At 41.5% G+C, this 71,593-nt stretch overlaps 3 protein-coding genes and 1 long non-coding RNA gene across 11 annotated transcripts in view; 2 read left to right on the forward strand and 2 right to left on the reverse strand.

Annotated features, from left to right (window-relative positions):
• The window catches only part of BAG3 (BAG cochaperone 3), a 21,727-nt gene extending 6,634 nt beyond the window's left edge, over positions 1-15,093 (reverse strand). The window contains exon 1 of one of the 3 annotated variants that reach the window (XM_083741411.1): positions 14,100-15,093. In XM_083741411.1, coding sequence (XP_083597537.1) covers positions 14,100-14,285 — 186 coding nt within the window. In that variant the 5' untranslated portion in view covers positions 14,286-15,093. The remainder of the gene's footprint in view (positions 1-14,099) is intronic. The other 2 variants (XM_083741412.1, XM_083741410.1) reach the window with 2 other exon arrangements.
• A 9,186-nt stretch (positions 15,094-24,279) lies between these two features.
• On the forward strand, positions 24,280-43,941 carry TIAL1 (TIA1 cytotoxic granule associated RNA binding protein like 1). 4 transcript variants are annotated; one of them, XM_083741472.1, is made up of 14 exons: positions 24,328-24,631; positions 30,468-30,535; positions 33,799-33,895; positions 36,461-36,610; positions 36,828-36,882; positions 37,361-37,448; positions 39,310-39,385; positions 40,058-40,166; positions 40,282-40,377; positions 40,462-40,546; positions 41,202-41,325; positions 41,635-41,774; positions 42,375-42,466; positions 42,846-43,941. In XM_083741472.1, exons 3-14 carry the CDS (start codon positions 33,884-33,886, stop codon positions 42,896-42,898), a joined length of 1,080 nt encoding a protein of 359 aa, XP_083597598.1. In that variant the 5' UTR covers positions 24,328-24,631; positions 30,468-30,535; positions 33,799-33,883; the 3' UTR covers positions 42,899-43,941. The 4 variants fall into 4 exon arrangements, with proteins under 4 accessions (XP_083597596.1, XP_083597598.1, XP_083597597.1 ...); XM_083741473.1 differs by having other exon boundaries at positions 24,336-24,631; positions 36,512-36,610; XM_083741470.1 differs by lacking the exon at positions 30,468-30,535 and having other exon boundaries at positions 24,280-24,631.
• Positions 43,942-53,987: 10,046 nt separating this feature from the next.
• Positions 53,988-60,953, reverse strand: LOC310844550. Its single transcript, XR_014564181.1, has 3 exons — positions 57,053-60,953; positions 54,871-56,288; positions 53,988-54,108 (listed from the first exon to the last, which is right to left on the reverse strand). It is a non-coding gene; the product is annotated as an uncharacterized lncRNA (long non-coding RNA).
• Positions 57,863-71,593, forward strand: part of RGS10 (regulator of G protein signaling 10) — a 22,917-nt gene continuing 9,186 nt past the window's right edge. The window contains exons 1-4 of one of the 3 annotated variants that reach the window (XM_083738640.1): positions 57,863-61,139; positions 69,391-69,509; positions 70,565-70,651; positions 71,103-71,246. In XM_083738640.1, the coding sequence (XP_083594766.1) occupies positions 61,091-61,139; positions 69,391-69,509; positions 70,565-70,651; positions 71,103-71,246 (399 nt within the window). In that variant the 5' untranslated portion in view covers positions 57,863-61,090. Of the gene's footprint in view, positions 61,140-63,393; positions 63,510-69,390; positions 69,510-70,564; positions 70,652-71,102; positions 71,247-71,593 lie in introns of those variants that run through there. The other 2 variants (XM_083738641.1, XM_083738642.1) reach the window with 2 other exon arrangements.

The raw sequence follows: 71,593 nt of genomic DNA on the forward strand, positions 1-71,593 counted from the left end.
CTGGAGTCTCTAAGTCCAATCCCATGATCCGCACAGCACGTGTAGCAGCATGTAGAATGGATTGTACAGAGCAGAAGAGGTAGGGTTACCATTTATTAGGCCAACTTCTATAGTCATTTTCATGAATGCAAGATTCAGTTGCATAAACACTCTTCAGGCATTTCACAAAGGGTTTTGTAGAAGGGAACATAAACTTTGGTTTCAAAGAAATTGGCCCTAGACAAGAAGGCAATTGTCCACATTGGCTGATGTGCTGTGATTTCATGGACTGTTCACAAATGTTCTGTTGGCAAAAACCCAGCCAGCGGAGCACAGCAGGGCAGCATACCTCATAGTGGCTTCCTAATGCACATGTCACTGAGGGGCAGAGGGAGGTGTCAGGGGCTTCAGCGCAGTGTGGGCACAGCAGCAATTCTGATGCTACTGCAACTGTGCCCACACCATGCTAACCTGCCCACCACCCCTCTGTTATTGGCAGCGACCTCCACACTGGGAAGCCAGGTAAGCAATTCCACCCCTCTAGCCACTACTGCTTAGGAGTGAATCAGACCACACCTGTGGTCCTGTTCTGGGCACCCCAATTTAAGGAGGATATTGGCAAGCTGTGCAAGATGATAAAAGGGTCTGGAAACCAAACCTTGTGAGGATACTTTAGTTGAGATTCTTGCATTGCAGGGGGTTGGACTAGAGAACCCTCTACTGTTCTAGGATTCCCAGAAACTGTGCGCTGAGACAGAAGCCAGAAACAAGGGTTTTAGAAATGCTAAATGCTGTGAAGCTAAGTCAGAAGGAAGCTGGAAAGCAGGCCCTGATCATATGACCCCTGTGGATGCTATTACAGCTGCTTTCCAGGTTTCCTTAAAGTGAAAATGCTTAGGATTTGCAAATGCTTGGAGTGTGTGCACACACATGTATGTGTATGTATTAATTTGCAAATATTCGTTTCAATAAATTGAAGCCAGAGTTGTAACAATCATTTGTACTTAAGGGTCAGCTTTTAATTCTTGTAAACTGAGGGGCAAGTTTGCCTCAAATGCTTAATCTTCTGGACATCTGAAAAACGCAATTTCATTTAAACCCTGTAAAGGTTTCTGTGTCATCCCTGGTAAGTGTCCTCGTTGTGTATTTACAAATAATGGCTGACAACACCATTCCTTCTCCACAACAAAATTGGTAGCAGCACAGAAATATTCAAAACGCGTAAGTTAACAGGGAACAATGCAGAGACGTTGCCGGTATTGTTCTTTTCATTGCTATTTAAAGAATGTTATTGATGGTGGATACAGATGGATATACTGAATATCAAGCAAGGGTTTATCAGCCGCAATAATGTGAGAGTGAAAGTGTGGGGGAAAGGCGAAAGGAAGTACAAGTAGGAAGATCAAACGAAAAACCATTCAGAGAGAATGGAAGATGAAAGCTTGGAGTATGCTTGTAATGCGATACTAAGACACTACACAGGATGGAAATGGAACTTTGTACAAGAAATCCCCCCGGACCTCTAATGAAGCTCTTCCTGCAGTGGTCTTTCTATTTTGGGCTCGCATTCTAGATGAATCTCCAAGTGTGAGATCAGATAACAAGTACTGCTGTTGCTCACAGGGTAGATATCATTAAATAAGGGACAAACTACACGTGTCTCGCAGGGTCTCCCCACCACCCACCCCACCTGGGTCAGGCTCTTATACCAGAAATATACTGGAAGGAAAGCAACCAGATGGCAAGTAGCTGTCAAGATAACGTGGAGGAAGGTTCACGGCCCTTCAGCTATATATTTGTGCTTTAAAATGCATTTTTACTTCATTTTATGCATAACTGGAGCAGGCCTGAATGTATAGAGTGTTAAGTTGTGGGTGAACATATCAGACGACACAGCGATTCTTCAAACAGCTCTTGTTTATTCACAGGCCAGAACAGAACTGAACTAAAGGGTTCAGCCAGCCTGCTTATATAGAGCTCCACTAGAACGCAACAGTAACCATTTTCTGTAACTATCCAATCACTGATCGTCACTTTCGATCCCTTATTTGCATATGTGGACCTGAGTGAAAACTATCTACAGTATCCCCCTGCTGGCCCAGGGTGAGAACTTCAGTACATAACATAGAGAGAAGTCTACCACAAGCACACAGAGTCTGAGTCTATCTGAAGGCTTTTAGAAAACGAGATTGATAAACTTCAATATTAATTCCAGAAAATGAGAATAAATTAGGAAAAGAGACATATGAGCGGATAGTTACTACCCACAAAAGTTATCCCTCTTGCTGCTCACACAGACCTATATTCATCAGTGCACTGAAAGCTTAACAAGTGGAAGCGTCAGCTCTCTTTCAGCCAATAAGACTTTCTGTGTTTACCATATCTGGAAGCAATTCTTATTTGCCATCAGTTATCACGCAAGAGCTATTCACCTATTTGACCTTCAAGGGCTAATTGTTTTGCAATAAAAAATATTCCAATATTCTTTAGAACCAGTCATTTCATTTTCTTTGCTGTTTTAACTCTTACTACATAATTTAATTATAACTATATTTTTGTGGTTTGCATTTACTATACCGCATTTACTATACTTAGGTTTTCTTAAGATCTCAGAGAGGTGTGCAAACTAGGAAAATTAGAATGTTCTATATTCTTACTTGCTTATTGGTCTTGTATTTTATTATTATTGTTTCTGCATTGCATTGAGTTTTGTTTTTGTTTCTTACCCATGCTGCTAGTCTAAGTGAGCAAAAGAGCAGAAAACTAATGTTTATTTCATAAAATCTATACACTGCTTGATTGTAGAAAACCCTCAAAGCAGTTTAATATTAACAACAAAGTTGACATGAACGTGAAATATGCCTAGTTCCAGAGAAGCACAGTTAGTAAAGGGGAGGGAATACAACCTGTTCTGCAAAGGAGAGACCCTCGTTCCTTGCAAGTGGAAGGGGTAGGAGTCACACTCTGCAATTCAGAGAGAAGATTTCTTTCACGTGGAGAGAAGCTTCCTAATTCTGAGCTGCCTGTAGCAGCCTTTACGGCCAAATCTGGCCTTAGAAATCTGGCCTGTGGCGGGGTGCGCTCCCGCTGCTCGGTCCCAGCGCCTGCCAACCTAGCAGTTCGAAAGCACCTCCGGGTGCAAGTAGATAAATAGGGACCGCTTACCAGCGGGAAGGTAAACGGCGTTTCCGTGTGCGGCTCTGGCTCGCCAAATGCAGCTTTGTCACGCTGGCCACGTGACCCGGAAGTGTCTCCAGACAGCGCTGGCCCCTGGCCTCTTTAGTGAGATGGGCGCACAACCCCAGAGTCTGTCAAGACTGGCCCATACGGGCAGGGGTACCTTTACCTTTACCTGGCCTTAGAAATCAATTAGAATAAAGAAAGACAAGTGATTGAGTGTTAAAAAGTTTTAAAATTGTGCTAGCCAGAAAGGGTTTGTTTGAAATCTTTAATCATTTCTAAAAATGCACCTTCATTCTGCTGTCCATGTTGTGGAAGGAGCAATTAAAATATATTTTGGGATTTCTGGTGCAAGTCTCAGTCTACTGAAATGTTATTGTGGGGAAGAGAAGGAAGAAGGGACATTTTAAGTTATCATACCTTGGGCTTATCACAAAAACTGGATTTTTGTGTTCTTTCAGTGCCAGTCAAAGATCTTTTTATTTTCCCTGGACTTTCAGGCACAACTGTAGCCTCCAGTGATTGTATTCATCTGGGTTTTCAGTTCTTGACACCATTTCTGTACTGTATATTTATAATTACTGCATCTGCTTTACTTGTATTCTAATTATTATGCAAATCCCCCTGGGACTTTTTACCTAAGATAAAACTATCTTAAATAAATCAAATGCAAAAATATCAAAAGGGTCTAAACTAGATCTGCTAAATCCAAGTGATCTAGAATGAATACGAATGGCCCAAGCATCTTATCTCTGCTTTGCTTCACCAGTGCAGTGAAGGGAGAGAGATTCTTAAATTACAAGGCACATGAGTGAGGAATGCAGACACACCTTAAGTACCACGTTAAGTACCAGCTACACTTACAATACATTAAGAAGCATTATATGATATCCAATCAACGGCTTTACACAAATCACTCTGTAGGGCATTACATGACCAGGCATGTTTTGACCAGAAAGACAACTGCTGCAGCAACATAAAAGAAGATATAAAGCCGGTTCAAGGCTTTGCCTCCAACCCATGGAGGAATGGGGCTGTGCATGCTTGCCCTGCCTCCACTACACCTGCCAGCTTCATCCCCAACCTTCACATTTTTGAACAGAATTAAGTTTCATTCACTTTGAATACTTAATGAGAATGGAAGCCTTGGCCACATAAGGTTTCCATTCCCATGCATAATTCTAAGCATGTTTGGCTGAACCAGTGAAGGCTTCCCCTTCCAACCTTCCTGCTTGAAGAATCAAGAAGAAGAATGAAGGCCAGGGATGGAGCCAACAGGTCAGGGACACTGAAGGTGGGGTCAATGCGTTCATAAGTGTTCTGAAAGTGTGCATAGGCTACACAGTAAGGTTTGGGAAATGGTAGGCCTGCAGGCTCAAGCCAGCCCCTCCTCCTTGTTCGGAGGTGCAGGACAGAGGCGAAGGGGTGTGCGAAGATAATTCTGTTCCTTGTATACTTTTCTTCCTCTCTTGACTTTCAAAACCACCGTAGGCTTTATTAGCCTTGCACTCTTCTGTCTGTCTCCCATTTGCTCTTCCTGAACTGAAAAAAATGGTAGAAAAACAGAACAGAGCACATGAAAGATATATAGCTCTCTCGTGCCCTTTTGATAGCTACACACATACCGTTTTTGCTTTTCCAAGCTGGCAGGAAGATTGGCCATATACAAAGGCAAGAAGGAGACAGAAGAGTGCATTTCAAGGAGGTCTCTACACCACCTTCTCTTGTGTGTGTGACTCTTACCCACTGCCCTTCCTCGCTATTACACATAGGGAGAAGGAGGGGTCAGAGGTCATTGTTACCAGCAGGCCACTTGTGGAAGGAGCTTGCTCCCACTCAGCAGAGAGGCCTGCTGGAAATATTAATTATAAACCAGGGAAGAGACAGCCAAATCGTGCTAGAAGATTTACTTGAGGGGAATTACAAGAACTGTTTTGTCTAAAGGATATGGCTACTATTGAGACATTACCAAAAGGATAAATGAAGGAGGAGCAGTCAGCACAAAATTTTTCAACTGGGAAAGAAAAATGGTCTGCTGCTACACCCTTCATATGACTTCCCAGGAAGAAGGCACAGTCAGAAAGCATCTCAGCCATACTCACTTCCACACCATACATTGAAAGCACATGGAACATTGGGAAACTATAGTTAATTAAGGTTGCTGGGACTACAGTTCCCAAGATCCTTAAGAGGAAGCAGTGTGCTTTAAAAACATAGTGTGGATGTGACCTAAGCCAGACCCTTCAACAACAACAAACAACAACAACAACAACAACAAAATAGGTAAAGACGACAATCTTTACACACCTGCAGTTAGTTCAGGTTAGAGAATGCCTTTATTTTCTTAAGAGGATTTGGCAAGCATTTCTCCACTGCAGAGTGGAAGTTAGTTCCACTGGTGAAACAAATCTTGCTCAGTTTTCATGCATTCCTTATGTAGGCTAATGCTCCTATGATCTAGCTGTATCTTGAAATTTACAAGGAAGAAGAAGAGGAGGAGGAGTTTGGATTTGATATCCCGCTTTATCACTACCCGAAGGAGTTTCAAAGCGGCTAACATTCTCCTTCCCCTTCCTCCCTCACAACAAACACTCTGTGAGGTGAGTGAGGCTGAGAGACTTCGAAGAAGTATGACTAGCCCAAGGTCACCCAGCAGCTGCATGTGGAGGAGCGGAGACACGAACCTGGTTCACCAGATTACAAGTCTACTACTCTTAACCACTACACCACACTGGCTCTAGTGTAGAAAAGCTGCAATAGATGCAATGGTATGAGATTGTCATGATTTTTCATTTGAGAGCATGTGCAAGAGGAAAAAGAGCTATGTTTACTCAAAAATATGTAACATAATCTTAATTTGAGGGTGTACCTACAGTAGCCTCTTTTGCAGGTCTTCATGATCTGTTTTGTCCAAGTTTGCTGGTGCTCTCTTAGTGCATTTTCCGTTTACACTAGAACTATGAGCTGCATTTAACACAGCACAACCCTGTGTACATTTAAAAAGATGCAAGTTCCCCTTTGTCTAATGGAGCTTATTCCTAGGGCACTGTGCAAGGGATTGTGGCTCAAGTCAGTTAACAGTGTATGACAGGTGGTGGGGCAATTGCCAGCATGAGTAGAATTATGGTAAAACTTTATAATGCAGCACTGTCAAGAACAGAATGAGTGCATGCTATTCAGTACAAGCTATTGAGATAGAAATTTGACCTGAAAACATACAGCTAGCACAAACATACCTCTAAAGTTGTAATATTTCTGATCCCTCTCTTCCCAACACTCTACCAGCCTCTGGACCCATTTTGATTCCACCCCATTGCCTCATGTGCTAAACATGTGCATTTTTCTGGCTAGTATTTTGTCTATATAAACAAACGGTTCAGAGCAAAAGAACAGGTGGAAGAGGATAAGCGCATTGAACTATCAGGTGATCCAGAAACAGGAATAAAGATGGAATCACCACCTGCTTCCCTCTACCATCCTCTCACAAAGACAGTAGCTAATCGCCTCAATTAAACTTGGGTTTGGTGGTGGTGAGGTTTGCTTTTGGTCTCTTTCGTCCTTGCCAGGTTACTATGCTCTCATTTATCATAGTTATATAGAAGCACTTTACACCGATAGAACTTTAAACACCTAACAGACTATTATTTCCATTTCATTTACCTAATATGATCAAGACACTTCTGGTCTCCTGAGTCCAAGTACAATATAACCACCTATTTTGCAAGCAGATATGTGCTTGATTTCTATTGTCTCAATCCTCACGTTTTAGTGCTGGCATATACAAGATCCAGGGTTCATTACTGTTTGCCAAGAATACTTCCAAAACGCCAAGCTGACTCATTTTTCAAATTAGTTCATATTTATTATCTCTGTTGGTTCATCATGCAGTGTATTTATGCACCTGTCTACTTTTGATATCTAAATCAATTTTATATCATGATTTATACTTAATGCTAATTAAGTGGGCTTTGTAGTTGTTTCCTGAAGCAGTGTCTGGTAAACATGCTGGCAAGAAAAGAAAGTACCTGAGGCAATTCAGAAACTGCACGAATCTAATGATAGTTTTCTTTCTTGGTTTTTAATAATAGAAAATAAAGTATTTGCCTGTGTATCAAGATGGGCCTTCGTTGGCAACAATGCCCTAGCTTCCTTAGAGCATACAAAACCATTCACCCTACATGCCTATAAATGGATGCTAGGCTCAGGCTCCATCAGAAGGTGATGAAATAAATGCTGCATAAATTGAACTTGCATCATCGCTTCATCTCACCAGACTAAAAGCAAGCAGTACAAAGAGCTTTTCCTTGGAGAAGAGGAAGACAGAGTTTCCCGCAAGTTATTTGCTACAGCACGAATGTGCCTCAGAGGCAGAGCAGTGAACCTGTACATGATTTTAATGCTCAGTGGGCCAAAATAAGGATACTGCAATGCACAGTGCAAAATAAACACACAGAAATGTAGGCAAACATATGTAGATTTCCAAGTGTAAATCATAGGTCCACAAGAGTTGCTAAATGGAAGGGGGATCAGGGTCCTTCACCGCTGGCTTAAGCTGGAGACAGAATTATTACAGAAGAGGGGTAGAAGAAGAAAAGGTAGCTTAGAAGCTGGGCAGGAGCACTATTTCATAAGTAAAAGGAAATGTGGTAGAAAATCATTTGCTAAAAATCAGGAGGCTCTTCTTATAGTATTTATACAATTAGACAATATTATATACCAATAAAACATTCTTGTTTATCAGTTGGTTGTACCAACCCTCTTCAGCCTACAGACGGACGGTTTAAGCTCTCCTTAATGATGACCTAAAAGTAACATGGACAGGTACAGTATAGGTAACACTCATATTTGTCCCAAGCATGAAGCTGGTATATAAACAGAAATGGGGACAAGTGTGGCATGCTTTAAGGCTCAAAAGGCAGGACCTCAAGGGAGTAAAAAGTCAAATAATGATTTGGAAGATGTGCCATTTGCCCCCTAGGAGTGTTCACCAAGATGGCAAGCTGGGAGCCACTTCCTTGCTCATTCAAATATGCATACATGTGTATGTGCATGCATACACACAAACACACACACTTGCCAGTTTAAGAAGACCACGTTTGTGGCTTAGAAATAAAATTTGAAAATGCTTCCCATAGGCATCTGGTTGGCCACTATGTGAACTGGAAGCTGGGCGAGATGGCCCATTGGTCAGATTCATCAGTAAAAATTTATTATTTTACTTGGTCCGCTCTACTGGGTCAGTAAATTTGACCCAAAAGAAAAACGGCTCAACAAAATCTCTTTCCTACCTTGTTTCAGACTTAAACACTCAAGATGAGGAGGTTATATATTTCAAAATTAGTCATGAAGCAATCTAGAATGAAGTAGCATCCATCTGCCCATCTTATTATGTACATACAGTCTGTCTGTCTAACTTTGGCCCTAACAGCAGCCATGTTTGGAAGATCTGAGGCCACTTTACTGGCATGTGAAATTATTCCTAGCTCTGCTATTTTAAAGCATGAAATCACAATGCCAATCAAGGTTACCAGTTGCAAACAACATAATTTGAATGTGTGCAACATACTGGCAAATTCCAAAAACTATATTAGGCCATTGTCTTATCTTTGGCTTATACTAATGCCTACTCTGTTGACAAATTAACAGCACACCTTTAAATCAACACATTTAAATGATAATAATCAAGCCTAGGGAGAAAACCCTTATTTTTATTTTAGCTGAAATATTTACCAACTTTCCTCTCCTATGAAACATTATTTCCCAGTCAGTGCTTCAAATGCTGCAATCATTTTTGCTACTTCTAAAAAATGTATAAATATTTATTCTAACCTGGTAAGAAGAAAAATACTTTTAACCACTACTTGTTTATCTACCATGAAACCAATCATAAGCTACATAAGCAAATTCCATTAAAATCAGTGGATATAATAAGATTTCAAGTGTTCTTATGATTGTATACTACTACTGCATTAGTACAGTAGTAGTATTCCTAACACTGCAAATGCTACTTTTATTTATAGCTCACGTACAGCAACATTTCCCATTATTGCAAGAGAGTAAAAAGCATCTTATAACTACTGAAGCATTTTTAAAATAAAAATTTCACTCGACGTTTCCTAACATTTTGGTCTGTAACTGAAACACTGTTTTTAGAGAAATAGCAAAACCACTTTAAAAACCACCAACTATTTCTGTTCACAAGCCTTTATTTTTTCAGTGCAAAAATATCCAAGTTGGCCTAGTACACTGCTAGTCTAATTAAAGTGCTAGTCTAATTAAACTGATATGGCTATGCACTTTGAATATCATCCACGATCTAGCATCTTGGCTTCTTAAATCATACTATGGGAATTAAGTTTCTCCTTCCTGTTTTCCAATTGTGTACCCCTGCAAAAGCAAGGGGACCTTTCCATTTGTAATATTAAATGCATATAGCACACTCAAAGAGGGCTGAGAATCTCAACACACGAAAGATTTATTCACACATTTCATAAAGCTATGGAAAGGCTGCTCAAATGGCCACCCTACTACGGCAGTGGATGGCTGCACGAAGCTTTTGGAACATGTAGAAGGAGCTTATGAGGTGGTTCACCCCACTATTATGAAGAGTCTCCACGCCAGCACTAACTGCTGACAGGAATGTGCAGTGCTGCCATGGAGATTCTTCACATGCTAGGGTCAGCCCAGGTGGTTAGCTGTTCCTACACATTTCAGACGCCACCTGGGGCGGCGGCTGTGCAGCAACATTTTCAACCAGCTTTTACATAGCAGCAGTTCATTGGCCCCCAGTAAATGATACTTCAGTAGGCGAGAAATGCTGTACACCATGTCTCCACTTGTTACACAGTTTAATTTGACATAAGTATGTTTAATCCCCATCATGGAAAGAAGAATATTTTGTTTCCTTTTCAAGCAATATATTTTGAGTTCTCAGCTGCAACCCATTAAAAGTGAATGATTATGATATTAATCAATCTGAAATTCACAAAATAAAAAAGAGGCATTAGACATTCATGGCCATCCAGGGTTTTACAGTTTTTGGATGGAACCTGATTATGCTGATTCAGTGTACCCAATTCCTGCATGACATACTGCAGGATGAGAGAAATCTTATTGGCTGCACAAAGACCTAAACCACTTTCTTTTGGAAGGTACCGATTACCCAAAAGGTGCAAAGTACCAAATCTTTTGGGTACAAAATTCCTAGGTGGAAATGGCTTTTTTTGTTTCCAGCTTTAAACTAACCTGTATTTAGTGTCATGTCTGAATGATATGTCTGAATGAGAAAATCCATAAATTACTTTTCTTCTACGTGCTAAAATATTAGCTTGTATTTAAGAACTTCAAATTCCATCATTACGTATAGTGTATTAAGTTCAAACATATGCAGTCTGTCTCCATGTTAAATCAGTTTGTTTCCACAGGCTGTGCCTCACTGACTGATTCATCCATGGTGAATCAAAATTGTAGGGTATTTTCTAATGAGGCAGAGCCCTGAAATTGGATCCAAATGTAGTCCAAGACATTCTGCTGCTTTGGCTGGGGGTGGGGGGAGAGAGAACAGTTGTACATCACTCTTCTCAATTTGTATGCCCTTATGTATAAGATACTTCCAGTCAATTATAAGATTTTTTTTTGGGGGGGGAATGAAGAATATAATTTTTTTACGTCCATAATAAATCAGGATTGATTTATCTTGTGCAGATTATGTGTACTTCTCATTTTTATTTATCCTTCTATTTACAATGCATTTGTAGAAATGGAGAAATTTTTGAAGAAAAATACAGTAGCGGAAATATATCTGCTTCTCATCACTGCTTTCAGACGACTAGAAGGATGAAATCTGATGCATACATAGTACTCGTCTGTTCCTAGAAAAAAGGAAAACTGTACCCCAGCATGATCAAGATCATTACAGGCCATTTAGAAAGCTGAAATTTGATGTGCACGATATAGCCCATTATTAGGAACAATTGTATAGGCGATATTTTTATATCTATCCATCAAAATAGGATATAATCAACAATTAGGCCAGGATACAAGCACAGAACAAGCTGCTGGCCTATGATTTGGGAGAGGAGGTCCTTTCAACAAGAACTGGAATTGTGCATCTATGAATGCAAAATATAAACTTCAAATACTAGTATGAGATAATCTTAAAAAGTGACAAGGCAGATTTTTGCAGTTAGCACTAGTTTCCTTTAAAAAAATAACCATGTAGGGTTAAGGAAATTGTACCACATATATATTCAGTATTCATTTATAAGGAGTGTGTCTACTAAAACCGTTCCTCTGTGCCATGAGGAATTCTAACTCCCCTCCCTAACTTTAAACATATTTAAACATATTTGTAAACCACACAAATAAATTAGTTATATGGATGGTATACAAATGTAATAAATGAATACAATGAAACTTTACCTGAAGCTGAATATAAGTTAACTAAGGAAGGTTTTCCTTCACTCTAGAGTCAGTTGGTTATGTATATAGACCTCCCCTCGCCCAGGGCATTTACAAAGTGGAGTTATCAGCTGTAGCCCTATCTGGAGAGGTTCAACCTGACCGCAAGAATCCATGCCCTGGTCCAGGATTGAGTACTTTTAACTCGCTGTACATGGAGCTGCTTTTAAAGATTGCTGCTGCTAAAATCCTGAGGGGTGCTTGACAGTGAGCTTTCAGGCCTGATTTAAGGTGCTGGTTTTAATCATTAATATCCCAAACAGTTTAGGTCCAAGCTATTTGAGGGATGAAATGCACACATATTGTCCCTCCTTCCTTGCCTGCCACCTAAATTGGTGAGGCTGTCATGTACAATAGGGCTTTTGTGGTGGTCCCATGTGCAGAGCTCATCTGAGGCCTGGGCAGGAGTCCCCAGTTGGCTAGGAGGCCCAGGGCATTTCTGACACAACAGCATAAGTCTGGCATGCTCCTAGCAGGAGCCCTGTGCTGGCTTAGCCCTCCAAAGCCCAGGGCAAGTGCCCCCTCCTCGCATGCGCCTGGTTCCATGTCTCTAGAACTTCATACATGTTGACATTTGGAAGTCCAGCACACTCCACTCTTTTTGAAAAGCTGAGAAGTCCTCAGTTTCTTGTGACTTTTAGTTAGGCAATGTTATTCAGCTATGGGGACCTTTTTCAAATTTTTAAATGAACTAATTATATAATTTGTTATTTGAATTGTTCTTCAAAGAGAGCTATTTTACTCTGGTTTAGCCTTCAAGGATATAATATTTTTAATCAAAAAGGCTGTTATAAATGTTTGCTTTAAAAACCCCAATTAATTTAAAAGAAACTACGGTAATTGTAAAATGGTTTGAGTGTTAGTTTTCACTTTAATGTGGCTGTTAGTTTTAAGCCCTCTCATCACTGGCACTGCACAACTTTTTAATAGTAAAGCTGGAAGCTGCTTCCAGAACATCAAGAACTCTCTCTGACAGCTGAAGCAATGAAGTTTTCAGGACAAAAGCCAAGTACATTGTTCAGTAGAGATCACTCAAATCTATTTGACTGGCACTTTGGAGCTTTGCTCCGGCATGCTCAACAAGATCCCCAAAACTAAGCAAGTTGTATTTCTGACTATTGTGAATATGACTTCTCCAAGAGATATGACACATACCAATGTATGCCAATCACTGTTTTACTCTCTAAAACAAGCATATGGAAAAAAAACCCTGCAAGTGAATAGGAGGAAAACCCAGCAATTGTTTCCACTATGGTATTAACTTTCTAGTTCAGACAAGTCATTTGGTCATTGCATAACCAACAGATTAATGGCAATGGAACAAAAACATTGGTTTTTTACATAATCTTACATATCTCAGGATGAATAGGACAGAACCTCAGAGGGGAAAGTTTGGGTTTTTCTAAAGTGCATCCTTCTGTGGCTGTCAGGACATGTCTCTGTCTACTGATACTCCCAGATTTGGGACTCTTCCCATGATCAACCCTTTTTAAAATAAATAAATAATAATAATAATAAAGGAAAAGAAAAGGGCGAGAGAAAAAAATGGAAATCCCCTATACAAGGGATTTTAAAATAACTGCTGTTCAGTAATTGAGGCGCACACCCCGGCGAAGTATATCAAAAGTTTTTACAGGCCGAGTTAGCCAACTTTAAATAAACACTGCGAGGACCGAGGTATCAAATGATTTAACGCACAAAAAAAGGACTGCAGTGCGTCAGAGACAAAAGCCAACTCCTGGCCTCACTGCATTGCCATCTACTGGGGGGGGGGGGAGAGAGAGGACAGGCTTTTCCTGGCACTGCCCCCACCCGCATTGCATTGCTCACGGAGCCTCGGGGAAGCGCGCCGCCGCTGTCCTTCAAGCGGTGCCATCCGGAGTTGCAGCTGAGCAAGGCTCCCCGGCGCCCTTCAGTTGCCTGCGGCTCCCCGGCCGGTCTCACCCCCCTCCCGTCCCACCAACTCCCAATTCCACCGCCAAGAAAGAGCTGAGGGCCCCGAACAACATTCTTCCTGAGTCACCACAGCAGAACGAGACACACAGAGTCACGCACACAACGCAGGCCGCCCTGCGCCACGTTCCGTGGAGAGGAAGGAATCTCCCCCCACAATAAACGCCCCAGTCTGAGACCAAGAAGCGCCCCCTCTCCCAGTGCCTGAGAGAGGTGTCCCACTCCCCCCCCCCACTACACAGAAGCCACCTATACGCCAACCAGGACGGTTCTGCCAAGTCCCAAGGAGTGTCCCCCACCCTCTCCAAGGAAAAAACTCGAGGCGCCAAAGGTCTCCGTGCGCGCAACCCCCTTCTCCGTGCGCGCACCCTTCGCCCCTCAGGTTTAACTCCGATAAAGTCGAGAGGGAGCCCCCTGCCCTGAATGGGGTGGGGGGTGCGCCTCTCCCTCTCCGCCCGACCCCCCCCCTCGCCAAACTCTTCCCAAGTTCCCGTGCGCAAAAAGAAGAAAAGAGAACCGGGCGGTACCTTGGGCAGCGGGTCCCCCCTAAGTCTCGGGTCGTTCCAAGTGGTGGTGCGGCTGTTGTGATCCACGAAGAAAGGCCAGCCGGTCTGCGGGTCCACCTTCACCTCCCAGCCCGGAGGCAGGGGCTCCCGCTCGCCCGCGCCGGCCTCCAGGTGGACCATGGCGGGGGGCTGAGCGGCCGCGCTCATGCTGCTGCTGCTGCTGCGCGCCGGACGGAGAGCGAGCGCGAGAGAGACTGGAAGCGCCGGAGAGAGAGCGAGGAGTAGCGCAGGCGCCCGCTGGGCCACGCGCTGGAGAGTCAAGCGAGGCGGCCCCGGCCGGCTGGGCACCTTTATCGCTCGATGGCGAGGAGGGAGGGGACACCGAAGGGGGTGGAAGTGTCTGGAAATAGCCGCTCCGAGCCAAACAGGAGGAGGAGGAGGAGAGACGCAGGGCAGCTGCCCCGCTGGAAACTTCTGGGCGCCTCTCGCACCTTCGGGTAGCCGGGCCGAGAGCTCCTCCTGGAGTCGCTCTCCCTCGCTGCTGCTGCTGCTGCTGTCATTGCGCTATTCCTCGCCAAGGCGAGCGGCCGGCTTCGCTCCGCCTGCTGGGCGGCGGTTTCGAGCAACGCTCGCTTGAGCATGCTGATTCATTGAATTGGGCTCCTTCCGAGGTTGGAAGCAGGTCGTCCAACGCATTGCGCGCGCGCGCGCCCCTCGTAGTGTTGAACTCCCCAGTTGCTTCAGTGATCCGGAGTAACTAACCACGCGTTTGTTCCTGAACAGGCACGGAAAGGCTGCCCCCTTTGCTGTGCTTTATGAACACACCCTGAAAGGTATGGCAGGGTGGCCAAAAGATCCTAACGCGCAACAAGTGCGCTGCTAGTTTTATGCTGCATTGCCAAGCACATTTTCTTAAGGTATCCGCTTCAAGCGCCAGACCTTTCAGTTCTTATTCTGTGGTGCTTTCAGGGCGCACATTTATTTACAGTCGTTGCCTCTCGATCATCCTCGGGGCAGCCTGGGAGGTAAGTCGCTGAGCACGGGTCTTACCCAGCAAGGCAATGTTTATGTTCCTGCATTGCGAAAAGTTCATAAATCCATGTCACGCAGCACACTCCATACTGCCTGGCCCAGATTTTGGGCAAGGAGCCATGATGGCTCTGACTCAGGAAAACAGCTGCAGCTCTTTAGTGAAGACCATGCCTTTCCTGTCTGCTTTAGTGAGAAAGCACGCTTGATTCCATCTGTAGAACAAACAAGCTACTTTCCCTCCCACACCCCAAGACTAGCTAGCAATATGAGAATGCTGACATCATAAATCCAATTAACTAATGGTAGTGGTTTCCCATTAGAACCACAGGATGTTCGTTTCCAGGCAACCTTGGCCCTACATTCTAGACCAGGGATAAATAGAACAATTAGTTTCCATAACATTTTACATAATCACACATAGTGACAATGAACTTCAGAAAGTACAATAAATACCTCGGATTGTTTACCTGGCCAGATACATTGAAGAGATGTGAAAACCCTGCAGTCTGGCTGTACAACAAAGGAATTTGGGAGGTGGAGAAAGATCACATCTGAAAGTGAAAAATAATGATGAGCTTCACAACTTGGCATGGTCAGCTGCAAACTCAAGAGAACAAATAAATGTTGACTAACTGTATAGCAGAGGCTGGGATGTTTTTCAGAACTCAAGGGCCTCATTAAACCTAGTTAAGATCAGCACTGGACTCGGAAACAAACTGGCAAGCAGTGCAGTTGGAGGAATAGAGGTTATATGTTTGGCATACTTTACAGTGCTTTACAGCAACCCCATGAGAAACATGCTACAGTTAATCTAATATGGGTGGAATTAAGGCCTGATCACTAATCATTCAAGCTACTTCTTCTAAAAGAAGCATAACGTTTTAATACATAGTGAAGCCAAGAAGTTGTAAAATGGGCTAGGGAAAATGAAGCAGGGAGCTGGGCAAGATGCTGGCCGAAGCTAGGAGAAAAAGGGATTGTTGGTCTGTGAGGAAAGGAGGAAAATAGGGCCACTTGCTTTAGAAAGTAAAGTGGAGGTCAGAGGAAGAAGGCTGAGGTAGTGATTTTGTGGAGCTCCGGAAACTGTTTAGGGCAAGAATTAACAAGTGGACGATTGAGGCGTGGCCAGAGAATGACCCGAGAATATTTTTTCTGCAAAGGAGCAGTACTTGGGGGCACTGGGTCACGAGGAAGGGGGAATCTAAGATTTTGAGATGTCACAGCCAAGAAGAAAAGAAGAGAAAAATGGGACCTGGCCAGGCTTGAAACCAGAAGAAAGGTGAAGAGAAAAGAAAAGAAAGTAGGGCTTCTGCCAATTGAGGAGGGCTTAATACCTACCTGTCCTTCTCATGTGATGCTGGGAATGATAAATTTGGCTTAAAAATTAAATACAAAGACTACTACTCCAGTCTGATTGCGGTGTTATAAGCAGTGCTTTTTCTGGGGGTACTCGTGTATGCAGTACCTGCAGCTCCCCCCCCCCATGTTAAAAGTGTGGCACTGTAATAACTTCATGGTGAGTACAGTGGTACCTCGGGTTAAGTACTTAATTCGTTTTGGAGGTCTGTTATTAACCTGAAACTGTTCTTAACCTGACGCACCACTTTAGCTAATGGGGCCTCCTGCTGCCACCGGAGCACGATTTCTGCTCTCATCCTGAACCAAAGTTCTTAACCTTGAAGCACTATTTCTGGGTTAGTGGAGTCTGTAACCTGAAGCATATGTAACCTGAGGTACCACTGTACTGTACTAACACACTTTTTTAAAAAAAGAAGCAGCATCACTGATTATAAGTGTTCCAGTACTGCTGGTCAGGAGGATTTTTTTACTGAATGTCTGATAAAAGGCTTTTCAAAATGTATCTTCATTCTGCCATCCAGGGTTTGTTTGTTTGGGTAGTGGGAGGTTTTTATTTACCAGTATTTGTTGCTTTTTCTGGCAGGTGCCTCAGGGCACTGAAACTTCTTGATTAGGTATTGTGGGAAAATGGGGAAGTGAAGGAGTGACATTTTAGGTGATCATACCCTGGCTTAACACCTCCAGAATGAGTTTTATGTGGTTTTGTTTACATTTATATTTGCAAATGAGAGGATGACAAAGTTATACAGTGAAAGGAGGTAGAAGTTTATGCAATGGATTTCTTGCACCTCAGCTTGCTGCACTATTGCCATAGTTATACATTATAGTATTGAACTTTTAGTGGCTGATACCCATTCCTAAGTAGATAACTCCTTACAAGAGGTTATGTGGTTATCACTAATCAAAAGTACCGTATTTTTCGCCCCATGGGACGCACCGCCCCATATGACGCACCTAGTTTTTTTGGGGGGGGGAATAAAGAAAAAAAAGCCCGAGCTTCCCCTGACCCCAGCCCCCAGAACAGGCTGCTGCCTGCAAGCCTTGCGAGCCTGGCAGGACCTCCCGCAGGGCGCGGGAGGCTTGCGGACACCTTCCCAAAGCACAGGGCGCCCTCCGGAAGGCGCCCTGTGCTTCGGGATGCAGGCTGCCGCCCCAAGCCTCGCGCTCCCGGCGGGACCTCCCCCGGGCTCGCAAGGCTTGCGGATAGCTTCTTGAAGCCTGGAGAGCGAGAGGGGTCGGTGCGCACCGATGCCTCTCGCTCTCCAGGCTTCAGTGAAAGCCTGCATTCGCCCCACATTTCCCCTTCATTTTTGGAGGGGAAAAAGTGCGTCCTATAGAGCGAAAAATACGGTATACTGTTTCTACCAGAGCTTTCCAAACTTTTTATGTTGGTGACACACTTTTTAAAAATGCATTATTTTGTGACATGGTAATTCAGCTTTACTAGCAAACCAGAGGTTAAACCAGGCATAGGCAAACTCCAGCCCTCCAGATGGGACTACAATTCCCATCATCCCTATGTCTTGTTAGCTAGGGATGATGGGAATTGTAGTCCCAAACATCTGGAGGGCTGAAGTTTGCCTATGCAAGAGTAAGAGTAATTTGGTGTTATGTAGGAGACCTTGTGGCTGAAACAAAAAATAATAATATTCGTAGTCTTTTCCTGAAATGTTTTTGTTACAGTCCATCTTTTAAAACTATTGTAGCATGCAGCCACCTGCCAGTCTTTTGTTTAGAAGCCTACAAGTCATTCCTCTACAAGTTTTGTTTTACAGAGAGGTAGGTAAGGGATGCAATCCTTTACTCGAGTTCCTCCAGCTAAGATGCTTTAGGATTTGGCAGTTTTGCTATGCCAGTGGGGTGCAAGATATACTACTGCATAAAGCATTATTCACTACATGTGTTATATCCAAACTTGAGCTAAACTGGAGACTACAGTATAATAAATAACTCCATGGTCATCATCATAGCTGTCAACTTACAGATTTGAAAATAAGGGACCAGCAGCCTTGAAAATAAGGGACCAGCAGCCAAAATAAGGGACCTGCAGCCTCACCTGTTCCAGGCACTCCAGTCCTCCTGTCCTCCTGCAGTGTGGTCAAACTCATGCTGGTAGCTTCGAGAACACTGTCCAACCAACTTTGTAACCAGAGGTTCAACTGAATAGAATCTGAATCACATGCACCACAAGGCCTATGCAGCCTCAACTTAAGATGGCTCCCCGGCCTGGCTTTGCACTGCAAAGTTTGCAGCAGCACGTGCAACAAAATGGCGTCCAGCATTCAAAAAACTCCTCAGCTTGCATTAACTAGCCACACACAAGGCATGCAAGCTCCACCCCCCAGTCGTTCTTAGACTTCTTATTGGGTGAGCAACACAGACAAGCAACACAGTTGGTGCCTCCCTCCTCCCTGGCCGGCAGGGAAGGAGAGGAGCTGCTTCCTTTGAAATTTAAGGGACATCATTTAAGGGACATTTAAGGGACATCTATCAATAAGGGACAGCAGCGGGACATGGCGCTGGAATAAGGGACTGTCCCTTCAAATAAAGAACACTTGACAGCTATAGTCATCATATGTGCTGCATTGTATGTAAATTGCGTCTGTGTTTGTATTCGGCAATTTGTAAATAACAGAGATACTATGTGTATTTTTTTTTTTTTAAATCTCTGTAGCATTTGGTGAAATTCCAAGAGCTCTTCCTCCTTTGCAGTTCTACTGAGAATTTTAATTTAAAAAATGCTTGTATAAACTCAGCCATGGAAGTGGTTTTATTAAGCACATAATAGACCAGAGAAAATTGAGCATTCAGCTGTGAATTCCATCTCCATTGATTTTTTTAGTGCTTAATGTGCTGTTACTACAGCTGTCTTTTGATGTAAACAAGGCAATATAGTGTGGCAGTGTCTCTCTCTCTCCCCTCAATCATACTGTCAGTGCTTGTTTCTCTCTCCCTCTCTCTCTCTCAACCTTAATCATCAAAAGAACTGACTATACTGAGCGAGTGTGGTGTAATGGTTAAGAGTGGTAGTCTCGTAATCTGGGGAACTGGGTTCGCGTCTCCGCTCCTCCACATGCAGCTGCTGGGTGACCTTGGGCCAGTCCCACTTCTTTGAAGTCTCTCAGCCCCACTCACCTTGCAGAGTGTTTGTTGTGGGGGAGGAAGGGAAAGGAGAATGTTAGCCGCTTTGAGACTCCTTAAAGGGAGTGAAAGGCAGGATATCAAATCCAAACTCCTCCTCCTCCTCCTCCTCCTCCTCCTCCTCCTCCTCTTCTTCTTCTTCTATCAGAGTTTTCCAAACTTGGGTCTCCAGCTGTTTTTGAACTACAATTCCCATCATTCTTGCCCACTGATCTGCTAGCTAGGGATGATGGGAGTTGTAGTCCAAAAACAGATGGAGACCCAAGTTTGGGAAACGCTGGACTATATATCCAGCTTTTTTTTTCTTTTTAGATGCAAGGCGTACAGACAAGGAAAATGAAGAAAAGGAACAAGAAAATGCAAAAATACATCTGGTATAGTCACTTTGCACAGCAAGTAGAGCAAGTTTACATTAGCCAGTTACTTGGTCACTTGCCATGAGTAAAATTACCTTTGTGAGATCAGGCAGCAGAACCTTACAAATCTGACAAATTTTAGCTACACATTACTGATGCAGGCACCGTATTTTTCACTCTATAAGACGCACCAGACCATAAGACACACCTAGTTTTGGGGGGAGGAAAACAAGAAAAAAAATATTGGCTATCCCAGAAGCCAGAACAGCAAGAGGGATCGCTGCGCAGCAAAAGCAGCAATCCCTCTTGCTGTTCTGGCTTCTGGGATAGCTGCACAGCCTGCATTTGCTCCATAAGACGCACACACATTTCCCCTTACTTTTTAGGAGGGAAAAAGTGTGTCTTATAGAGCAAAAAATACGTGTGGAGAGGCTGGCTAGTAACAATTCAAACACAATGAAGAGGCAGAGGCAATGGGGTTATTTGATTAAATATTGTCACAAACCTTTATTAAATATATGCATAAATTTGTAATTAAAGTTGTGGGTTATAAAGGGGAGGGCATTCCCTACTGATCCCTTATCTGAGGAATGTGACCTGGCTGTCTATGCTGTGTGTGAGTGCATGTTTTTGTGTCTGTCTGTGTTTCCTTCAAGTGCTGTGCCTATTAGCTGACCTTGTGAAGGATGATTACAACAGGAGAAGTGTGTTAATTTTCAGTAAAGCTGCACAAGACATGCACATTTGTTTTGGCAAAAATTGTTATGGTAAAGGTCCTTAGAATCCTAATCACTATACAATTTTGAATTTGGCCCAAACTCAGTTTGCTGAAGAAAGTCATAGAATTTCAGCAGTGGTGCTAAAAACTGGACAGGTTTCTGCTTAGGTCATTCTGCAGGGGAATCATGTTCCACTAGTTTAACTAAACAAGACAGAGGATTATAATTCTTCTCTTATCATGTTTAACTGTTTGTAGAGAAACCTGAGACCTTTTTAGCAAACAAAACAAGTGTTTGCAAGATCCAGGAGTTTCCTCCCCCCCCCTCCTTCTTTGTTAGCATGAAGGCAGTAAATTTTCTTGTCTATGAATAAACTTTACTGACTCTTTTTTGGCAGATCACATGCTGGTTAACTCCGTGGGACTGTGTCCAAAGAGTGTCCTGATTTATACCGTGATTAAGTAGGGACACCAGCATAGATCCAAGGTTTATGTTTGCATTTTAGGTGGTTTGGAACTGAAGTATTGTCAGGATGACATTTTTTTAAGCTGGCAAGAACACTGTGTTTATTTATGTTCCAGTAACTATCTTACGTGCAAAGGTCCTAGATAGTTCCCGATTAAGTTGTGCTGCTAATCAAAGAGCTAGTTTAATGATGGGGGTAGGGAGGGAAAGGTGCTGAAATAACAGACTTTTCTAATGCTTTTTGGGAGTGGGGAGGATGGAGAGATTAAATAAGAAAACATCCATCATTTTATCTTTGAATGTTCACAATTCCTTTCTTATGACCTTATGGATTAAAAGAAACCAAAGAGTTTGCCTGAGATTTTCATCAGCAAGGAATAAAAAAATTTTTTTTTAAGTTGCCAGAAAAGTAAACATTCCACATTTGTCACATGTCAACGTACATATTTGCAGGTTGTGCAATGCTTGTATGCATGCACTCCACACATGTAAAATATTCAGGTGCCAATCCTTTTATTTTGGAGTTGGACCATTGGTGTGAGAGTCAGTCTCCATGGCAAAATACACATTTGCTGCCAGTACCACTGTATGGGGAATAAAGCTGCTCCACTGGTACCATGGTTGAGCATCTGAAGAAGAGCAACCCACTATGGATAAGGTAAAGTAGGGCATGACAGTTCTACCATATGGCTGGGTGTCCGCTGAGTCTACTCATGAGGTTCTTCCTGCAGTGGTGGACTAGGCAAAGATGTTAACAAATGCTAGGCAAAATGCTCTGTTGAGGTGAGGAACCTTTTCAGCCCGAGGGCCACATTCCCTTGTGGGCAACTTTCCAGGGCCTTCATACCATGGTGACCGTGACCAAAGGCAAAAGTCGGAAGCATAACAGATGTGACTCTTGCCTTTGTACAGTAGGCTACATTCAAACCATTTAAAATGCAGAGGTTTTCCCACAGATAATTCTCTCTCCAGGCAAGAAATATGCATTATCACAGTTCAGGGACACAATTAAGCCATGCAAAAGTACTCAAGGAGGGAGTGCAGGTATACCATAACCCTCGCTGGCTTTGAAGAGGCCTGGCTGGCTGGCTACACTTGGTCCCCCCAGGTCTAAGGTTCCCCTGCCTAAACATGCTAGATACTAGATGAAAACCATCTGTGTTGGAAAAAGCATAAAAAATGTACAGAGATCTGCAAATAATTTTGCATTACATTAATTCTGTATTGCATTTGCATTTCATTACACTCATTATATTACACAGGCATCCAGGTTTTCTCTCTCTTCATAATATAGTCTCTTAATCATGAGTCTCAAGGGACGCAGGTGGCGCTGTGGGTAAAACCTCAGTGCCTAGGACTTGCTGATCACATGGTCGGCAGTTCGAATCCCCGCGGCGGGGTGAGCTCCCGTCGTTCGGTCCCAGCTCCTGCCCACCTAGCAGTTCGAAATCACCCTTAAGTGCAAGTAGATAAATAGGTACTGCTTTATAGCGGGAAGGTAAACGGTGTTTCCGTGTGCTGCACTGGTGCTGGCTCGCCAGCTGCAGCTTCGTCACGCTGGCCACATGACCCGGAAGTGTCTTCGGACGGTGCCGGCTCACGGCCTCTTGAGCGAGATGAGCACGCAACCCTAGAGTCGGACACGACTGACCCATACGGGCAGGGGTACCATGAGTCTCAAAGCAAGAGTGAATATCCCTGAGAGAAATTATCTGAGCCACGATAATATTGCCCACTAGCATAACGCAGTTCAGAATCTGAATAGTTTATTCAGGTAAATGTGTCTTCAACCAGACATCTGCATAAAAAGCAAAGCCTCCTTGTTATCCAAAACTACAGCTGCACAGTGATGCAACACAAACAGTAGTGTGGTGGAGGCAGTTGACCACACATTTTTTACCCTAAAAACCAATGTTGCAGAATGCAATTTGTTTTAAGCCACTTAGTAGAACATCTATACTGTATTCACCTTAAATCACATCCATGTTGAAAACTCAGAGCAAAAGAGATCCCACATAAATCGTGGTTCAGGTTACAGAAAAGCTCACTCTAGTGCTGCTTCAATATGAGATCCAGCAGGTGGTTGCAAAAGGGGAGGCTTTATCAGCTATGGCCTATTGATTATGGAATGGCCACCCTGGAAAGGTTTGCATTGAACCCACTTTAATTGTTAAATTATTTGGATTATGACCTGAGAGACCCATGTTCAGATGGGGTGAATTTGGGCCAATCACTATCTCTTAGGTTGCATACATATTACTGGCTTAAAACGTACCAAGGTAATTTCCCCTCCCAGCAGATGCATTTCCAATTTACACTTCAGTTTTGTTGGGTGTGTTCTGTCACTGCTGTCTGTCCATGCAAGTGGGTGGGTGTAAATGGCTTCCTATGGTTTTTGTTCAAATCAGATTGAAGCTGGCTTCGGAGGAAATGCATCAAAACACAGTATTTCTCGAAAAACTACAGGATCAAAGTGGATTGTGGCTAGCCATGTGTACACAGCTCCACAAACCAGCACTAGCAGCGTATGCCGCCTCAGTGTATTCTACCTGTGAGGGTGAAATGAGGGTCAGAATCATGTTCACCACCTTGAGTTCCTTAGCGGAGGCGGGGTATAACTTAACAAAATAATTCTAATGCCACGCAAATGCACTTTTATTTTCACAGCTCTGTATTTGCAATCTTTTGAAATTATGCTTGATTTGTACCTGGCTATTCATTTTTAAAGCTTTGTATTATTTGATAGCAATATGTGTTAAGATGTTGTTCCGTGTTATTACGATACAGTTATATAGTATATAGTTATAGGATCTGTCATTTTATATATTGTTTTACACAATCGCCCGGAGAACCGAAGTTATTGGGCGACTGATAAATACAATTCTTTTTTCTTTCTTTTTAATCTACAATTGGCTATTAAAAAAAAGCCCTCTAAACTGTACTGTATGTATTCAGTTCAGTGCAATGCCCGCCCCTGCTCCATTCCCTAGCACGCAAAAAACGTCCTAATCGTATATTCCTCTTACGTGTAAAATATAGACGCCTTCCCCCCCCGAAGCCCCGCCTTCCCTCCGCCCAACCGGAACTCGGCGCGCTCGCGCCGCTCTAGACGGTCTTTCTCTATGGTCGTGAGGGGGAAAAGCTAAGCCGGAGAAGTGTTTTTGCTGCGCCTGCGTGTTACGCCGCTTCCTGAGTGGTTGGCGGCTGCGGCCATTTTGTGGATCTCTGGTTCCTCCTCTTCCCCCCCCCCCCCGCCTTCTCTCGGTCCTAGTCTTTTGCTTCTGCCGGGGGCCTGGACGTGAAACGAGGGGCCGCGGAGCTCTCGCGTTTCGTTACAAAAAGCCCCACCACCACCCCACCCCTCCTTCCCTGTTGTCGGAGTCTACCGGTAGTCCCCTCCCCCCTCCGCGCGGTGTCCTGGGTCCGTCTGCGAGCGGCCCTCCTTCGCCGCGATGGAAGACGACGGGCAGCCCAAGACACTGTGAGTGGGGTTGGGGTGGGTGGGTTGAGCACCTGGGCGCAGATGGGCAGACCGGGGGCGGGGGGGGGATGGAGGGCTCTCTGACAGGCGGGAACGTGCACGGGGTGGCGCCTCTTGAGGGACCGAAGAGGGTCGAGGGGGAGGGGAGTCGTGGCAACGAGCGGGTGGGGGGGGGAGAGGAATGGTAGGCAATTATGAGGTGATCGAGTAGATCCCTTTAATGGGGAAGGAGTTGATATGCCTCAGCCAAAGGGGGATTTGGGGGGTCTTTTGGGGGTGGGAAAAAAAGATAAGCATGCTATTGAGGGGAAAGACAGTTCATTGGAGCCAGAGCTACAACCCAAAATGGTTTTCTATGCGACATGCCAGGAATTGTGGGGCTGGGGATCCTTTCCCCACCTCGGGAAGGTTTGGGGAAACGTTTTCCGCTCCATAACTCATAGGCCCTTGGTCCCTTGTCAGGGTAACGTCAGTCCTACGTGGATGTGGGTCCTGGGCCCTCCTGCCAAGGGGTCACGAATTCTCTTCTCGCCAAAAGGGAATTGGGAGAGGATGTGATTCGGAACAGAGCAAAACCTCTCGCTCTCCACGAGGCGCGGGGCTCTTCTGTGGGATCCTGAACACTAGGGCTGTTGTAATCGTGTCAACAGGCTGGGTTTAACATATGTTGAGTTTGGAGTTCTGTGAGGCATGTGGGGGGTGGGAGCCTTGGGTCAGTGAGGCTTCCGTGTCGGAAATCGTGGCCAGTAAAACAAGAAGGGGAGAAAGGTCAGTAGGTAGAGAGGTGTGGATGAAGATATGGGTAATCAGATCCTCCGGAGACCTGATGCATATATTGGAGAAAATATTGCCGGCGGCAGCATTCTGAATTCAAGAGAATAAAGCTGAATAGTCAAGTGAAAGGGATGTCTTTATTATTCAAAAACCTGAGTGAGGGATAAAAATGTATGTTCCATGAAATATAAGATTCTTTTTGTATTCATGAAACAGAGAAAATGTGTCTTATGAACCATATGCTCACTGTACTAGGAGGCATATTGCAAGCCAAACCCTCTTTCCCTCCTTTTTGCAGAATAATTGTTCTAAACAAAATGTTTGCTGTATTTTGATTGTGATCAAGTAAATGATTTTCGTTTTAGCTCTCATATCCCACCTCTGAAGTGTGAGAGGAGAGGAAAATGTGACAACCAGGCAACATTGGTAGTGGGGCTTTTTGAGCAATCAGTGTATAAATGAGGTCACCACTTCTTTGTCTAATGCATGTAAACATGCTTAAAGCATTTTAAGTAAGCTACTGATGAAGCAAAAGCCGTTAGTTCAGTGCTACTTAAATTTTGAGGTAGTAAGCTCAGGAGCTAGCAAGTTTAGTGCTGTTAGCCATGTTGGAAGCATCATGTTGTAGGGGAAGGAAGCAAATAAATACAAAATAAGCAGACTTACAGTATACATAACTTGTATCTGACTGTTGAACTTACTTGTGGAAATAGAGAACATTGTTGTTATCCTCTAATGTAAAAAAATTAGTTGCTCTTGAAAAAATGTTGGATGCTTTATACAGTAAAAATTGAAGATAATGGACAACCTTTTATTTATTTATTTATAAAAATATCACAAGATCTCAGGGCAGTTCACAAGATAAAATACAAGATAAAATAAAAAGCTAATTTGCAATCTTACTCTAATCATTTAGCATTTTTTCTCTAATATTTTAAAACAACTTTCTACCATGGTCACTGGGAAAGTATATATTTTTTAAAGTTTGGAGTTCCTCAGGATTGTGATTATATCTTACATTGTACAAGTGTGTTTACAAGAACATGGGACATGTTCATCACTTCTGTCCTGGACCATATCCTTGGAAGTGGAAGACAGCTTTTGTAGTATATACCTAGCTTTCTTGTACTGTACTGATTTTGAAGCTAGCTTCAAAATGTTCATTGTAATTAAACAGATTGTAGTTTTAATTTCAGTCACAATGAGTTGGGAGTATAATCTTTCTGTATGGAAATCATGACTCAGCTGCTGTGGTTCATGCAGAACAGTTTTTGCATGTCTGTCTTCCCATCCTTTTCCCAGTCCACAAAAGTTAAGAAGTCAATCAAACATTATTTACTTGGCCACTTTGTCTCCACTCTGATTGCATGCTTGAAACCAACTCTGGTTACTCTGAATCTTTAGGAAACAATCTTAACTGACTTGAGAGCCTGAGTTCAGAATGTCACTTTTGTGCATAGTAGAAGAGAGAAATGACAGGATGTGCCAGGGTGGTGGGATACTAAATATAACTAGCAGGCAGTTGACAAATGTCCACTGCGTTATCTTTTTTTAAAAAAAGTTGAATAAACATTTGAAGTGTCAGTATTAAAAGGTTTTGTATGCTAGAGGATTGTGTGCACACATGCTTGTGAGACTAGAGCATAACCAGATGCTTGGTATTTTTCTCTTCTTGGCTACAAGTTAATCAAGTTTTTATCAATGAGAACAAGCAAGAAGTTTGGCAAAACTAAATTTATGTCAGATTTTACCAAATTTGCTTTTCAGGATTCCCAATGATATAATTGATCCACCCACCTGTGCAGGAGTATTTCTAATAGATTGAAAAGCTGGAAATCAGAGCTGGAAAAGCACCCAGAACCCAACTGCAGTTGGTGTTAACTTCATCCTTTAAACTTATTTGAATTTAAGTTTCACTGAAATTCAGTGGAATTTACTTCTGAGTAAAGCATTTTTTAAACTGCACATTGTTAGAAAGCATACAGAGGTACTTATTCACTCTCCCCTCTTGTAGCTGCCATACTTATTGGAAACCTGGATCAGCACCATAAAGTCTTACCAGTTTGCTCTGTTTTCTGTGCCAAAAGAATATGTGCACAGCTGCCAAAGTTTTGCACTGTTTCCTTTCTTAAGAAACTGGAGTACAACGCTATGTTAGCTGTCTGCCTTTGGCTCACATTCTGTCTTCTGGCCTTAAGTAGAGAGAAAACGTGCAGCCATCCTTGTACTGTTTCACGGAACACTATAATGGCTACCAGTCCTAATTCAACAGCCTTGCAGAATAGTGATATATATATATATATATATATATGCAGGTTTTGGTGTCCTCGGGTGTCTTCCCGTGTAAAAGTTGGGGTGTCTAGGCGACGTTTCGACGAGGTCTCACTCGTCATCTTCAGGCTGGTGCTTTCGGCTTCTTGTTACTGGAACAGAGCTCTGTTCCAGTAACAAGAAGCCGAAAGCACCAGCCTGAAGATGACGAGTGAGACCTCGTCGAAACGTCGCCTAGACACCCCAACTTTTACACGGGAAGACACCCGAGGACACCAAAACCTGCATTCCTGTACCCGTGAAAATCTACGAAAGCATATATATATATATATATATATATATAGCTGGTGTATGCACTGTGTTCAAATTCCATTCTGCTAGAAAGTTAGGATTTCCGTATGTGATGTAAGAGGAATAAAAAAATGCAATATGAATGAGTTCTTTTGTATTTAAAAATTGGCACAGTTTTTGTCAACTGCTCTGAAAGAATTCATGAACTATAATAGTTATGCTCTGAGCTATACTTTTGCAAGCCATTAATTTACTTTGCAATCCTTGTAGACGAATCATTGATCTTTTTTTGCCCTGTAAGGGAGAATTTCCGATGGATCCAAATTTCTGAGAAACAGGGCTGGAAAAATATCAAGCATCTGGTTCTGTGGGTGCCTAAAAGATTTATGCCTGTGAATGATGTATTGAAATGTCTTGTCATCTTTTATAAAAAGTTATTTAAAATAGAAAACTGCCATTTAATACTTGGTTGTCTTAGAGACAACCTTGTGCTTAGGACACTTCTGTGTAAAACTTACAAAGCTTGAATGTCCTAGGGTCAGGTAATCCAGAGTTCTTCAACCTCCAGTCTCCAGATGTTGTTGGATTACAAGTCCTATTCTCCCCACCCAGCTTTGCTGATGGTCAGGAATGTTATGAGCTGTAGTTGAGCAACATCTGGGGACACAAGTTTAAAGAAAGGTGCAATTCCTAACAATCCTTCATGACTACATACAAGTCATGGAGTCAGTTCCTAACAATACTGGACCAAAAAGTTAATAAACACTTTAAATGTAGTGGCTCATATAATCTAGGCAGGGATTTCTTGCCACAACAAGGGGCACACAAGGGTCCAAGATGCATAATGTCAAAGGTGCCAGTAGAGAACAAGAAGTCATTCAGTAAATCAAATAAAAGTAAGATCTTTAAGAGCTGTCCATTACATGACAGCAGGAGGCATGAAAGAGGTTCTAGGGCCAGGGTAGATAACTTGTGGGCCCCCAGATGTTGGTGGCCCGATCCACTGCAGCCATCATGGCAAATTCAACAACATCTGGGGAACCATGGGCTAAGCACCCCCCTTCTTGGAGCTGGGATAATATCAGCATGACATTGAGATGAGAGCAGGTGAATTCTTTTTTCTGTTTCCTGTTTCTGTTTCCTAATTTAGTTTTAAAATTTATTTTCAATTTGTGTAATTTCCCATTGGTAAGATAGTACTGACCAGGGTAGGCAGGAGGTGGAGCTACATCTGCTGGTAGATCTCTGGCTGATTTGCAGTGGGTTGGCAAGGATTTCTAGCTTTTCCGGGGGTTTTAACATTAGCAACAACAAAATGACCCCTCTTCTCTGTTGAAATGAAAAAGGCGAAGTGGATTTTTGTTTTGAAGGATTGTGAATTATGTCCCATTCTAGTACTCAAAAGAAATTACTGTACTCTGAATTCTTTAATTCTAAGTTAATGAATTTGATCCAGACTAAATTGGTTGACTTTAAGCTCCCATAGAAATAATGTGATTCCACTTATTCATGATTAACTTGTCCCATTGATTTCCATGGAACCTACTTTCAACTAATTTACAAAGCAACTCAAACGTCTCGTTTGCTGGCCTGGAGTGAGTTTGAATTAGGCAGAGATGTCTCTCATCTGACTGAGCTGGTCCTCCATTGAATGAGTTGGCTGGCTGGCTGGGAGGCCCACTGTCAGTACCTCCCACTGGCATGATGTTCTGTGGATGGAGGTGGAACCGAACTGACCCAGCACCCTGAGCCAGTCTCATTGTCATTTCATAACCACATTGGACCACATAACTACACTAGACTGGAGCAGGTGGAGCGATCAATTTTGGATCATTCTGCCCACCTCCTTCCGCTGCAGCTGTCATGAGTGTCAGGGCTTTCAGGTGCAGCAGTAGCCCCACTGCTCTGTGAAGCCCTGTCAGCAGGGGGTGGGAGTTTGGATTGTGCCCCTAGTCTGGATCCTGGCATATGTTTTTTGAACCAGGTTCTGGCTGGTGTACCTTGGGGTTCTAGTAAAAAACAAAAGCCTGGAATCTGTGAAGACTTTCACTTTTAAGATTTATTAGCTGTTATACATGGTAAACTTGTTCTTCAAATGAAACATTTCCTAATCGTCTTAGTAATTTTCACATTGTTTACCAACAAATTCTTGTTTGTTTTCTGATGTAGAGGACACTGTATTACACAAATAATCTAGGTTTCATTTTGCTGGTTATAAATTGTATACTTGTATAACAAGTAACATGTACCACTAGTACACAAGATTTATTATGCCAGTTACATAGAGGTATTTAGGTACAGCGTTTGAGCCTAACAATGTTCACTTCCAAGTGAGGTAACTGTGCATAGAATTGTAGCCTTAGTTAGTTATGTAGTTTGAATTATTTTTCCCTTCTACTAGATGGAGGATGTATAAATGTTTTATTTTACATGCAGCAACAGTACCTAGTATTGGAACCTATATATGTCAGAATATAAACTACTCCTGTTATCTATCTAGGTTTCTATACTATGCCTGTCAATGCAGCATAAGTGATGTCTCATGAATTAGGGAGACAGCCTATAGAGGTATAGTATATGCCTTTATTTCATTATTTATGGTTTTGCCAAGTTAATTGTGTATTCTTATAGGAAATGGCTTGAAAAATATTTAGTGTGCTTCAAATATTCTATTACAGTGTTCCTTAAGATTACAATATTAATTCAGAATAGACATTTCACCAGTTGTTAAATGTATTCTTTAAAAAAAATAAATTAAAAAAAATCAAAACTGACATTGAGCTTCTATAGGCTGGCTTCATGTTACCAACTGTTTTTCTCAGTTGAAGGGATTCATTCAAAAGCCAATATGTGATTCATGGGTAAGGCTTGCAAATTAGTCTGCATTGAATAGCCTCCTTACTTTTTCTGTTCATTTTCCATATGCCTTCCACTTTCTTGTGTGCGTGATTTTTTTTTAAAGTTTTCAAAAGTATCAGAGAAGATATGTAAATACTTCATATATATTGCTTTCCCTCCTAAATGATCAAAATGTTTCTGCTATTTCTCAGGGTACTTCATAAGAACAATGGGAGCTGGTATTACTGACCCTGTGTTACAAATAGTGGCCAATCTTGACGGGGGACGGGCCCTCAGCTGATTGTCATTTGCTCAAGGCTGGTCACTGAAATCATATTGTAATTAGATTTAAGTCAGTGGCATTTATCTTACAGAACAGTTATGTGAAACATTTGACCCTCCAGATACAACTCCCTTAACCCCTGGCCACCAGCCATGCTTCCTGGGACTGATGGGAGTTGTAGTGCAACAACATCTGAAGAGTCAAAGATTTCTCACATCTGTTATAGAACTTCCTGTGGTGTTGCAAAGGATCTCCTCTTGGGCACCCATTCAAAGTACCTTCCTGATCCACAAGTACTGTCCCATGCCCATATATTCATACCCCCCTTAATAAGCTTTTTATTGGACACTGAGGCTTAAAGTTATATACAAATTGAAAGTTTGCATTGTATATATTAGCTGAGCCACATAAGGGCCCTGATGACACCTTCAGAAGATAGCCTTGCCTCAGTTGTATGCAATCCCCACTGCTGTCACAGGTCAGAATTGGGTCTGATCTGAGTCTGATTACTTCACCTATTTGAAGCATGGAGTAGGGCTTCTGCCTGCTGCCTGCTTTCCACCCCAGCTGGCAGGGGCTGCGGAACTGAGGATTACTAAAGACTGATGGTATATGCACATAAAATATTGATGCTTCATGGATCATGAGAAAAACTCTTGTACTAGTTAGTAGAAGCGATCACATTATAGTTGAGCAGGATCAGCCTTGTTTGATACACATAATATAGTATTTGCACTACAGCATTTTGACAACTGACAATAAGGCCATTAGCTTCTGGTTGTCATATTATTTAAAGGCAGACTAGTTTTATGGAAAGGTTGTTTAATTTGGACCCAGAGAAATCTCAAATATTCAGCTATTATCACCTGCTGTAGACCTAATTCAGGGGATCTCTGAACTGTAGTTCAGTGCTTGAGAGTGGGCTTCCTTACCCAATGTAGAGCACATTTTCTATTCCTGATTTAATTGAGGTTAAGAGATATTTGAAACCAGTGTTAACCACCTCAGTAGCATTACCCACAGTTTTGCCAGGATCCGTAATCTCCTTTCAACTTCTGTTTGTGGTTAGCACTAACAATAACTAGTGCTGATGTATGTTTTAATGGCAATTAAGTTGGGTGCGAGTGGAAAGTTGCTCTAGAGAAGGGTAGAAGCCAACTCCTGATCATCTAACCTTGGCTAAGAGATCCCCAGTGACATATCTGCAGTAATATTCTGCACTACATATGATGATATTGCTGCTTTAGAAGTAGATTAAAAGTGGTATTAAGAAAGCTATTTGACTTATTACTATGGATTTTTATTAGGAGCAATAGTAGCATACAGGTAGTATTATTAGAATAAGCTTATTTAGTGCTGCATTAATGACCAGTGGTTATGGAAAAAAGCTTTTTAACCCTTGGGAAATGGCATGTGGCTTTTCAACCCTTGGCAGCATTTCATTTATTATTTCTTTACATCATGCCTTTACTCAAAGGAGGTCAAGGCAGCATACATAGTTCCCACTCCCTGAATCCTTTAGGTTGATATATGGTGACTTACCCATGGTCACCCATTGAGCTTCATGGCTGCCTGGGGATTTGAATCTGTCTTTGATCCTATGTCAGTACTTAACCCAGCCTTCCCAAACCTTGGACCTTGGTGCTGTTGGACTCCAACTGCCACCATCTCTGTCCTTCGGCCATGCTGGCTAGGGATAATGGGGATTGTCATCTAACTTTGATCCCAGATTGGGAAAGGCCGCTTCAACCACTCACTGCATTACACCACATTGCCTCTCAAATGAAGCTGAATTTTATTTTTAGAAACCTGTTTTATTTTAGTATATGAATCGCTTGATTGTAAATTGTCAGCCCTTTCCTGCTCTGAAAGTATAGTTATTTCTAACAGAAGTGAAGGATTGTATCCACCTAAGTCCTACTTAGAGTAGATCTTAGTCATAACTATGTTCATTATTTTCAATGGGACTATATCCAATTTTTTCTGAGTAATGTTTACCCCTTGGAAGGTGCCCATACAGAACCAGCACACTATTTAAATTTCATTGGGTTAAATAAAAAAACTTACAGGCTCTGATGCATGCAAGGACTTTTTGAAATGAAAATGGCACTCCCGTGCATGCACTAATTTCCATTTTAAAATTCTTGTGCCAAACTTTTTGAATTTTGGCCTTTAGAGGTTCATTTGTTGGATTCTGTGGAGGTATCTTTTGAAAAAGAAACTTGGGAAAGTACTGGTAGCATCCATGACTGCCCATCTCTGAAACTGTAGCCTAGTTTTCCTGTGCTCCACAAGAATTAAGGCAGGCATGGGAAACATGTATCTGGCCAGATCTTACTCAGCCCCAGCTCACATCATCTCTGGCCATTGGCCATACTGGCTATGGTTCATTGGAGTTGGAGTCCATCATCATCTGGAGGGCCACAGGTTCCTCAACTCTGGGTTAGGGTTTATCTAACAAAAAGCAACATAACTGATCAGCATACTTGTGATACTTCACTGACAACAATGTTAGTACTTACCAGTATTTGATGAATACATAGTAGAGTTTTAAAAGCTGTGGACTACTTAATAGTGTGTTCATAAAATTTATTAACAGGTGCTATATTTTCTGCTTACACAATTGATATCTGATATTTCAATAAATTGCACAGATTATCCTTTGAGATGAATGATGGGATTAACATTACCTTTTCTTTTGTCTGTCTAGCTATGTAGGAAATCTTTCCAGAGATGTGACTGAAGTACTTATACTTCAGTTATTCAGCCAAATTGGACCCTGCAAAAGCTGTAAAATGATAACAGAGGTAAGACTCTTTCAGTCTAATCTATGTCAATATTGTTTCATTTTAAAATTCAAGTAATTATTGATCCTGCTACCTAAAACATTTCTATTAGGGCTGCAGCAGTTAGTGATTGATTGATTAATTGAATCAAAAAATCTTTTGAAATGTGCCTTTTAAACATGCACTACATCTTTAAAATATTATTTTTTAAATTTTTAGTACATAAAGTGCAGAGGGAGGCACAATCTTCCGTTTTCTCCTGTTCAGGAGGAAATGCCTCTTTTAAAATGGTGTCCATTATCTATAAATTATATAGATTATTTATAACTGTATAGATTATCTATAAACTATATAGGATGTTCTTTTCTGTGAAACAATTGTATGCAAATGAATTCATATTTAATCAATTAAAACATGCAGTTAATAACTAAGGATTTATTTAAATCCTTAAAGGATTTAGGTAAAATATTCTCAGGTCTGGGAAACAACAGATGTAAGTTATTGTATGCAATAATAGTTGCATCTGAAGTATGTATGCTAAACATTTTAATTTGAAATACTTGGGATACATGATATCTCTTGTACCATATTGATAATCACTACTATCCTTGTTTCATCAGGATAATCAAAATATGTTCCATCAGTTAGAGTCATAACTTCACAAACAAAGGCAGTATATTAAGCTTTGCCTGTTCTGGGATTCGTTGTGTGACTCTGAGCAAGTTCAAGATCTCTCTTCCCTGAGTGACGCTGTAAAAAGAATAGGTCAAGGATTTTAAAGCATTATCATGCAAACACCTATATAAATCATATATACAGTACAATATGCATTGTTGGTCCTAGATACTCTGCTGATGTTTCTTGCTGCCTGCTGTGCCCCCACCCCAATGCTTTTCACCACTGCTGAATATTTATCTTGTTTCACTAAAAGGCCACTTGAAAATAAAGAGGAATCAAAGTCAGGCTCTTTTCGGACCCAGAAAAGATAGGTGCTGTATGCCATTCCTATTTTACACCCTCATTTCTGGCTTTCATAGCTTCAGGAAAAGACTGTGCTTTTGACATGGCAACATACTTTACATTTTGATGAACCATTTTATTGTTTTCCCAAATAACCCTTGCTAGATTGTTTGCTTTTAATAAGTACCTTGAAACAACGCTGGACATAATCCAGCAAAAATTACTGAAATCTCATTGAAAATAATAAAATGGAAATTAGTCTTGATCAACTTTTGCTAGTCCCATTGTGTGTTTGGTTATTCAGTGTCAGTGAGCTTACCCAGAGTGGACCTTATTTTTGAGCCCTACATTTGTTGGAGTTGCCCCAAGCAGAATTTTGGAATTACTTTCTGCTGTCTGTACTCTAGTTGTCAATTCCAGGGGCTGAGGTATAACACATTTCCTATTGTTGGGGACATCTCCAGTGACAAAACTCCCTGCAGGCATGACAGGGAGTCTGCAGTGGTGCAAGGGCCATCCTGCTGGCAGGTGTCTCTCTTTTCTACAATTTTAGGTCTTCTGGTGGTGGCAGATATATGATGTGTGTGTGTGAAGTCCATTTGACTTCCAAAACATTCAAAAACCAAATTGCGGCTTCTGATTGGCTGCAGGAATCGGAAGCTCCATCGGATGTTCAGGTTTCAAAAGAAAATTTGCAAACCGGAACAATCACTTCCGGGTTTGCGGCATTCAGGAATCAAAACATCCGAGTTCCAGGGCTTTCAGGATCCAAGTTACAGCTGTATTTTACTATGTTTTATATATACTGTAAGCTGCTTAGAGTGGCTGGGTATTGTTATTGTTGTTGTTGTTGTTGTTGTCCCCCCATCTGCAGATTGCTAAGTTAGTATATTTTGCTGTAAGACCCAGAAGTTCAAACTTCTAGTCTGTATCTTGGTTCTGTTACCTTGTAAAAGTTGCAAATATTGGTTCATCCACCCCAAAAAATCTGGACCCTGGGAAATATCGGTGCTTGAGGTGCTACATGTGCATAACCAACTCTGTCTCTCTAGCTACAGGAAATTGACCCCAGATATCAGGCAGAGTTTTTTCCTTCCAGAGAAATTCAGTTTTTAAAGATTATGTGAATGAATGAGCAAATTGCAAAGGCTGCATAGCCCAATCTAGTAAAGGCAATCTTTATGCCAAAACAGATATTTGTGCACAGGTTTTTTCTGGATCTAGTCGTAAGTGTGCAAAGGTGTGATAAACACTGTGTGCATTCAGTGTCCTTCTGTTGGATAGGTGCTGTATTTATGCCCACCACATAGATAGCTGGCTATGACAGTTTTGACAGCACTAATGGCCTGTGACTGATTCAGCTATGCCTCCCTCCCCCTCAGCAGGTGATCAAGAATATTTCTGCTATCAGTACTATCCATTGGGAAGAGAAATCAGTGTGTGCTGCTCTGGTCATGCAGCATTGTTATGTGCTGCTGTCTAGTTCAGGGTCACAGCAGAATGTTATATCTTAAACTGACAGTGTGAAACAATGGACAACCATTCTTAAGGTTACTTTATAAGCGTGTGTAGTAATACTTCCTTTTCTAGCTTTAAGTAATATATTTTCCTGGATTTTCTTCTCAGCAACCCGATAGCAGAAGGGTCAACTCTTCTGTTGGATTTTCTGTTTTGCAGCATACAAGCAATGACCCTTATTGCTTTGTGGAATTTTATGAACACAGGGATGCAGCTGCTGCATTAGCTGCTATGAATGGGAGAAAAATTTTGGGAAAGGTACGTTGCAAAAAAAAAAGAAAGAAAACAAAGAATAACACATAGTAAAATAGGTTAATTTATGATCCATGACAAGCATTTTTGACCATGTTCTTACTTAGAAGTACCTTGAAAATTAATATTGGTTGCTGTTATTATTAGAATAAGACTGTATCTTGATTGAATTTATGCATGTATTCTAAAATTATGTTTGTACTGATGTTTTTCTTTTTTTCAGGAAGTAAAGGTTAACTGGGCAACAACACCAAGTAGCCAGAAAAAAGATACATCAAGTAAGTAATGCTTGTAACCATTCTACCAAAATCAACTATTAAAGCACAGTGGTACCTCTAGTTGCAGACACGATTTGTTACGGGGTGCTGTTGGCGGAGCGTGATAGAGCACTTTTGTGCATGTGCAAAGTGCGCAGAACACTTCTATGCACGCGCGGCAAAACCCGGAAGTATACACTTCCGGGTTTGCTGCGTTCGCAAGCCGAAAAGACGCAACATGAACCTAATGCAACACGAGGTATGACTGTAGAGCTGAGCTCATGCACTTACTGCAATTTGATTTTATATAGTAGCTGAATTACTTCGGTTTTATAATCTCCATAGATACTCTTTGGCTGAACAAGTTTAAGTACTGGTTAAGTGCAGATGTGACTTGGAAGTTTAAACACAAGATTGTTTGAATTGCACCCCTGTCTACGCTGAGAACTAAAGTGCTGGTTAAGAGAAATATATTTAATTGGTTTTTGCTTTCCCTCAGATCACTTCCATGTGTTTGTGGGAGATTTAAGTCCAGAAATAACAACAGAAGACATCAAGTCAGCATTTGCTCCTTTTGGTAAAATATCGTAAGTATCCTAGTTTGTATCTTAATTCACTAATACAGAACAAGTCATAATACATGATTGTATTTTGTTCATCAAGTTAAATGTCTTTCACTTTGCTCGGATTGTTTCTTTAAAGTCTTCTTGATAATGGGCAGTGGGTGGGGTACAGTGATCTTGTGGGTTTCTTTGCATTCAGTTATCCCCCCCACAAAAATTAACAAGGTCTCTGCATCAAATCAATTGAAAGCTGCATGCTTTTAACAGCTGGTATGTTTGGTGGTGAATGGGTTACATTGCTGGCAAGAATATATGTTTTGGTTCTTGGAATTTACATAAAGTTGTGTGTTAGATAAATCAAGGTTTCGTACTCATCTGATAATTTTGTAGATAGTGTTGAACTGCAGGCAAGTTATATATGGTAGTGTAGAAAGCAATAAAATCTAGTGTACATTTATCATTTTGACAAGTAGTGGTGTTATATTTAGAGTTCATGCATTTGGAAATTAAACCAAACGTTTTGGTAAGTTTAGCAGCTTTTGTTTGTAGTGGTGCACAAGTGTGCCCTTCTAAAACAACCTTTTATTTTTAGACAGTAGAAATTGGGAATAGATTTCCAAATAACTATAGTTTTTTAATTGAACATTTTAAACATTGCAAGCGTTCCTGTTAAGTGCTATAGCATGTCTGTCTCTTTTGTTGCATAATCTAGTTTCTTCAGAGGTTTTCTTCTATTGTTTTCTTTGTCCTTTTAACAACACCAAAACAAAACTTGAACATCTTGTGTTACTTTACAGGAATATATTTCTGCTTAAAAAAACAATCTTTTCTATATACAATCTGTACATATTTTCAATTGAAACGTAAATCTTATTTTGTCTATTTTGTTTACTTTGCTTTTTATCTCAATGTGGTAAGTAGTACTGTTTGCGAGCAAATATAAAAAAGGTTGAATACAGGTTGCTATTTCTCAATCTTTATTTATACCTGAGACCTGCAGTTTTTCTTAAGTCCAAGTCACAATTAAAAGTAATAGCATTCTGATTATTTTGCAGAATTGCTCATAAGAATGGACAGGATCTTGAAGCTAACTGCAAGGAACTGTGCACACTGGAACTCAGTTGTAGATTTTTTTCTCATTTCTATTTATTCTTATTATACATTATTTATATATACATATCTTAGTATTTACATTTTAACATTCTATATTCAGTGCAGTTCTATATTTCCAATCATTTTAACTTACTCACTAAAATTTATGTGTAAAATTTGTTGTTTTCGTACTGGTGTGCTTAGCATTGTTGTTAGTTTTATTCTCCTTTCTTAAATTTCTGAAAATGTCAATTTTTCAAAATTTACAGCTGCCCAAACTCCAAAATGATGGTAGAGAATTGACCAAGAAAAATAAAGAAATCTGTTAACAGGCCATGTATGCCTTTTAATTCCTATTTTTTTCCTCTTTTTCAATTTTTTAATATTTCATATTTTATATCACTAGGCAGAGGGCATTTATTTAGAAAATGCATGGTAAAAATAGTTAGAAATGTTAGAGTAATTTATGGAACAGTGAAGAGGACCCTAGCAGATAGAGTATTAGAAAAGGAAACTTTGTTCCTTTTTTAAAATTTCAAATCTGAACATAGTTGTAGAAAGTGCAGGTTATATGAATAGGTTGCATGTTTATTACATGTTATTTTTTGTCCTACTGCTTTTTTCTAACAGGCAAAGAAGCAATAGGGAGAGTTTAGGAATGGTTATAGTTATAGGGGTTATTGAGTTTATAATAGGGAAAATTATGCTCACAATACAGTGTGTGTGGTTCCTTTTAGTTTTTATTTTGAAAATATTTAATGTTTTCCTCATATAACTGTGCTTCTCTTCCCAGGGATGCACGGGTAGTTAAAGATATGGCAACAGGAAAATCTAAAGGATATGGCTTTGTATCGTTTTATAATAAATTGGTAAGCAGTCAGAAACTTTGCCACTTGTTGACACTGAATGTGTTTGAGGTATTAATATAAAAAGGCACGTGAAGGGCAACTTTCCAAATCCTTTAATTCTAGTACAGTGGTACCTCTGGTTGCAGTTGGGATCCATTCCGGAGCTCCAATCAGATCCCAAGATTTCTGCAACCGGAGGTGCATTTTCTGCGCACAAACGTAGTGTGATAGAGCACTACTGCGCATGTGCACGGGGAGAAGCCCAGAAATATACTTACGGGTTTGCTGTGTGTGTATCCTGGAGGATACGTAACAAGAGTGGCACGTAAGTAGAGGTACCACTGTGCAGAGACGTGGCCCAACTTTCTTCTGCTATAAGGAATACTGTTCTGTGGAGGCAGAAATGCTTCATTTTATGAGTGGAATTTATGTTTGCTTGGACCTGTGTGCACAAAATTTGAGTGCTCTGTCTATTAAGGAAGCAATTTAGCAATTCTGACACCCCTATCAGTGAAAGAGAATGAAGCATCTCTCTATTGGTATCTAGTGATTTTTAAAAGTGTGTAAAGTAGCAATAGAGCACACCTGTACAATACTTTTTCAGTAATCAGAGCTTCTTGGACTATGTATGTACAAAGTTTTAGATTTGCAGGTGTTTTGGTTCTGAAAACAGAATCTGTTTTGCTTTGTCAGGATGCAGAAAATGCAATTGTGCATATGGGTGGCCAGTGGTTAGGAGGTCGACAAATCAGAACTAACTGGGCAACACGGAAACCGCCTGCCCCTAAAAGTACACAAGAAAGTAAGTGAATAACAGGAGGTCAGCTGGGGTGTATTGGTAAATGTGAATCATTTCATTGTTATGAAATGGAAAGATAACTGAAAAGCAATTATTTAAAGTGTCATTTGTCTTTCAGATAGCACAAAACAACTGAGATTTGAAGATGTAGTAAATCAGTCAAGCCCTAAAAACTGTACAGTCTACTGCGGAGGAATTGCCTCTGGATTAACAGGTAGGGATCGCATTTCTCTTTATAAGAAATTTATTGAAGCCATTAATCATAAAAATTTCTAACAGAAAATGTTACTACCTTTAGATCAGTTGATGAGACAGACATTTTCACCTTTTGGACAGATTATGGAAACAAGAGCTTTTCCAGGAAAAGGCTACTCATTTGTGAGGTAGGACAATTATTATTATTTATTTATGTCTTAAAGTAGCAATTTATTTACAGAATAAAACATGAAAATGTTACCCAAAATCTACTGTCCTTAAAGAGAAAGGAAGAATTGAACCTTTAAAAGAAGACTTGGAGTTGCATTTAGAAGTAACCTGTTTTTGTCAAAAGAAGTGATAACATGTTGAATGGTGTGGGTGGTGCTCTGCATATATTTTTTAGAGTTTAGGACATCTATGTTGGAGGTTCTTGAACAGTTAAATCACTAAATCCCTGAATGCTGAGGTTCTGCCTTATCTGCCATTGGACTTTTATTTTCTGTTGAAATTTAAGTTTGTAAGTTCATCTGGAAAGGGGCATGCCTGATTTATTTGTGTTTGATTGATTATTAATAGCTATCATTTTTGCAAGCAAAGAAGTTTATTCTTCTTACGTCATTCTCTGCACTTTCATGCAGCAAAATACAGAGCAGCTTTTGCCGGCCTGGTGTCCATATAGTTTGGGTCACATCTCTGCTGGAATTTATGGGTTAGGAGCTGTTGTCTGAAACATCTGGTGGGCACCTGGTTGGCGAATGCTTCTGTAGACAATAGTACATGTTAACTGCGCCATTTCTGCACATATGTTGGTAAAATCTGACTTCATGTTTTGTTTCATAGGTTTTCAACTCATGAAAGTGCAGCACATGCCATTGTTTCAGTAAATGGAACTACAATTGAAGGCCATGTTGTTAAATGCTATTGGGGTAAAGAATCGCCAGATATAAGTAAAAACTTCCAACAGGTAATTGGATTGTTTGTATAGTGTTTCCTACAGCCTCTGCATGTATCTCTCTAAGTGATTGAAGTTAGTGCCTGAAATCTAGAGGTGACTGCACCATTTGCAAACTGTCCTATCAAAGTGGAAGGTTGCAGTTAACCTGCCCCACAGTGTGTGTACTTTGCCCAGTTTGCTGAATGTGTATATAGGTCTTAAATTACTTGCCACTAAATTGCTAATTTTAGTTGATGGAGTCTGTGTCTATTTATATACTCAGTGTGCACTCTGTTGCTTCAAGTTTATTTAAATCTTAATCCTTTTTTTAATCCCTAGGTGGATTACAGTCAGTGGGGACATTGGAGCCAAGTGTATGGGAATCCACAGCAGTATGGACAGTATGTGGCCAATGGATGGCAAGTGCCATCTTATGGAATGTATGGACAAGCGTGGAATCAACAGGGATTTGGTGTGGAGTAAGTAATTCGTTTCACTAAAATTACTGTTGGCAGACACTTTTCTAAGACAGTTTAAACTCTGATCTGGAATCGTTGCCTGTGCCTTACTTAGCATCAGTTTTGTTCTTGGTGAAGGAAATCTACTGTCTCTAAACTCACCTCTCATACTTTATATTAATGCTAATTTTCAACCTTGATGAAATGGGGGACATGAGGGCGATGTGTTTGTCTTCAGTACTAACTACTGTTGTTCTATGTAAATCAGCAGTTGTGAGCCTTGGGTTCACACACCCTGCAATTTTCATTTAAAAAATGAACTTTGGTTTGTTCAAACTATAGTTTGTCTATGGACCGGGAGGTAGGAAGAGAACACAACGAACCTGACACTCAGTTTTTTATTTGCTGTCATTAGGTCTGAATGTATGCATAGTAATAAAGTCAGTATTTTTAAATGTAATTATTTACAAAGAGAAACTATATTGATTTAACCAAAATATATTTTGAATTCCCAAGTCATGTTACAACATTTTAGCATCTCTCAGCAAAATACAACATGCCCGATTTCCCCCAGTAAATAATTCATTCCTTTTTCTTTTCTTTTCTTATTTTAAAATCAAGTCAAACACCATCTGCAGCCTGGATGAGTGGATTTGGTGCCCAGCCTGCCCAGGGACAAGCAGCTCCTGTAATACCCAATCAGGCTGGATATGGTATGGCAAGTTACCAAACACAGTGAGCTGGGACTCTGTTTAGAAGTGTGATTTCAAGATAGGTTTCAATTTCCAGTGATTATTCTGAAGCCTGGAATATAGACATTGGCAGGGGGAGGGAGGAGAGAGAATATTTATTTTGAAAATTGAAAATGTTTGGAACCTTTAGCACAGCATTTGCTTTGGTGAAGGACACAAATGTCTTCTAGTTATGCCTTTTTAAGTTTTGTGTTCATGATTGATATGAACATGTTTTCTTTATGTACAAAATTTAAAATAAAGTCAATAAAGACAGTTCTGACTACAAATGTTGGTATGTTAGGAAGAAATATTTAACAACCTGATTCTTAGATTACCATTCCATTTTTTTTGTCTTCAGTGTTTTACATCACAGATTTTAAGAAAAATGACATTAAAGATGCTTTTAGTTGAACAGTAAATCCTGACGTTTTGGCTGTGGACCAAACATTACATCAAAGAAGACAGTGTTTTCTTCATTAACCACAAAGCCATCATTCAGAAGACATACTCATGGAAATAGCTTTTTTTCCACAAATTATTTTTCCCCATATGTTTGAAGAAACTGAAGTCTGGTATAAATATTTCAGTCTTTGCTGAAAAACAGTGCTATCTGCAATACTTGAGCAAACACTTGTTAACCACATTCAGGAGCATATTAAATCTTTCCAGATCTTGTTTGCTTGAAGTGAAAAAAATTGCATTTGATTTTGGGGAAGCAGTTTTTTCCAAAGTATGGTGCTTAAGCAGTCATACTTGTACTTTTACATAAAAGTTTGTACCTAACTACAATGTTGCAAAAGCATGCTCAGAGATAGAAGTAGCAATGTAATTATTCAAAATAATGCTTAATATGCTCTGCTGCTATATTTGCAGTAGATTGACAAGAATGTGAAAGACTGACACTTCCAAAGTTGGCTACTATGTAAAGTGACATAACTATACAAAGAGCCTTAATTCTTCAATACCTTTTGTCACTAGAAACCTGAATTATTTTGCTTTCTGTTACTCAGTATGTAAATATTTTGGTTGACAACCTTGTATACCTACTTGACGGTTCCTATAAGTTGTATAGTAACTGAGTGTTAAAAAAAAATTGGGGATGTTTTTTAAATCTAGAAATATTTAGCCCAAGAATTTTTTTAACCAGATTGTTAAAATACCTTATTTTAGAAATTCCTCAATGTGCCATTTGGTTAACAGAAATGCAGTTGAAACAAGTATACTGAGCTGTGGCTTATTCTTAGTTAAAATGTTTTGGGGGTTTTTTGTTTGTTTTTTTTGTATTTTGGGGTGGCTTGCATGTGACAAACCTGTACAGAGGCTGGGTTGTTTGTGCACCGAGTATTACTGGGATAAATCATGAAGTTGTTCAAAAGGTATACTTGGGTTATTTCTCACTTATTTTGTGGATACACTGACACAACTGCCTCAATAAATTTTGAGTTGAAAACGAATGTAAGTTAGATACAATAACTGTGTGTGTTACCTACTACAGCTAGGGGGTGCAGATGTTTCATCTCTGAATGCACTGAAGCACTCCACTTGGATAAATAGTCCGCTCCAATGAATAAACAAAATAGACTTGCGTTTCAGTAGACACCAATTCTAGAAAAATATTAACCCTGAATAAGAAGTGGATGTGACAAAAGTCCCACATTACAGATTTAGAACAATTTGAAAATGCTTCATGTGTTCTCTGAGACTGTTAAGTGTTTTTTTCTTCTGGGCAAACCAATCGTCTTGTTACTTACACTGAATAGGAGACTTTTTGCAGCTCAAGCAGTGGCTCTTCTAAACTGTTTCAAGGAGTGTCAGCATTAGCAACAAGATAGAATTACTTTTTTAAAAAAAATGCTACTCCTGCTAAATAACATTTTGTTCATCATTGAATCCATGCTGTACGTGGACCGGCAACTGCTTCCCAAAGGAATTTTATCCTCTGGTTCTGTTTTGCAACATGAATGTAACAGTAATCAGAAAAGTAATGAAATATAATGTATTTCAGGAGTGATGCATGTTACATAAATGTGTTTCCCAAGTCTGTATTTGGTTTCAATAGTATACCTCACTTGGTCTTATCTTAAGGGCCTTACCATGCAGTTTTTAGCAAGTGCATGAATTGAAGATGCAGAAACCACTAAAAGTAAAAGTTCTAGGTTAACATACCAAGGTGGAACAGTTTTTTTATAGGAAACTTTTTTTCCTTCAAAACTAAATCGTTTTCAATTTTACTCCAGCCACAAGATACTTCAAGGGGTTTTTTAGGCCAGAGAGTTGTAATTTGTGAGTTTTCTTCTTTGACCACTAATGGTTGTATTCTCAAATATTTCACCAGCACAGCTGAGTGGGTTTTTCTGGCACCCAAAAGTTTTGATGCTACATTATACTGGGATGTGGAATCCTGATGAAAGGAGCACGATGCTATCCCACATGCATGCAATGACCTTAGCCAAGGTTTTTAATTGACATCCTTCAATTTTTCAATAAAGCAAAATCTGATTTATTCTGCATTCTTACTTATGTTTTCCCTATAACATTGTAGCCTTTACAGAACCGCTTTCCAGTGTATTGGGAGTCTACATATATTTTTAGTAGCATTCTTAGTGTTTGCGCCTAATATGAATGTAATTAATGTAATATGTTCCACTGGAGTATTAGTTAGACAGAATGGAACTGTTTGTTTGTTTGTTTGTTTGTTTGTTTGTTTGTTTGTTTGCATAGAACAATTCTTTTTCATCCTGTCCCTCTCCTGATGTTTAGACTACAGTTACCATCATCCTTGGCCATGGCTCATGCTGACTAGGGCTGATGTAAGTTGTAGTCCAACCACATGTATAGGGCAACACAGGATCTCTACCCCTGCTTTATCCTAAGATAAGAGCCTTGCTCAAGAGACAGAATCTAAGCTGCACATTTAACCTGATTCTTGAGTTAGGGCTTGCATGCATACCGTGGGAGGAATTCAAGGTCTTGCCATGTCGGATCGCTCAGCAAAAGGCTGTCTGATACAGAAGGTAGGTTATGTTTGTAGGCCTTAGCACAGAATGAAAAAAAAAAATCATTCTTAAATGTATCTTCATAGATACAGGAGAACAGATAAAACTTATGAATTGTGGTACTTAACACCACTTAGCTGATAAGTCTGTTCAAGTATTCTAATACATTAATGTTTGTGCCTACATTAAATGTTCATAGTTCCATGAACTTCTAAAGAGTCTATATCTGTGCAGATTGACTGAAATTCTGTTTAAGCATAGATTATACTGCTATTTTCTCACTTAAACTTTGGTACTTAGTATCCAGCATAGCTTTTGAAACATGGAAAATACTGAAGGAAATTCTGTCTAATCTGTAAACAACTGTCCAAAAAACATATATACAAAAAAAGCACAACCCTAAGTGATGTTTAATGAGCGATCTGGAATGAAACGGCATTGTTTATTTTTGGAAATAACAACAGCAACTAGGCTCTTGCTTATCCCATACTGAACTACTTCCTCAATTTATGAAGAACTAATTTCTTGCTAGAACTAAAAAGGCTGCCATCTGATCCCTTGCACTTAAAGCAAAATTATTGCAGCTGACAAATATTAATTTGCCATGGGGCTCCTACAGAGAACCTGTTTATTCAGCATTCATCCTGATCTGCTTGCACGAAGCTTATGCGGTGACTGGTCTACGCCTGGTGTCTATGGGTAATTCATTCTAATTGATTCACAAGGCAGTCATTTGATCATCCATCCTGATTTGCTTATGGGGTGTTTACACACCTTCCTGTCAGGCATTTTCGTAGAATTGTAGAGTTCGTGTCATGCTTTTAATCGCATTTTCCTGCCACGTTCAAAACTGCAAAAAGTCCAGTGGGATGGTTGTGCTAGGACTCTTTAATCCACTTTAAGCATGCAAACTCTAAAGTTGTGATTGCTTAAAGTTGCAGAATGCTCCAATCACCCTTGCAGACTGGAGGCACCCTTGGATAAGTATTGGTAAGTTCTATAACATAGTACTAAGACCCAAAGACCATGGCTTCTATTGAACTTGAGGTGAGAGAGCAGCTATGTTACATTACTTCAATTTCACTGAATAACTAAACAAAGGGGCATAATTTGTGCCTTGTAGTTGGTAGGGAGAGAGTTAGGAAGCATTTCACAATCTGGAACACATTACTAGAATATATTGTTAGAGCCACTAATTTAAAGATAAATTGTTGGATATTACTCCACATTAAATGTTATGGGACAGTATGATTGTGAGCAGCAGGAGCTGAGGGAACGAATATCTCCGTCACACACACTGAGCTTTATAGAGGAATTAAGCAGGCCACTTTGCTTTCACGGCCCAAAACGTGATCTAGTATATTTGTCATTGCAAGGATGCCCAACTGAACCAATCTGGCCAAGTTGGCATTTGGATGCAGGTTAAAGATTATGATCCAGGATTTAAAGAACTATGAACTTTGCTACATGCACACAAGCACTTTAGATTTATGTCTATTAAATTATAATCCCTATTTTGTACCACATCACAAGCTGTTTTTGAAATGGTGTGTTTACCAAAAAAGAAAGAAAAAGAAAAAGGTTTTGACATGGCATTGAAGTCAGATTTCTATTTGGTCCGCTGGGCTCATGCCTGCTGAAGCAGTGTTTTGAATCCTGATCTAAATGGTATATAACCTATTTGTGGTTAATGCCCTTTATCAAAGTAGGTACCGAAATAACTGCTAGTCAAATACTTCATGGAACTTTCTATAAGAAAGAAAGCGTAACCTGCTCCATAAGAGTTATACATAACAATGGATTAGAATTTTTCTTCTACCATGCTTTACAGTCATGCATATGGTAGTTTCAACAGTCTATATGGCTACTGCAAACTCCTTGGAAGCCCTGTATGTATAGCGTCAATTCCCGGCATCTGAGAGTTAATTTACCTGTTGGTTTCAACTTTTATAATGCAGATATTTAGAAGGGTCTGCAAAGAAGAGTCCCAAGTTTTGCACGCTGGTTTTCAGTCATCCCTTGTCCGTGCCTTTTATGGGGATAAAAGCAAAATTAGACATTTCTGTGAAAATGCATTCTGCATACAGAACTTGCTTTTGCTGGGAGGTTAAGCATAGGAGTGGGCAGCACTTTTCAGTACCATCAGCTTTACTTGTAACCAAAACGGAGAAGAGGTACTCGTTCCTATATTTGCTGAGATAATGTTTGAAATGTGGCTGCAAAGATACTGAAGGACAGAAAGCAAATGGGAACCGTTCTTGTGCCTGCTCCCAGCCACCCCGTTCCTAAGGGCTGCTGCACCCAAACTTGCCATCACCAGGAGGCTGCTCTGTATGGTTCCCCACTACCACTGCTTCCATCCAGTTTGTGTGCAGGGTATTTTACAGCTCCCTCCACAAAGGTAACCACTAAGGTGAACAAAGCCCTGCTTAGGTCCTTCATTTCTTTGTATTTCATAATTTGAATTGTAACATGCCTCAGCTACAATTTGACATCTTCTGTTTCCAAGGAAATAATATGCAGGTGTCATATGTAACCAGTTGGTAAATTAGCTATGACTTTTCACATCATGCTGTGCATGCACTAATTGGGAAATAAGATGTCTGTCCTGTTTGTACCAGAATTTTCTGCACTAGGGTCAGGGCCATCTTTACCTGGCTGTGCAAGGGGTGCGGGGCACCCAGGCGCCGAATTCTGGGGGGCACCAGGAGCCCGCCGCTGAAGCCGCCTAAGCGTATTGTATTGAGCTGCTACACGGCAGCGGGGTCAGTGGCATCTTTGACATGGCTGATCTCACGCCGCCTGCCAGCTGGATGGGGAGTGACAGGAAAGAGGGAGAGACAGAGAGAAAGAGAACGCGCCTATCTAGTGACGGAAGTGCACACAGGCTCCAGAACCTTCCCAAGAAGAACTTGTATATGTGCGTTCTAGCTCCTCTAGAAATAAGGTTCCCCCCACAATGAAAGGCTGCCTGAGAGGGCTCTCCCACGCATGCGCACAATGCCCGCCCGTCTCTTTCAGACACCTCCCTATGACTGTAAGCGCATGCGTGGAGTCTTTACACCAACTCCCAATGTATTCTTTGTCTTCTTTAAAAAAGCTGGTTTTAAACAAAACACACACACACAAACTCTTTTCGGAGCCACACAGGCTTGAGTGCTATTTATCAAATGATAATAGTGACATAAGCATAATAAAAGTTAATTTGGGAGCTAAACTAAATTTGGGGGCGCTGGGAAGATCTTTGCACCCCGGCAGCGCATATGCTAAAGACTAGGGTCTATGTGAGCTACTCCTCACCCCCCAAAGTGTCAAACCTATCCCTTTTTTCAGGGATGCTGGAGTATAAATTTGGTTACTGTTTATTAAAATTCCATGAAATCACAGTCGTTTAGCCAATTGGTGCCACAGGCTTCCTGTATGTTTTATTCCATGCTATGCTATGTGTACGCTTACCTACAACTGAATATGCAACAGGAAAAATACCTGACAGCTACTGCCAAAAAAATTACTGCTTTGGCTGACTCTGCAGACATGGACTTGCTCAGATTTCTTCCTGTGGGATTGTGATCTACATCAAAGCTTTTAAAATATATGAAGTTGCCAGCAATTTAAGGGATTGTGGAGTGTGTGTTTTGTGTGTGTGTGATAGTAGTCAACATCATCATTGTGGATGGCTTTAATGATGTGCTATTAAGTATTTAACCAGTGGTATTTTTTCTCTGAAGTGTGTTGATCTCATTCATTAACAGCAAAAACAAAAACCCTTGTGGAAGTGTCTCTTATTTAAACCAGATGTCTTCTGTATTTAGACACAAAATTGGATGGCAGATACTCTGCCAGTCATTATGCTTTGAAGCCTAGCTTTTCAAAACCATTCTGAACAAGACACCAGGCAATGTGTAGTCCTTGCTATTTCACTATTAATAATATGTCATTGTCTAACACTACCAAGTAAAGAAAGAAAATCATGTGGAGACTACAAACAATGTAAGCGAGACAGCAACAACTGGGTAAAATGAAACTCATGAAATGGCAGGTTTTTCTTTCTTTTTAAATAATAAATACTTTTGAAGGGAAACTATTATTAATTAATTTTATGAATTGCCTTTCATATAAATTTCAAGGTGATTAAAAACCATATAATAAAACAACTAAAACAGATATTCTTATTCTTATTCTTATTTATTACCAGCCAGATTACTGCAAGCCAACTTTCTGCTCTACAGTCCTGCAGGTACTGTAAGATGTTTCCACCCCAAGTGTACTTCCTGATAGGGCTTGTCCACACCAGAGTTTACTGTGTTTGCATTCCCATTTGATTTGCATAGTCACATGGCACCCTCAGACAACACAACCCGAAGCTTTCTCCTGTAAATTGGAGTTAACTGGATATGAGGATAATCTGGTAAATTGGGGAAAATCGGGGTTGGGGTTAAAGACTATCTGTTTCAATATTTTTGGGGAGGGTGGATCAATTGTCACTTCCTGCTACTCCATGTCCAATACTCCCCAGTGCTTTCTCTCCTTTTCCAGCAGTGATCCTAACTTATTTTGATCCCTCAGATTTGCAGAAAAGCAGAACACTGCACAGGCAAGCCACATTTTAAAAAAATTGTACACCAGATACTATGGAGCAATCTGAAAAGTGTGTGCTGTGAATTCAACTGTTTTCATTTCCTTTGGAGTGTCTCTCACACATTTTTTATCCCTAAGATTTGCACAAAAACAAAAATGCACAAGCAAATTGCCTGACTCTGCTTTTGCACACTTCCTGTTTGGGGAGTTTTTAAAAAACAAGGTGTGCATGCAGCCGTTTGCATGCATGCTCTGTCAGTATATAATCAGCATAAAAGAATCAACAAATTTCAAGGTAGGGACAAAAAGGGAAACACCTACTGGTATGAACAGGAAAAGTGGAAGTTGCTCCTCATTTACAAATTCAAATACGTTCAGGTGTGGATTCCTCAGGTCTGATTTGAATGTGGGGAAAGTTGATAAGGTCTGATTTGAATGTGGGGAAAGTAGCTAATGGCTGCATAATGCTCAAATGTGGACACACCCCGTGTCTTCTGCAATTCGTTCTCACTTTCTTCCTTGCTTGTAAATCTCCATGCAGTAAACTGATGAGGACAGGATGTGGCTTTGGAATTCCAGTAGCTATGGAGCTGTTTATATTTATTTATAACACGTTTCTATCAAATGGAGACATTCAAAGTGGCCACCAAAACCAAAGATGTATGACACTTGTATTATGGTATAAGCAATGGCTTGGACTTGCTGCTTGGTGTTGAAAGTTACTGCATCTCAGCAGTTGTAATAATTTCCTTGATGCTGGAATTTGGCAAATCCACATGGGGAGAGAGAGAGATTTTGTAAATAGAGATATTGCATTGAGCGATTATAGAACATTTTGTGTTCGTAATGTATATAAAAAAGGCCCCTTTCTCCTTTTTTCTCCTATTTAAAGGTTGCTAATGTTTTGACATGATTTGGCTTTGCTAGTTTCAGGTCTTTTAACAAAAATATGCTCTGGGCACGAATTCTGGACATTATGTTGTATTACAGTGCAGCAAGGCAATAAAAGCATCTTTGTATTCATTACAGTTTTGGCAGACATTCATGGGGTGTGTTTTTTTAAGCTTTCCAGGAAGATTCATGCTGGACTATATAAAGAGAACATGAATCCTAAAAGACTTTAAAAATATTTAGAGTAAGAGACCGTTCTCAGTTTACACACAGAAAATAATGATGGCTCTCTGCTGGTTTACTGCGTTTATGCAGTCCATCGTGTGGGTTCACAATGGTTGTGCATTAAGAGTCCAATGGCAAGACACATTTCTCAGTAACTATGCTTGGAACTGGGCTGCCTGTCTAATTAAGCAACAATGGCCTTCTGCATTCTATATAGGTCAGAGAGGCATGTCTCAATGCAAAAGGATAAATGGGCATACATCTCACATAAGAAATGACAATACAGAAAAGCTCATGGGGGGACATTTCACCCTTTCAGGGGAGTCTAACTGAACTTAAGATGGACATCTTTGCACAAAAGAACTTCCAAGGGAGATTGCAATGTGAAACCTCTGAATTTAAATATATAAATACTGTGGAGCATCTACACATCAAATCATCCATATGGCAAGAAGATGTTTTGAGGTCAATAGCACAAATCCTAAACTCTTTACAAGCATCTAACCCTCGTTAAGCTTCCTGCAACTGGATCACATGTTAGAACCATAGAGATCCAAGAGACTAACACCTTGAACTAAATGGAAAGCTACCATTGTCCATGGAGGGTGTAGGAAAAGGTGTGATTCTATCCTTTCATCTTTTCAGTTAAATGCCCATTTCCCCAGTGTTGTAAATTATACTGGCAAGTAGTAACATTTAATACCTTAAGGGCCAATGACATTTGTTCTGGCGTTGGCTTGGGGGACCATGGTAAACATTGCATAGGTGCCCAGATCCCTGTTCTCTGTGCACTCTGAACTTCATCTCTCTTGGTTCTTATCTTCAGATGCGGATTGCTGTTCCCCAATTCTAGGTTCATCTCAAATATTTGTTTTTGTTTTAAATTGGGAAGCGGTCTGCTGCTTGGCATTCAGGGCTCTTCAAGTTTGCCAGTTTAAAACATAAGTGCTCTACTCGCTCCATATGTAACCTAGAGGATAAGAGGGGGGAAGTGTGGCTTGAATTGGTCTGAAATTGAAGCAAAACAAAACTAGGTCTCTTAATAAATAAACAATTTAAAAATCGCCCAGTAGCACCTTAGAGACCAACTAAGTTTGTTCTGGGTATAAGCTTTCATGTGCATGCACACTTCTTCAGCTTATACCCAGAACAACCTTAGTTGGTCTCTAAGGTGCTACTGGACGATTTTTTAATTTATTTTGACTGCATCAGACCAACACGGCTACCTGCCTGAATCTAGGTCTCCCAGTCTGTCATAAGGCTCTGCAAGGATCCTTCTTTCTGGATTCTTCCTCAGATCATGATCTTGGCAGTCATTGCTCTCTTTCCCTGCTTCTCTCTGCAGAACTGCTCAAGCCAGTAGGTTTGGCCTTCTTTCAGAAGTGGGTTGCAGGAATTCTTACCATCTCAAGAGCTTTGCCTGGAGGCCTGCTTCTGCATAATGGAGCATATCAGGGCAGATGGAAAATTAAATACAGTATTGACTTCTGCTGTTTCCGGTTCTCTTAGGTCATATCATGAGGTTTCAGAATCCTCAGTGGAATTTGTTCCTGGAAGGGTTTATCTTATGAAGAAGATGATCATTTAATGAAGTCCCTCAGTGAATTAGGGGCTTTCCCTGCATGTGAAGACAGGCTCCAGCAGATTGAGAAGCAAGACCAATAGTGGGTCCAGTGATCAAGCAGGTGGTTTCATTATGTCCTGCAGAGAGAAGTGAGGGATAGATGGGACCTGTCCACCTGGGAAGGTAGCCCATGTAGGAGGAGGAAAACTCTTTTCCTAAACCTTCACTGCCTTGCAGAATATCTTTGGGAGAAGAAAAAGCTAAGGGGTAAGCTCTATACAGATCCAGATTGCAATCCTTAAGACAGTTATATGGCACCTTGTAGGCCGCCTTCCGGCAACTCCTGCAGCTAAGCTGGTGCCAAATCTATTGCTTTCCTTTTCTTTGGACCACGTCAGTGCAGCCATGAGGGCAGTCTTGCCATCTGGGCAGCCCTGGACCTCCATACACATTGCACCCCAATGAGGTCACTTCAGTGCTGCCACCACAGTGGTTTGACTTCACCCCCAGAGGCACACTGCACTGACTCTCAAGACAGACAGATGCCAACAACAATTTTGTTGCAAAAAAATATTTGGTTTTGGCCCCTTAGTTATGTGCTTACTTTCTGTTGTTTAAGAGAGAGGTGCTTATTGAAACTGTCTATGTTTCCCACCCAAATTATATTCTTAGCATTTGTAGCACCCTTGTTGATGTCATTACAGTTTTGTTTTCTTACAGTACATTTGCACTTGTTCGTTAGATACTTTTAAGTAAATTCCAGCCAAATGACAGAAGATTCAAGATTATGTATAAATATATAAAATCTAAAACTTTTAAGTTTTGTAAAAGTCTTCTGAACCACATTCCACAGCTGTGCTTCATATGCAAACACAGGAAATGCCTTTTAATCACGGCACATGGAGCCATTTCAACACAGACAAAAGAGGAATAAGTGAAAACTGACTTCACTTGGTCATATTTTATCTCTCGTTGCCCTTTAAACAGCTTGACCTGCAAACATAAATGGCATTGTTTACAAGCTCCACTGCTTATTGTAAATGCATCTGTAGAACGAAAGTTTTTGAATATATATATATTTAGAAGCTGGATGTTCTTAAAATTTAGAATGGTTGCTTCCTCCAAGCACTCACGTGGATTCATACACAACCCAAGGAGGGGTTTGGGATCTTTTGCTGCTGCCCTTGTTATGAATATGTCTTAACCCTTTAACTTATGCCCACAATAATTTCTCACACCAAAGGAATAAAGAAAGCTTGGTTTATTATATGAAACAGAAGTGACACTTCAGAAGGCAAAATTACAATTTAAGCAGGCAGCAGCTCGCAAAATACAAATACACCTTGATCTAAAGAGTAACAGAAATACTTAACAGATAGGTAGCCATGTTGGTCTGCCATAGTCAAAACAAAAAAATTCCTTCCAGTAGCACCTTAAAGACCAACTATGTTAGTTCTTGGTATGAGCTTTCGTGTGCATGCACACTTCTTCAGATACACTGAAACAGAAGTTACCAGACCCTTCTATATAGTGAGAAGGTGGGGATGCCATCAAATGCCAACAGTGTCCTTCAGCTCTCTATATTGGACAGACAGGCCAAACCTTACGCCAAAGAATAAACGGACATAAATCTGACATCAGGAATCACAAGACAGAGAAACCAGTAGGAGAACACTTCAATCTCCCAGGACATTCTATACAAGATCTCAAAGTAGCTGTTTTACTACAAAGGAATTTCAGAAATAGACTGGAAAGAGAAGCTGCTGAATTGCAACTTATTACCAAACTTAAAACCATGGAGAGACCTGGTCTGAACAAAGACATTGGATTCTTATCTCATTATACATGACAAAGCCATTTTTCACCTTCTCACCCCTTGCTTTTTCCTGTAAGACCTATTGCAGTCGTTAAGAGTCGTCAACAGGCTCATCACAGCTATCTGCCAATCACCCATTCCTACCACCCTTCTGAGTAATACCCCTCCCCACCTTCTCACTATATAGAAGTGTCTGGTAACTTCTGTTTCAGTGTATCTGAAGAAGTGTGCATGCACACGAAAGCTCATACCAAGAACTAACATAGTTGGTCTTTAAGGTGCTACTGGAAGGAATTTTTTTGTTTAGAAATACTTAACGTTTTTCAAATACATTTTTCCACAGAAACCCACACTAGAGCCTGGCAGAAAAATACACCTGTCCTTAAGTGCACATATGCTGGTCCTTTAGAGCACTGGGTACGATCTGTTGAACTAGCAGAGCCAGCTGCCTACCGGGAATCTAGAGTTTTAAACAATATTTAGCTAATTTAGCTAATGCCTCCTAATAGGGAAGTGGGGGAGGAGGGCTTTGAAACGAACAATTCGTGCCCTTTTCTCACCTTGCCCATCCTAGTGAGAAAATGACTAAAACCTGGCCACCCTGTTTGCTTAACAAAAGGGTGAAGGACTGTGATCGTGAGCCGTTTACTGAACTTGGCCATCTTTGTCTGCTCTCTGCCTTATTATTGTTGCACCATGACCTTGATGGCCCCCATTCAGGAGTTTGAATAGACTTTGCTAGCAACTTGATTTTACAAGGTTTGTGGAGTTCAGGATGTTCTCTCTGAATAAATCCAGGGCACGTTTTTGAGACGAGGCTGGTATCAGGCTTGTACCAAGCAAGGTTCATTCATGATGGAGAATCTCACGTCACATTGAAGTTATGTCAGCATTTATACTTATGCTACGATCTACAGAGATAAACCACAGAAATGAGTTCAGAATCACACACTCCTGTTCATAAAGCTAAAAATAAAATTAAAAAATACCAGCAAACACTCTGTAGTCTTGCTCTCTAGCTACTAGATATTTCCTGGACAACGTATTACTCAGGCACAAAATATCGCAGGTCTTGCTAAAGTTAGCCAGGATGGAAAGTTTAGCTCAGCAGTTTCAAAGTCTGCAGTGCTGAAAGAGAACTGAAAAAAGGAAGCAAGGAAGAAGTGAGAGAGAAAAAAGGACATTGCAAGTCAGAAAGCTACTGCACACAAGGAGGATTTTGGGTTCCGCCTGTAATGGAGAAGTACAATTCTTGCCCAGAATAACAAATAAAATGTTGCGGGTGGAGAGCACAAGCCTTTTGGTATCACTGTTCCTTTGTGATTTATTTTTTCAGTTCTGTTAAGTCATTTGGACCTCATAAAATTTGCCTGTAGTTGTTGAATGCGATGAATTTTATAAACTGGAAGAGAAGGATTTAGACAGAAAATTAAATTTGGGACAAAGTCATGTTATCTCAACTCAACAGTTCACACCAGCAGTTTCCAGGGATAGCAGTCTCAGCTTAAGCTTCCTCATAGTGTTCTGGGGATGAAATGAGGGGAGAGAACCACGTATGCTAACTTGAAATCCTTGGAGAAAAAGGTGGGGTATTAATGCACTTTAACAACAACTACAGCAACATAGCAAATTATGTAATAGCCTTTGGGGCACTTGCGCAAAAAATACAAGCACTTCTACCATATTCAACATTGAAATGGGTATTTGAAATTCAAAGGAAAATTTTAGTACCTGTCAGGGGCTCAGGAGCAGAGGCACAGGAGAGGGAGGAAATGGAGAGCGAGGGGGAGGAATCCGAAGGGAGCGTAGGCGGTGACAGTGATCAGAGGGATTCCATGAGCCTCTCCAGTGAATCGGAAGATTCACAGAAGGGAGCGCCGATGGCCAGGGCAAGGGGGGGTGCCAAGGGGGACACCCCAGAAGGAAGGGGCCAGCGGGGACTCCCAGAGCAGCAGTTGGAAATCAGGACCAGCTTCCCCACCAGAGCGCAGTGGGGGGGAGGAGTCCCAGGCATCGGGACCAGTTTTCACCACCAGCGAGAGGAGATGAGTCAGGATTGGCCACGCCTCCATCGGAGAGCGGGGGAACGGTCGAGAGGAAGGTTACCGGCTGGGCGCGCGCGCCAAGTTCAAATGTACAGGCGAGCGGCACAGCAGGTAGCCCGGATAGGGAGCCAGGTCCTAAAGCCCGCCGGAAGGAGGGGCAAGACTCAGGGGGGTCAGCGTCAGAAGAGTCCAGAAAGGAGGAAACCCCAGGGGGCAGAAGGACCCAGAGGAGGAAAGAACAACGGAAGAGGTGGAGTAAGGCTAGAGTCTTAAACTGGTGTGTAGGAGGCGGAGACTCAGATGGAGCTTCGCCGGTCTAGGTTCTAAGACGTAGAGTTGCACGCTGCGGTTTGGAAATGGAAACTAATCTTCAATAAAGACTTTTATACGTTATTACTGACTAGCGTTGGTCCTCTGTGAGCTGGGACCTGGAGGCAACTCTGACAGTACCAAATACCTGCTTTTAAAGAGCTGACCGGAGAACTCACTGGGCTGCTTCACATGTAATGCAATACCATGGTTTAGTCAATGTACAGACTGAACAAATACACTGAATAAATAAATAAATATCTGAATTACACCTGCAAATTGTTAATATAATTTCTGAGTAATGAATAACGTTCCTTTTGCTGTGGAACTTTGGGCAGTTTTTAATTCGAGTCAATTTCAATTCAATAATTTAAAGGTTTGGATTCAACATTTGCGCTAAGTGAGGTATGTGTGTGGAGAATGAGATCTGCTTGGACAAGACTTTACCATCTTTTCCTCCCCATCTGTGCCTACACCACCATCTCTGAAACCCTTTTTCTGGGTTTCCCCAATCCTCCAGTCCAGGTATAGGGGTGGAAGCAGGTGGGCGGGTGGAGTAAAGTGGCCTGTTGTATGAGTGGACCTCATTTCCCCACTCCTGCCTGTTAACTTTTTACACAGCTTTTCTGCCTGGTTGCCTGAAACTTGGAACTGATTTGTCCTCCCCACAGGCTGATCAGGCAAGTGGTTATTGACAAGAGTAGGGACTCAGCTATACAGCTGCAAATAAAACGTTTTAAATGTGTTTTAAGTGAAATATACAATGTGACACTATATGGCAATGGTGAGCCTTATGGAAAATTGAATTTATTTTTTTTTAAAAAAGTGCTTTAAAAAGCATTTTCAGAACTGTTTTTATGTGTCTAGATTTCACCTAGGTTAAACCTCTGGCTGCAATACGATACACATGTTCCCTTGCAGTATGTCCTATCAAACTTAGCAAATATGCACAGGATTGCACCGCAAGAGAGCAACTTTGTACCAGGGTCGCTCATTAAAGATTTCCCCTGACCCACTTCCGGTTATTGTAGGCGGATGAAATTGCACAAGTATAATGATACATCTCTCCATAGGTAATGTGGTAATTTGTAGCTTTGAACTCCTAACAGTTTCAATGTTACTGGTGCTAATGTGGATAACCGTCTGATAATGGAACCAGTTGAATGCAGAGCAGTCATCAGGTTCCTGTACTTGAAAGGGCACATACCACGGGAGACGTTTGATGAGATAAAAGGGATTTATGGGGAGGATGCACCATCGTATGATGTAGTCAAGCACTGGCATCGTCAGTTCAAGTGTGGTTGGACTTTGGTGGAACGTCTCCCATTCCTAGGGGATGACAGCCATTGATGAAGACACCATCTGGCAAGTGGAGGCTGCCATTTTGCAGGATCGTCACATAACCATTCGCCAACTAGCTGCAAATGTTAAGATCAGTGTGGGCTCTGTAGAAAAAATAATCCATGACCATTTGCACATGGGAAAGGTGTCCGCACGGTGGGTTCCCCAGCTGCTGTCGCCTTTCCAGAAGTGGGAATGAGTCACATGCTCATGGTCTCTTTGGTCACGAAAACCATGATGACTTCTTCACCAGACTAATTACTCAAGACAAAACATGGGTCCATTATTATGATTCAGAGACTAAATCCCAGTCCAAACAATGGAAGCACTCTGCCTCACCACCTCCAAAAGTAGGTACGTGTCCAACTGTCAGCGGGCAAGGTCATGTTCACGGTGTTTTGCAGAGTAGTGATGATGGATTTCCTGGCAAAGGGTACCTCAATTACCGGAACATACTATGCTTCACTGCTGCAGAAATTGCGGAAGGCTATCAAAATCGAGAGGCGTGGTATGGTATGCTGACCAAAGGTGTCCGCCTCCTGCAGTTCACAACTTGCATGTTGTTCAGACGGAAGCATGGTTCTGTGGCTATGAAATCCTTCCTCACCGTCCTTATCTCCCGACCTCATACCGTTGGGACTTCCACATCTTTCCAACCATGAAGTTATTTTTGAAGGACAAGCTTTTTCCAGATGATGAAATGCTGATTTCTGAGGTCAAGTCGTGGCTTCTGACACAACCTGCCGATTTCTACAGACGAGGTCGCCACAGCTGCATAAAGCGATGGAAGAGGTGTTTGACTCTTGCTGGTAGCTATGTAGAGAAGGACTAATAACTGTCCAGTTTCGTTTGTCTCATCCACAGGAAGTACGTCAGGGGCGTTTAATGAACACCCCTTGTACCTGTCAATAAAAATAATTTTGGAGGAGTCTGTAGATCACACTAGGGCACTGTTTACAAAGCGCATTTGTTGCTCAAATGAAGCTGGAGGAATGAAAGTAAAATGGTTTGGCATAAAATATCCCCATCCCATGGAGTCAGAGTTCTTGCCACTTGTTTTGGCTCTTGTTTTACTACAGATGGACATAGCAGGTGCATGGAACACTTCTATGCAGGTTTTTTTTGTTTTGTTTTTTAAAAGTCATTATTTTTCTCCAGGTTTGCTGCTTTTCACTGTTTCTGACTGCTATACCAAAGCAGGTCATAGAGGAGGGGCTCTTTTGGACTTCTTCTTCTTCGGCAATCACTCATAACCGAGTAAGATTGTTTTCCATGAACATGGTCTTAACAGTGAGTCCGTAAATGACTGCAGAGGACAATTCTGAATCCACATGTCCTTGCACGGTTGGGACATCGGTTTCCGGGCGGGAGTTGATCACGGTGAGGGTTTGCCAAACATGCCTTCCTCTTAGCTCATGTCTCCTTTTTGTCCTGAGTTTGTGCTTCTTCAAAGTGCATGACACCTTTGGTAAAGACTGTTCTCCAATTGGAGCTCTGGCAGACCAGTGTTTACTGGGAGACACTGGCTCTTTTGGTACAGTATGCTTATATTTTGTGAATACATATTGTACAAATGATGGAAAAACGTCAATAAACTACAAAGCTTGCTATGTTTACCTTCCTCCATCCCTGGGACCTATCAGTTATGAATTACCTGGTCCAAAAGGGAATCCAAGTATGAGAGTCATTCCTTCATGCAGAATTTTGACAAGCTTTTCCTTGCATTTTGAGTGGCAAGGTGGCAAGAAAAGTGCCAATCTCATTCAATTTATCTAATGGTTACAATATCTGCTTTCTCATGCAGCTTGTGGGAGCTGATTATGTGCACCATATCTTTGCATTATCTGCAAATAGTAGCGATTGGGGCCAGCAAGATACTGCCCCTGTAAAATGCTCATAACTGCACTGACATGCTTGGCTAGTCATTTACAAGGAAGTTTCCATTTATTACAGACGGTTCTCATTTTTGCCCCCTTAGGCTATGCAGCCCAGCATTACTTGAGAATATAAACTTCTCTGAAGGCCATGCTCCTTCTGAAGAAACGTGCACTGAGAGAAGGAGGGTGCACACCTCAAATATGCTCTTGGGACTGTTGAAGGATACATGCTTTGGGCAGAAAACACACGATTCCCAAATGCTGCTGCTGTTATCGATGCGCCAGTCTTGCTCATGGCCACCCCATGAACCCATCACAATTGCACAACATGGGAAGGAAGTCCCATCACTTTCCACCAGAGCTACTCCCAAAAGGGATTCTATTGCATGGATAAAACTGAAGCTGCAGGAAAGGCCTGGCTCTTGAGGCGAGTGGCCCCTGCCTCGGCTCTTTCCCTCTCTGTTTCCAGGCCGCCCACGTGATGAGCAGGCGCAGCCTGGAGGCGACGCAAAAGCTGTACAGTCGGGACAGGCCCGTTGGTTAGATCCCTGCGCATAATGATCCTGGACCTGGACGAGATGACCTTCAGGATCTCTCCCGACTCTATGATTCTATCGAAGGGGCCTTAGCGCACGAAGATCTTTGCGGAGACGCGGGGCCTAGGAGCGCGCCTAGCTAGTGGCCCGCTCCTCCTTCCCGCCAAAAGGAAGGCGAGGCGCAGCTGGCGCTCGCGGCTGTACGCCCCCCTCTGCGCGCTCCCCATTCGCCGCCGAGACGAGGGCTGACGTGACGCGCGCCGTCAAGCAGAGCGCGCAAGGAGCTGCACGAGGCGCCTCCCAGGGAGGCCGGGCGAGCGCTAGCCGAGAGAGGGAGAGCGCGAGCGCCTCCTCCTCCTCCTCCTGGACGTGGCGCCCGCCCCCCGGGCTCCTCCTCGCCGCGGCGGTGCCACGGCCGGCGAGAGATGTTCACCCGCGCGGTGAGCAGGCTCAGCAGGAAGCGGCCCCCGTCAGGTAAGGTCTCTCTCTCCCACGCGCGCAGCTGCTTTCGCGCCGCGAAGAGCAAGGCGGGTCGAGCCCAGGGCGGCCGCGGAGCGCAAGGGGGCAGAAGCGCCGCGTGCCCGCCCTGAGCCTCGCGAGGGAGGGGGTGGGACTGCTGCTGCTGCCGCCGCCGCCGTCGCTCCGCTTTCCTGAGGGGGCTGCTCCACTTTGGCGGCTCTTTCGCCTCACGCAGGAAGCCGCTCGCTGTGCGTTTTGCTTCTCGGCCTCGAGAAAGGCAGCCGGAGGAGGGTAACTTTCCGCAAAGTAAAAGAAGAAGAGAGAAGGAGGAGGAGGAGGGCAGCAGCAGCAGCCGCCCGAGGAAGCGTGCAGCCGAAAGAGGAAGGCGCGCCGCTGGGGTTTGGGCTGTCTGGCTAGCGGTTGCCAGGCAGGCGGATTCGTGTTAAAAGAGGAAAAGCGAGGGAGGAAGAGAACCTTCGTTTCTCGCCCCCCTTGCCCGAGGAGCGCGGTTGTCAGGACCCGTCTGAAGAGCAGGGCGTCTGGAAATGGGAGGTGGAAGAAGCGCCACTTTGGCGTGCAGATGTGCCCGCCTGCCCGCCCGCCGGCTCTCGCTCTCGCCCGGGACTGTGAGTCAGACGAGGGGCTGGCTTCGCTCCCGCTGCTGTTACTTCTGTAGCCACCGAGGAGCTTCGAAAGGAGCCCGGCACCCGGGAGAAGAAGGTGGCGCCCGATGCCACTGGTCTGCACGTCCCTTTCAAGGGAAAACGCGTCTCATACGTTCAGGAGTGAATAACGAGAAGAGACCCAAGTCAGCTTGAGTCAGCTGACCTGGACTTCCACTGGAGGCAGAAAGAGAACTTTGAAATAAGAACGTATTTAGGGAAGGAGGGATGGGTGTCACAATGAGCAAGCCCTGCTCCAGTCTCTCAAAAATAAACTCCCACAAGCTCATTCATTAAGTTTAGCACATAATGGAAAACATTGCCTTACCAAAAAATGCAGAGAAATCCAGCTTGTTGCAAAATGTTTAAACCTGTCTCCTTTGAGCAGCTCCCTAAAATACAATACTTTATCTCCTGCCATCTTAAATCTGACTATGGTAAACATTGTCTTTAAAAGTATTGATGGTGAAAGTTTTAGTTTGGGATTACGAAGTGCAGATCCTAATTACCCAAAAAGATTTGAATGATCCCCTCTTCTTCTTTTACACTGTAGAACAGAGTAGTTCTGTTTTAGAGTTCCTGTTTAAGAATGCTTTTCTTCATTGTTTCTAATCACATTTTAAAGTTTTTGAGGATGCGCAGACCCAAAGAACCTGCCTTAGATTTAAACCCCCGGTTGTACACAGTATTAACAGAACACTATAACTTGCAAAAGTAGAAGGGGGTGTGGAAGTTCCCCCAAGTCATCTGGTTTAAGCCCCCTGACCATAAGCATGAAATGCCTTAGTTTGTACATTGCTGACTGATGCTTGTCTGGTTCTTTTAAAACTCTTCCTTTGACAATGCTGACTGATTTATTGCTCATATGAGGCATGAAGTCCACTGATTTGTTTTTATTACAATTTGAAAGGAGTTTCCCCAAATATTCAGCCTAAACTCAGTATTACAATTCTAGATGCATTCATCTGAAATTCGTACAGAAATAGGACATTTTCTAGTAATGTCTTTGGATTAGGATCTTAAATCCATTCTTGCTCTTCATGAATTCCAACTTCCTCACAGCAGCTTTATCAGATAGTGCTTATTTTCCCTCTAATTTTTTCCATAGCTTAAATGCTGTATTCTCGTGTTTTTTTCTCATATGTTTCCAATATGTTCCAAATACTTCCAAATCATTCCTACTTGTTGCTATTCCCTGAATCTTTTTCCAGTTTACTAATATCTTGAAGTTTGATGTCCAATTAGTTTTTTTTATTTGCTTTGAAAATAGATTGCCCCCCCATAATTTCATTGATTTGAAAAATTCTGATTAATATATCTTAACCCAATAGTCTGTATGAATAGTTGGGCTGCAAAGAGCAAACCAAACCAAAGGATTCTGAGAAGTTGGGGTTGAGATGTGTAGTATTATAATATTTGAGTTCTGCTTTGTGAGAAAACCTAGCTTTAAACCTAGCTTAAAAAAAAAAATGTTTTAAAAACATGAAATGTACCTTGAGAAGGCTCCCAAATATGCTACATGTGCAGAATGTCTTTTAGGTTTCCTTCCTCATAGTTAAAAGTGGAAACCAGTGATTCAAAAGAGGATGTTTGGGCTTGTAATTTGAGCAAACCCAGACATTCAAAGCACAAGCTACTGTAGCCGAAATGTCCTTTAGAAACAACAGCTCCTAGAAGAAAATAGGCATTGGAACGTCTCAAGTGATTATTATCTACATGGAAAGTAAGAGGAATTTACGGTACCTCTTTAGTTGTACAGCTATGAATGATTTTCACCATGGGTTATTAATTCCAAGCTGAAGTTTGCAAAGGAAAGGGTATTATTATTATCTTAGAGAAAGCTGCTTATTGTCATTAGCATTAACTGTTTGCCTATTTGCTTGCTTTTCAGCTTTTTTTGGGGGGGGGGCAGAGATGTAAGTAATGAGAAAAGATAATTTAAGAGCCAGCTTTAAATAGCCAATAGAACTTTATGAAGTTCTGTATTCACTTTGTTCTATGGCTTACACCAGCTTCTACTTTGAAGAAGACAGTCTAGCAGATATCAGTGAGATTTACATCTAGATATGTGTGCTGATTATCACAACCACACTAGGCACACTATGCACACTTACATGAAAGCAAGCACCATTGAACTTAATGGGTTGACCTGCAATTGTACTGGCTAAATAGAGACAAAATCCTTTTGAGTTACAGTTACGCAAGTGACCTCAGTTATGAATACCACCTGCTTTAACTTGTGTCAGATGCACAAATACTTTTGACAATCCTGTACTAAGTCTTGGATGCTTGTATTCTCACATTTAAGATAAGAAACTGTACTTGTGTAATGTGCATTCATGTTCTTGGTTATCATTTTGTAGTCAAGAAGAAAGGCATAAACAGGCTAAGGTTTCTCAGCCGTCATATGTTTACTGGATGGGATCCTAATCATACAAACATATTGAACTATGTTTTTTCAACTCTTTGAGTGTAATTATTTTTTGCACAGACATGGAGCCCATGTGTAGAGGATTCTCCATAGGGCTCAGAAGAGGATTACGCAGTTGCAGGTGTGAGTGGACAATGGGTCATTATGGGGAATGGGAAGTCTGTATGTAGATCCCATATCCCCATCCAGTCCCCCATATATCATGTAATTGACTAGAAAAAGGAGGAGAGGCCTGGAAGGGTGGATAAGATGCATGCACAGCTTTCCCACTGAAGGCAGTAGTCTGTTGCCATAATATTTATATAGTCAAATACAAGGTAAATCTAAAACACAATGACCCGATCTACTTAAACGAACCTGGGAGTAAGTAGCATTTATATCTATGTGGCTAACTTCTTATTAAATATGCATAGATTTGCACTGCATAAGTTCCAAGTAGTGAATCTTTTTTTCCCTTCCCTCCTCGGAGCATCATAACAATTAGATTTGTGAGTTGTTGGTTCTTGCAAAACAACAACAACGACAACAACAGGATAGTTGTTTTCTGTAACCAGTGAAAGTTTTAGTGAAACATTGTATTAGATAGTTTGCTATCAAATTTGCATTTTTAGAGGAAGAAAATAATTTTTACAGTTAGTATCCTGTAACCAATGAATGTTCTAATGCAACTTTTTGTTAGATAATCTGCTAATTTTTTTGCAGATTTCAAGGAAGAAATATATTTTCTTACAATTAATAGGGTAGTGTAAGAGCTCAATTAAAAACCCAGCATCTGCCATTCTAGTAAAGGACAAAACAAACAAAGCCAGATCTAGCAAACGATTCATTCCTGCTGCTGGGTCAATTTTTCCTACTAATCAGCTTCCAAAAAAAGAATAAACAACTTCCTGAGATACATCAACCAAAGCAAGTAAGCACTCCCATCAGAAGATCAAAAGCTGAATCTAAATGAAAATATGAAGCACTTCCACATATCATTATTCTTGGCATTCAGTAACTCTTTAATAGCCAAACAAAGGAAATAATCAAATCTTAAAGGAGTACTTTGATCCGCTATCCGTCATCTAAAATGAGAGAAACTTTGAGAAGCACAATCTTAAAGCAACTACATATATTCCTGTAGTCTGCTCCTATGAAATCTGTTTTGTTTTTGCCCAGAGTAGATGTATTCATCTGAATTTAGCATTATGTTTAGGCCCTGAGAACTTCTAAAAAGTTGTCTAATTAACTTAATGACCTTTCTGACACTATACAGTGGTACCTTGGGTTACAGACGCTTCAGGGTACAGACGCTTCATGTTACAGACTCCGCTAACCCAGAAATAGTACCTCGGGTTAAGAAGTTTGCTTCAGGATGAGAACAGAAATTGCGCGGTGGCGGCATGGCAGCAGCAGCAGGAGAAGGCACTATTAATTAAAGTGGTACCTCAGGTTAAGAACAGTTTCAGGTTAAGAACAGACCTCCAGAGCGAATGAAGTTCTTAACCTGAGGTACCATTGTACTGCTGGGATGGAAGAAGCTGCGCTTTGTGGTTTGTTAGCATTATTAATTTTATACTCCACCTTTGCTTCAATGAGCACAAGGTTGCATTATATGGGTCGTCCCCTGCCTCATTTTATCCTCCTAACAACCCTGTGAGAGGTTAGGCAGAGAGATGGTGGCTGGCCCAAAGTCACCCAGTGAGCTTCGTGACAGAGTGAAGGTTTGAACCCTGATCTCCCAGATCCTAGTCCAACACTTTCCATCCCCAGATATTGTTGGACTGAAGATCCTATCATCCCTGATTACCACTCCCATCATCTTTGACCACTAGTCCTGCTAGCTAGGGATCATGGGAGAGGAATGGAGGGAGGGAGAAGGAAAATATATCTGGGTACAGCCACCTCCCCACCTTCTCACAATGTGTCAATGTCATTTTTTTCTTTGGTGGGAAAAACCCGTAATGTTCACACACACAAATCCTGCATTTGCAGATTTTTTTTTTGCTAAGCTCAGTAAAGAGGTTAATACCTTCCCTGAACTGAATAGCTTCCTCAGCTTCTTGTTAATTTTAATTTTTTTAAAATATTTAAAATAGTTGCTTGAAACCTTTTTTTTTGTTTTATTCTTTTTGCTGAGGTTTTATTACAACCAAGCATCATCATAAATCTCATGAAACAAACAAATAATTTAATAAATATGAGAGAGCAATATAGGGTATTAGTTGCACATGTGAGATTCAGCAAGCTGCAGCAACTACTGCAGGGGATGCTCACTTGTCAAGACTAGAGGAAAAATTGCAGGAAAATATGAACTACAGGGCAGCTGGAGGAGGAGAGGGCACAGAGGGTGAAGAAAGAGCTGGGTGTGGAGGGGGCCCTTTCCCCATCCTTCGGACCCCTGGGAAACTCAACAAACCTGGAACTGGTGTGGAGTGTACAGCTGAACGGGACACAGCTGTGGGCAGCCTGAGGAAGTACCACACACCTTGGTCCTGCCCATAAAGAGCAGGTCTGGAGTGAGAGACTAGGGCAATGTCCGCTGGTTCCAGGAACTCTTCTCATTTGTGGGTGAGCTGAGAGTTTGTTTGGAACCTGGGTGAGAACCCGGAGGCTGAGAGGAAGAGTGCGTCAGAGGGAAAATGAACTGAAATTTATTTATATATATTAGTAACTTTGTATTAATGTAATCTTTTTAAATGTTATATTTTTGTAACGTTTTGTTTAAGTTGTCTGTTGTTGCTTCAGTTTTCTGTACACATCTTAGATATATTTTTAATATATTAGGCAGTATAGAAATTAAATGATCAAATCAAATAAAAATGTGCAAACCGGGCATTTTAAAAATGTGTAGTGAGCAAAAAAAATAAATACATTTGCGTCAACTTTCTCCTTCCGCAGCTTCACCATTTGATTGCTGCCCAAATTCATGGCTTTAGGAAATGTAATGTATGAATAAAGGGAGGCAAACTCGTGTTGAAGGAGTTTATTCTTCTCTAATGCAACTTATGCCATATCCAGTGCTAGGGCAGTAAAAATGTTTGCTAACGTATGAATATTCTGCCAAAAACAGAAGCTAGTTTTAAGAAATAAATTATTATATTTTGGGAATGCAGACAAGTCTCTCCTTACAAGTGGATAACTTCCAGACAGTACTGGAGTCAGTGCAGAGTAGTTTACATCTGACTGTCAAGTCTCCACATGGTTATGTATATCCCAAGTCTTCAGTGCTAACCAGCAATTGCTGTTTCTTCATTCTCTGGTGTTCCGAAAACTAAGGTAATTCATAGCATTGCCACCTTGGAGGAAGAAAAAAATCCTGCTCCTGCGCCTTTAGCAGCAGTATGCCATGCAGAAATGTGGCTTGGGAAGCCTTTTCTAGCATGGAAATAAAGCAACAGGAAAAACTTTAGTCCGCTTTATTTTTTCATGTCAGATTGCTGTTGCAGCATAGCAGGTAAAAAGAAAAATCTGGCAAATAATTCAGTTGGGATAGCTCAGTTGGTAGAGCACAAGATTCTTGATCTCTGGGTTGAAGCCCCATGCTGGCCAAAATATCCTTGCATTGCAAGGGATTGGATTATATTGGTCCCTTCCAACTCTACAATTCTTTGATAATGAAGTTTTTGGTTGAGTAGCTGGCACCCTGTAGAGCACTATGCCTTTTCCCATAAACAGAATAACAAATGAAGTTGCATTATATGATCAGACTATAAGCCTGACTTGACCACTGTCACCCTGTTCCCAGGGTCTCAGGCAGAATTTTCCCACCTAGCCTTGCTACTTGAGATGCCTGAGAGTGAATACGAGGCCTTAGAATCACAGGAGGCTGCCTTAAAACAAACAGCACTGTTTTGTCCATCAAGCACACTACTGTCTAGTTCAGCGGGCAGGCAGATTTCCTGTGTCATGTCTGGTTTGATCTTGATTTGAGTTGTGTACCTATGCAGAACTTTTTCCATTGAACCAGTAACCAGCAACAAAGAGATTCTCGTTTTAGAGAGTGGAAAGGCACTTTAGCAGTAGGCTGCCTCGTCCCTATTGGCAAGTACACTCAAGACATCCACTCAACTTGATGGGATGCAGAGAGAGAGAGAGAGAGAGAGAGAGAGAGAGAGAGAGACGGAATCCCTACAGACTACAGCAGTACAGATGTAGGCTACAGAAATAAAGTGTAGTGATTACTGTCAGTCACACCTATCTGAAAATCCCATTACACCTCAAAACCCTCCCCCCCCCCAACACATCTAAAGGGAGGGAACCAAATGTTCATTTGTGGAACTGCATGAAAAAAAGTTTTATGTAATTCCTGCCAACTTTTCACTAAAGCAACATATAGCTGCACGCTGCACCTCCCTTCCCCTTTCCTAAAAAACAAAGCCACTTTCCTCCCTGCACCCCAGCACACACTTTTACATGGGTCTCAAGGTCTTAATTTTGGAAACGGTCTTGGCATTTTACCAAGCGTTGTCTCATAGGTTCGGTGTGTGTGATGTAAAGCAGATAGCAGCATTGACAGTTCCACTGTTTTGCAGCAGAGCTTGGAGACAGTTTGTGGTACAGTTAGGAAATGAATGAACTTAATAAGATGGCAGTGCTTGTTTTTTGTTTTAAACTTGCTTGTAAATTACTGGCTTACATGGCAACTTCAAAACTGCAGAATGGAAAAGGTGCTTTCCTCCCAGTTTGTCTATGCCTGTCCAGGGCCATTTTCTCACCTTCCTTTTGGGGAAGGGGTGTTATAACTCAGCAGCAGAGCACATATTATGTACGTATAAGGTTCAGTCCCTAGCATCTCCACTGAAAAGCATCAGGTAGCAGATGATGGAAAAGATCTCTGCCCAAAGCCCAACAGAGCTGTTGCTTGTCAGAGTTGACAATACTGGGATAGAGGGACGCATAATCTGATCTTGTATAAGGTGGTTTTCTGTGTTCTTATGATGCTACAGCATCTTGCAGGACTTGAGCCAGGATGCTTGGGAGCATCAGGAAGCCTTTGCTACTGACACGGAGGTCTGTGGTCTATTCCGGGCTAAATGACACCGCACTGAAATGTATGCACAACATGAGCTTTCAGTTACTTTGGTTAAACAGCTTTGGTTAAACAGTCTCAAAGCTGGCCCCCAGTTCTTATAAGAGAGGGCAGAGATGTGAAAAAAATATATTTCAATCAACTTTATTTCTAATTTTTCAGAAATAAACGACAGCGACAGCAAGCCAAGCAGCAGCCACCAAAGTTTAAATGGCACTACGAGATGGGCGACATCGCTAGAAAATTTACTGGAGGATCCAGAAGGCGTCAAGAGATTTAGGGTTGCTACCTTAATTACTACCGCCTACATATGCTTGGGGGGTGGGGACGCGGGTGGCACTGTGGTCTAAACCACTGAGCCTAAGGCTTGCTGATTGGAAAATCAACAGTTCAAATCTCCGCGACGTAAACAGCATTTCCGTGCGCTGCTCTGGTTTTGCCAGAAGTGGCTTAGTCATGCTGGCCACATGACCCAGAAAAACTGTCTGTGGACAAATGTTGGCTCCCTCGGCCAGTAAAGCGAGATGAGCGTCACAACCCCAGAGTCGTTCGTGACTGGACTTAACTGTCAGGGGGCCTTTACCTTTACCTTTTTACATATGCTTCAGTACTGTTTCCAACAATACGGTGTAGACGCAATGTAGAATTAAGTTTTATTACTTCATTTTGAAGAATTTAGATAATAATTGATTCTGAGGTTGGCTTGAGTAAAATTTAGTGAGAATAAAAGACTTGAGAATCACTGGCAAAAATTGTTAAGGTGATAACTTTTTTCTGGACAAACATCATGTTTGACAAGTTCCAGTCTCTAAAGCTGTGGCAGGAATCCTTTTTTCTGCCTGAGTTCCTTTGTGGGTAACCTTTCAGGGGCCACACGCTAGTTGAGAGTGGGGTAACAGATGTGACTTACCTTTGGTCAGTAGACTGCAGTCCAGCCATGCTCAAATTAGAGATCTCTACGTGCCCATCTCCGCATCCATGCAAGCTAGAGGGGTTATTATAGTCCAAGGACACATTCCAGCCAGACGAAAGCATGAGCCTGGCCACTGAGGCATACAGCATGGGGAGAGGGGGTTTGGCCTGTGGAGAGTGATGAGGGCCAGATAGAGAAGGCTGGAGGGCTGCATTTGGCTCCTGGGCCTGAGGTTGCCCACCCCTTCCATCAGACCTTCCAGTTAAGATAATACAAGGTGCGTCTTTTAAAAGAGGCCCTGTGGAACATGTGTACTCTGTATCCGCGCGGCCTCTTTTAAAGGACTTACCCTATAGTAAGAGAGGCTAGCAAGGTTATGATGACCTGGTTTTTTATTATCTAACAGCTCGCTCTTTTCTTCAGGAGTTTTTAAAGAAAGAATTTAGTGAAGAAAATGTTTTGTTCTGGCTAGCATGTGAAGAGTTTAAGAAGATAAAAGATGAGAAACAGGTATTGTCTTCGAAACCAATTTGACTGAAAGATTCCATTGTAGCCTTGAGGCATAGCATGCATTTCCTACAAAGCTATCAGGTATGCTTCAAAATCATGTGAATATACATAGAAAATAATACGACCTACTTCTCTTGTGTTTACAACAACATAACCTCATTGGGGGTGAAGTAAAAACATGACTGCAGATGAGGACAGAGTTTTATGGATGACAAAGCTTATCGTTCTCTGATTCTTTTTAAGATCAAAGAAGTATATTCAATTCTTTTTACTTAATATATGTCTAAAAAGTCTGTAGGATTTCCTTCTGCTGCATATTGAAATGCATTTGTTACTGTGGTTTCTTGGCGTAACATTCATTATTCCCCTTTCTCCTGCTTTAGCAAACCCACAGATGTACAATATTGAAAAATAAAACGCTTGCTTAGTATATGTGTCCTTCTGTTTACAGATGCAAGCGAAGGCAAATGAAATTTACATGACTTTCCTGTCAAGTAAAGCTTCTTTTCAAGTTAATGTTGAAGGGCAATCCCGTTTGGATGAGTCAATATTGGAAAAACCTCACCCTCTAATGTTTCAGAGACTTCAAGACCAGGTAAGGTTCAGAAACTTCCCTGAGTAGGTGGCTGTCTAGCTACCAACAAGAACACTGAGCTAAAAGAGACACAAGGTCCTGCAAGCTAGGGATAATGGGAGTTGTAGTCCAAAAAGCAGCTGGAGACCCAAGTTTGGGAAACACTGGTGTAGGTGCAGCTCCACAGTGATTAATCTTCCCCACACAATTTTCCAAGCATTTTTTAAGGCACTTTATTGAAAGTTTCTGTGGGAAGACAGAGGCTTTGGGATTCTGGAATTATTTTTGTGGCTCAGAAGCTGATATATGTCAAAAAGTGCATTTGGAACACTGGCAATGGCTCAGGACCCCAGGGGAGGCCACCTCTT

The sequence above is a fragment of the Podarcis gaigeae genome, assembly GCF_964106915.1.
Source record: "Podarcis gaigeae genome assembly, chromosome: 5".
Taxonomy (NCBI): Eukaryota; Metazoa; Chordata; class Lepidosauria; order Squamata; family Lacertidae; genus Podarcis; species Podarcis gaigeae.

Excerpts from the sequence above, each read along its gene's own strand:
- TIAL1 (XM_083741470.1), top strand. The coding sequence starts at position 24,603 with ATGGAAGACGACGGGCAGCCCAAGACACT. Across the intron at positions 37,449-39,309 it reads GCTCCTTTTGGTAAAATATC|GGATGCACGGGTAGTTAAAG; the intron begins GTAAGTATCCTA and ends TTCTCTTCCCAG. Across the intron at positions 42,467-42,845 it reads ACCCAATCAGGCTGGATATG|TGTTTTACATCACAGATTTT; the intron begins GTATGGCAAGTT and ends TTTTGTCTTCAG.